The following is a 72,089-nucleotide window of genomic DNA, read 5'->3' on the forward strand; positions in this document are numbered from 1 at the left end:
AAACTTCTGACCCACTGGAATTGTGATGCTTTGAATTATAWGTGAAATAATCTGTCTGTAAACAATTGTTGGAAAAATTACTTGTGTCATGCACAAAGTAGATGTACTAACCGACTTGCCAAAACTATAGTTTGTTAACAAGAAATGTGTGGAGTGGTTGAAAAACGAGTTTTAATGACTCCAACCTAAGTGTATGTAAACTTCCGACTTCAACTGTACATATCCTGTATCTTAATTTTGAGACAGTTTCAAACAGCAGGTTAATAATCCTGCAGCAACAGGAAATATGAATTGTTATGTGGATTATAATTTTTGATTTTCTTTTATAGGGGTTGCTACATTTTTTGTTAGGGAATGTCAAGTCTGAAATGAAAATCACAAACTTTAGAAACCTTTTTATTAAACCTTGAATGCAGTAAAAGCAACAACAGGATGATCAAATTAAGATACCACAATCTGTACATACTGTATATTTCAGTAATTTGTAATTTTTATTCAACTTTTAACCAGAATGCAATGACATGCCTCAAAGTTGTTTTTGTGATATATTTATATATTTACTTGGAGAGCAGTTATCTCAAAGTTTAGTTGATTTCACATTACTTGGCAGCTCAACTGAAACTAGATGTTGAACTGACGTTTGTGCCCAGTGGGTAAAGCCATTGGGCCAGCCTGATGTTACAGTTATGTCTATGATCCAGTAATTCATTACCCTTCTCCACTCAGATTGATCTCTTCAGCACAACAGTGCACATTGACCACAACTCCACCTCTGACTTGATGACCAACGTCTTCAGGAACATCCAGCCTGTCAACGACTGGGTGGTGACGACCCAGAGCAGCCCAACCACAGCCCCGCCAGTGTCAGGAGCCTCCACAATGTGCTCCTCTCTGGCCCTCATGGCCCTGGCCTGGATGCTGCTGAGGGTTTAGTGACGGCGAGTAACGCCTCACATGAAGTGCACTACCATACATACATTGATTACCAACAGGGTTCACTTTGATCGAAGGAGAAACTATTTGAAAAAGCAACAATTATAGCAAAATATCAACTTATTTATTATCCAAACATCATTAGACATGTAATTAATGTTATCTGAAAAAGAAAATGACCGAAACAGACTTATTTTAGCTAAATTACAGTACATTTTAATGTACATTTTAATGTACTGTATAATGAAAAAATATGTAATGTGCAGGTTTTTTCCAAAATTCAACCCACAATACTAAGAAGCTAATTTACCATAATTTGATTAAAGTATCACTTAGTTTTCTGAACTTTTAAGTAATATTAATGCTGTATTTATGTAGTTAACTTATCTGCGCACGGATCCCTTTTACGGGATCATTTTCCTAAACAACCGCTGAATTGCAGGGCGCAAAATATTACTACAAATATTTATAATCATGCAATCACAAGTGAAATATACCAAAACACAGCTTAGCTTGTTGTTAATCCACATATCGTGTCAGATTTTGAAAATATGCTTTACAGAGAAAGAAATCCAAGCTTTTGTGAGTGTTTCAATCAATGCTAGAACAGCTAGCCCCAAATTAGCATGGTCACGAAAGTCAGAAAAGCAATACAATTAATCACTTACCTTTGATAATCTTCGGATGTTTGCACTCACGAGACTCCCAGTTACACAATAAATGTTATTTTTGTTCGATAAATATTACTTTTATAACAAAAAAACTGCCATTTGGGTTGCGCGTTATGTTCAGAAAACTACAGCCTCGTTCCGGTGCTGAAAGGCAGAAGAAAATTCCCAGAAGTATCAGATTCAACAATATTACTAAAAATATTTATAATCATGCAATCACAAGTGAAATATACCAAAACACAGCTTAACTTGTTGTTAATCCACCTATCGTGTCAGATTTTGAAAATATGCTTTGCAACGAAAGCAATCTAAGCTTTTGTGAGTGTATCAATCAATGCTAGAACAGTTAGCCTTATATTAGCTTGGTTAGCTTGGTCACAAAAGTCAGAAAAGCAATAAAATGAATCACTTACCTTTGATAATCTTCGGAAGTTTGCACTCACGAGACTCCCAGTTACACAACAAATGTTATTTTTGTTCGATAAATATTACTTTTATAACAAAAAAACGCCATTTGGGTTGCGCGTTATGTTCAGAAAACCAAAGCCTCGTTCCGTTCGACGAACATTCCAAAAAGTATCCGTAATGGTCGTAGAAACATGTCAAATGTTTTTTTTTAATCAATCCTCAGGTTGTTTTTAACAAACATAGTCGATAATATTTCAACCGGACCGTAACCTATTCAATAAGAGAGAAAAAGAAAATGGAGAGCTCCCCTCTCGCGGGCAGAAACTATTCAGAGGACACCTGACTACTTTTGAAAAATCTCGCTCATTTTTCAAAATAAAAGCCTGAAACTATGTCTAAAGCCTGGTCACAGCCTGTGGAAGCCATTGGAAAATTAATCTGGTTGATACCCTTTTAAATGGAAGAAAGACGGGCCAGGAAACACAGATTAAAAAAAGAATATATCACTTCCCGGTTAGATTTTCTCAGGTTTTCGCCTGCAGAARCAGTTTTGTTATACTCACAGACAATATTTTGACAGTTTTGGAAACTTTGGAGTGTTTTCTATCCTAATCTGTAAATTATATGCATATTCTACGATCTGGACCTGAGAAATAGTCCGTTTACCTTGGGAACGTTATTTAAAAAATAAAGAAAAATCTGACCCCTAGCGTCAACGCGACTGCCATTTAAAGAGGCAGTACACAAGTACATCAGTTCACTTCAAAAAGTGATCCTGAGAGCCGACTTTTTGGTCGACTTTGTTGGAAGATTTTTATATGCATTGGAAGACTTTTATATGCACAAAAATAAGGTAATTTTGGTTTTGTACACAGTCTTATGATACGTGGTATAGAAAAGTACAATCTTAGGTGAGTGTGTGGATAGCTATATCTAGGCAGATGATCTGTCTTACTGGTCAAAATAATTGATACAGGTCCCCCTCCACCCTCTGGTGGTATGAATAACTTGTAATTAAAGTATGTCCACAGAAAAAGCTTGATAAAAAAATTATTCCTATTTATCAAATTACAATAGGTGGAATTGGGTGTTTTGGGCTGGGGTCAAAACAGTTACTGTGGATTAAAGGGATGTTGACATGGTGTCTGCCTTAGAATGAAAAGACAATTAATGAACATTGACAAACTGCCATTTCTTGTGAAATGGAATGGGCAAAATGGGTTTTAGCCATTCCTTTAGTCAATGCAGTTTTTCCAGTTGTCGTGAACAGTCATCGTATGTCAACAGCAGTGTAGAAGCCTTAGGGCGGCGGTAGACTTAGGTGCTATACCTGAATGCATGTCTCAGTGTGCCTAAATTACTTTTCCACATTTACACTATTGCCTCAATGAATTCTGTATATTTAGTAGTGCTGCATTTACAACRAGGTGGGAGGTGGGAATTTACCAGTTGTGAAGTCGTAAATACCATTTAGATGAATTCATGTGCTTTGAACTCGTTGAGAAATCCCGATTGGCTAATGGCCAACAAGCTGCGTCAACCAACAATTTAATGTCCAGCTATCATGTTTGTAAACAAATTATAGAGATAAAAAAGAAACATTAATAGATAGCTTTTTGTTGTTACATTTTACATGACTCCTTCATGCTTTGTTGAATATGAACTTTCTTGTTTACCCAACCGTGGGACAGACTATGTTTGTTCCCACACTCGGGACTCTGACTCTCTATTGGTTACTCAGACTTTTGGCCTCCCATCCTATTCTAACCACCTCTCGCCGGCTTTGTATTTATGTTACCTGATGAAATTGCTGTACAGTATGATCTTGTTGCCATCTAATGCACATTCAAATGTCATAAATCAGCACTGCAGAGCTCTCCCTGTCCTCTTCCTTGCCTCGATTGTATTACTGTTGATGATATCTGGAAATGTGCATATACACCATGGCCCATCTACTATTGCTAGTCCCATTTCTGATTTGTGCTCCAATATCTGTTTCACTGATTTATGCTCTCGTAAAAGCCTGGGTTTTCTGCACGTTAACACTAGAAGCTTATTACCTCAAATTGATCAATTGAAAGTCAGTTACTTTAAGGAGCAGTTCACTCTCTGTGGGTCTAACCCCAAGAAGTTCTGGAAAACAGTTAAAGACCTGAAGAATAAACTCTCCACCTCACAGCTGGCCATGTCCCTTAAAGTTGAGGTGGTTGTTACTGACGAGAAGCACATGGCTGAGCTTTTTAATCACCACTTCATTAAGACAGGTCTACTATTTGACTCAGCCATGCTTCCTTGCCCGTCCAACAATTCGTCATCTCCTTCCCCTTCTAATGTGACCAGCCCCGATGCTCCTCCCTCTTTTTCCCTTGTCCCGCTACAAAGTTTCTCCCTGCAGGCGGTCACTGAGTCCGAGGTGCTAAAGGAGCTCCTTAAACTTGACCCCCAAAAAACATCTGGGTCAGATGGTTTAGACCCTTTCTTCTTTAAGGTTGCTGCCCCTATAATCGTCAAGCCTATCTCTGACCTTTTAAACCTGTCTCTCCTCTCTGGGGAGGTTCCCATTGCTTGGAAGGCAGCCATGCCACTCTCCCCACAGGTGTGATTACTACCTCTGAGGGTTTAGAGCTTGAGGTAGTCACCTCATACAAGTACTTGGGAGTATGGCTTGACGGTACACTGTCCTTCTCTCAGTACATATCAAATCTGCAGGCTAAAGTTAAATCTAGACGTGGTTTCCTCTATCGTAATCACTCCTCGTTCACCCCAGCTGCCAAACTAACTCTGATTCAGATGACCATCCGACCCATGCTAGATTACGGAGACGTACTTTATAGATCGGCAGGTAAGGGTGCTCTCGAGTGGCTAGATGTTCTTTACCATTCGGCCATCAGATCTGCTACCAATGCTCCTTATAGGACACATCACAACACTCTATACTCTTCTGTAAACTGGTCAACGCTGTATACCCGTCGCAAGACTCACTGGTTGATGCTTATTTATAAAACCCTCTTAGGCCTCACTCCCCCCTCTCTGAGATATCTACTGCAGCCCTCATCCTCCACATACAACACCCATTCTGCCAGTCACATTCTGTTAAAGGTCCCCAAAGCTCACACATCCCTGGGTCGCTCTTCTTTTCAGTTCGCTGCAGCTAGCGACTGGAACGAGCTGCAACAAACACTCAAACTGGACAGTTTTATCTCAATCTCTTCATTCAAAGACTCAATCATGGACAATAATCATGGACAATATCAATATTGTTGTCATGTTGTGTTGCTACCATGCTGTATTGTCATGGGACGGCAGGTAGCCTAGTGGTTAGAGCGTTGGGTTAGTAACCAGAAGGTTGCAAGATCAAATCTTCGAGCTGACAAGGTAAAAATCTGTCATTCTACACCTGAACAAGGCAGTTAACCCACTGTTCCTAGGGTATCATTGAAAATAAGAATTTGTTCTTAACTGACTTGCCTGGTAAAAAAAATGTACACTCTTACTGACAGTTGTGTCTGCTTTTCGTGATGTATTGTTGTCTCTACCTTCTTGCCCTTTGTGCTGTTGTCTCTACCTTCTTGCCCTTTGTGCTGTTGTCTGTGCCCAATGTTTGTACCCTGTTTTGTGCTGCTGCCATGTTGTGTTTTTACCATGTTATTGTCATGTTGTGTTGCTGTCATACTATGTTGTTGTCTTTGGTCTCACTTTCTGTAGAGTTATGTTGTTTCTTTTGTCGTGATGTGTGTTTTGTCCTATATTTTTATTTAATTTATTTTTAATTCCAGCACCCGTCCCCGCAAGAGGCCTTTAGCCTTTTGGTAAGCCATCATTGTAAATAAGAATTTGTTCTTAACTGACTTGCCTAGTTAAATAAAGGTTAAATAAATACATTAAAAATAATATAACTGCCGAAAATGCTGTTATAGAAGTAATTTCCTTAGTAGGTGACATCAGAGGTCAGCAAGTGGTAGAATTTGGATCTCAGGGATGATGACTTTCCCACTAGCTGGAGGGCCGTTCAAGTGGGTTTTCCTCAATTGTATGTGGAAAATTCTCACTTCCCACTTGGTTACGAGAACAGCATTAGTGAGGTACTGTTATCATTTCCTTCAGACTCGCCTCCTTTTTATGTGAATCACTAATCAACCCTGAAATTGCAGAGAACCAAATTCAAATGACATAAATAGTAATAATAATCATTCATGTAAATACAAGTGTTATACATCGGTTAAAAGCTTAACTTCTTGTTAATCCAGCCTCTTTGTCAGATTTTAAAAAGGTTTACGGCGAAAGCATACCATGCGATTATCTGAGGACATCGCCCCGCGTACAAAAGCATTACAAACATTTTCCAAACAAGCAGAGGCATCACAAAAGTCAGAAATAGCGATAAAATAGATAACTTACCTTTGAAGATGTTCCTCTGTTGGCAATCACAAGGGTCCCAGCTACATAACACATGGTCCTTTAGTTCGATAAAGTCCCTCTTTATATCCCCAAAAAGTCAGTTTAGTTGGCGCGCTTGACTGGGAAGTGGATAGCCCTACCTTGGAAAATAGTTAATAGAAGGAGTGGATTATAGAAGGGAGCGGTAAAATAATTAGGAAAGAGGTTACTAAACCTAAAATGAACTTTAAAATGTTTTAGTTCGTTTATGAACATTGTGATGGTTGGCAAAACAATCAGAGACAACCACAGGGCCCTGTTAACCTATGGGCGGGGCCTAATCAGGGATACTAGGGATGCCCAGAGAATCCTACAGGGGAGGGTCGGTTTCCAATGATATCCACGAGAGCTGATCAAGAACTTATGCTGCAGGTTCAAATAGAGAACAGAGGCACACCCATGTTGATAGATTCTGGAGCCACTTACACATGTGTAAATCCAAGTTATGCCTCTCATCTCCCCATGTCTGACAAATATACCAAAACTATAGGATTCTCGGGACAAACACAGCTAATTCCAGTGACAGCCCAGTTCGTTAAACAGCTGATGGCAGATCAGCAATACTCCCTATTCTAGTGTCAGAACAAACTCTTATATAATTTAAGGGAAGAGATGTAGACTAGTGAAGGTAACAAAAGACAGTCGTTTAGAAAATAAGAATTTCGAATTTGAATTGATTAAGAATTGGCTGATGTATTTTCTACATTAGGCACATTACAGGTTAATCTTAAAATAATAGATGTTTCATGAGTATGAAGCAGTGGTTAGTGATACAAATATAGTAATTGAAAAGGAGGATTGATGTAAGTGTTGACAGTATGTGAATGGTAATATGTTATTAGTACCTTTTTATAGCACTCTAACGATTAAATATTTTATTAATTTGATAGGCTGAGGTTTCAATACAAGGTTAAAGGATGAGTAGAGCCATGAGATTGTAAAAAATATTAGCTGCGGTTGAAAGCAAGCAGGTAGTGGGACATTTGAAGTAGAGGTATGAGAAACATTCTTTGACAGTGTTTGATTATTGTTGCTTGGTTTTATAGTTAGGCAACTCCAGTGAATTTGAGCAGGAAGCTAATGTATTATAAAATTATAATATGTTTCCATTATGTGGAGCAGTGTCCAGTAATACAAGTAGAATGAAATACGTATTGACTGCCAAGCTGATAAGACAGCACCAACTTTTTGAAGGTTCTACATCTGTTAAACAACAGTTTTGTATTTTACTAAACTAATGCAACAGGTTAAATTGATATGATTACTGGAAAGGGGCTCTGGGATTGTTTATTTTAAAATGGGGTCAATTCCACTTAATGGAACACTGTATTATTATCTGATGGGTCCTGAATAGAATTCTTGCTTCCAGGACAAATGGAAGTCCAATACAGTGTGTATGTTAATTAAGGGAGGCATAGGTGACCATGTCTAAAAAACGTTTTATTTGATGCCTAGGATCAAATATCACTGATTTCTTCAGCTGAGAAATTGACTACATTTGCAAAGGAAAAAGTATTACATTTAGAATGGTTAACAGGAACAATCGAAGGTGAAACAGATATTAAATGTGTTGATTTGAAATTGGTCTATTAACAATACCAGCATATTTGTACATGATTATGACAGTGAGAGACCAATCATATAATATCATATGGGTGTATTGTGACTAAGAGTAGTGCATGCTAAATAAAGCATGGGAAGGACTGGCCATTTCTGTACATTTTTGACATATGGTTTAACACACACATACACCAGCACGCACACACCATGTATTTACTGGTTATGAATATGGGTTAGTGTTGTTGACACTGTGGGATTTATTTTGGATGGGGTCTTTTCAATTCAGTTTTAAATTGGTTATGCAGAAGAATGGAAAGGTGTTTAAATGGTTTCGGAAGGTCAGGGAAAGAAGAGGGAGAGGAAATATTTTAATGGTGTCGATTTCTTTCCTATGAGACCTGATCAATCTCATTAGAAATGATCGAAACAGGTGGGATTAAATTATAAAATAAATGAAAAATACCAATCTCTATTCAAATCGTATCACTACTTTGAAATTCTTTGATTTCGTTAGGAAATTATAAAGAGTTGTAATCTAAGCTGACTAGTTATTCGAATATGTTTATTTTTAATTTAACATGTTTTTAAATCACGTGTTCAAAGGGAAAATTACCAGTTCCCTGGGGTCATGGTCTTTGGGTAAATATAAAAATGTACTTTGTTCAGTCTGCATATAGAAGTTAAAATATATGTTAACAAGGGATGACAYTTACTCCAAATGGATTGTGATATATGTATTTATGATTTTGTTTTTTGTTTTTGTTTCGATACAAATTTCACCAGATTGGGATTTATGGAGTGTGAGATTCTAGGAGGGGGTTAGGGCGATAACTTCATGATCTGGTAACTCTTCTGAGAGGTCGCCAGTAGAATAAAGCAGTTATCATGGAAGGTGACGTCAGATTGTGTCTTAATGCATGGTAGGAATAATTTGACCACAAACAGTGTGTGTAAACCTCAAAGCCCTCCCTAAACGGCTGGAGAAAGAGCGACAAGGGCGTGCAATACGACAGTGACTTTTAGCACTTCTGAGTCTACACAATGCCGACAGTTTGGACTAAAGTATGCATTGAGTTACTGATCTTTCATTACCAGGCCACTCATGACAGGAAAACAAGGCAAAGGGGGCTGTAATGAGAATACTTATTACTTGTACTAAAAGTTACATTTTTAATTTTTATAAATGTACATTTTAATAGGGATGATGTGTGCTAAATTGAGAAGTTTGAATTTGAGTTAACTTCTACTTGGTCACCATCCCGGATCCGGGACTATCCTCATCAGTAAAAAAAGCTGACTAGCATAGCCTAGCATAGCGCCACAAGTAAATACTAGCATATAAATATCATGAAATCACAAGTCCAGGACACCAAATGAAAGATACACATCTTGTGAATCCAGCCATCATTTCCGATTTTTAAAATGTTTTACAGCGAAAACACAATATGTATTTCTATTAGCTAACCACAATAGCAAAAGACTCAACCGCATATTTTCAACAATTTTTTACTGCATAGGTAGCTATCACAAAACCGCCCAAATAGAGATATAATTAGTCACTAACCAAGAAACAACGTCATCAGATGACAGTCTTATAAATGTTATACACATAAATCTATGTTTTGTTCGAAAATGTGCATATTTGAGGTATAAATCATAGTTTTACATTGCAGCTACCATAAAAAAATATCACCAAAGCAACCGGAATAATTACAGAGAGCAACGTGAAATACCTAAATACTCATCATAAAACATTTATGAAAAATACATGGTGTACAGCAAATGAAAGATAAACATCTTGTGAATCCAGCCAATATTTCAGATTATTTAAGTGTTTTACAGCGAAAACACAATAATAGCATTATATTAGCTTACCACAATAGCCAACCACACAACCGCATTCATTCACCGCAAAGGTAGCGATCGCAAAAAAACAGCAAAAGATATAAAATTATTCACTAACCTTGACAAACTTCATCAGATGACAGTCCTATAACATCATGTTACACAATACATATATGTTTTGTTCGAAAATMTGCATATTTAGCGGTACAAATCGTGGTTTTACAATGTGAATACGTAGTCAAAATGCACAAAATTATCCAGAGATATTTTGGACAGTCACCTAATCTAATCAAATAACTCATCATAAACTTTACTAAAAAATACATGTTGTACAGCAAATGAAAGATACACTAGTTCTTAATGCAACCGCTGTGTTAGATTTTTTAAAATAACTTTAGTACGACATACAGCTTACGTTATAGCGAGACAGCGCCCGCCAAAACGCTGGATAATAGAACTAAACATTTTCCACAGAAATACGAAATAACATCATAAATGGTTCCTACTTTTGCTGAGCTTCCATCAGAATCTTGTACAAGGAGTCCTTTGTCCAGAATAAATCGTTGTTTGGTTTTAGAATGTCCTCTTCGCCTGTCGAATTAGCAACCATAGCAAGCCATGTGGCGCAAAGATGTCCATCTTCACCAAACGCAGAGAACGGAAAACGCCAAAACTCCCGATAAACGTTCAATAATCTGATAAAACTATATTGAAAAAACATACTTTACGATGATATTATCACATGTATCAAATAAAATCAAAGCCGGAGTTATTAGACGTCTATACCGAACGCTWTTCWGAAGCCAATGMCGATGTCCTTCCRGCGCCTTGCTWGACAAAGGAAATTGGGGTCACGTCATTCCAAGAGCTCTTGTTCYACCTCAGATCAAGCTAGACACCCCATTCCACCTCCCACTGCCTGTTGACATCTAGTGGAAGGCGTATGAAGTGCATGTATATCCATAGATTTCAAGCAAATGAATAGGAAGGCCCTGGAACAGAGCCTCGATTTCAGATTTTTCACTTCCTGACAGGAAGTTTGCTGCAAAATGAGTTCTGTTTTACTCACAGATATAATTCAAACGGTTTTAGAAACTTGAGAGTGTTTTCTATCCAATAGRAATAATAATATGCATATTGTACGAGCAAGAATAGAGTACGAGGCAGTTTAATTTGGGCACGATTTTTTACAAAGTGAAAATAGCGCCCCCCTATTGACAAAATTAAAGGCACAGTCAACTTAGTGTATGTTAACTTCTGATCCACTGGAATTGTGACACAGTGAAGTTTAAGTGAAATAATCTGTCTGTTAACAATTGTTGGAAAGATTACTTGTGTCATGCACAAAGTAGATGTCCTAACCGACTTGCCAACACTATAGTTTGTTAAACATCTTGGAAATTCCAGAAAATGATTTCATGGCTTGGAAGCTTCTGATAGGCTAATTGATATCATTTGAGTCAATTGAAGGTGTACCTGTGGATGTATTTCAAGGCCTACCTTCAAACTCAGTGCCTCTTTGCTTGACATCATAGGAAAATGTAAAGAAATCAGACAAGACCTCAGAAAAAATAATTGTAGACCCCCACAAGTCTGGTTCATCCTTGGGAGCAATTTCCAAATCCCTGAAGGTACCACGTTCATCTGTACAAACAATAGTACGCAAGTATAAACACCATGGGACCACACAGCCGACATACCTCTCAGGAAGGAGACACGTTCTGTCTCCTAGAAATGAACGTACTTTGATGCGAAGAGTGCAAATCAATCCCAGAACAACAGCAAAGGACCTTGTGAAGATGCTGGAGGAAACCAGTACAAAAGTATCTATATCCACAGTAAAACAAGTCCTATATCGACATAACCTGAAAGGCCGCTCAGTAAAGAAGAAGACACTGCTCGAAAACCGCCATAAAAAAGCCAGACTACGGTTTGCAACTGCACATGGGGACAAAGATCGTACTTTTTGGAGAAATGTCCTCTGGTCTGATGAAACAAAAATAGAACTGTTTGGCCATAATGACCATCGTTATGTTTGGAGGAAAAAGGGGGGGGGCTTGCAAGCCGAAGAACACCATCCCAACCTTGAAGCACGGGGGTGGCAGCATCATGTTGTGGGGGTGCTTTGCTGCAGGAGGGACCGGTACACTTCACAAAATAGATGGCATCATGAGGTAGAACAATTACGTGGATATATTGAAGCAACATCTCAAGACATTAGTCAGGAAGTTAAAGCTTGGTCGCAAATAGGTCTTCCAAATGAACAATGACCCCAAGCATACTTCCAAAGTTAAAGCAAAAATGGATGAACCTCTTTGGGCTAGGGGGCAGTTGAATTTGTTGTGGCTCCCGTTTTGGCTGTAGTGTTTTTATGTGCGTGGATGAGAGCGTGTTCTTTGTTGTTTATCTCCGGTAAAGACAATAAGGATTCTCCGTCTTAAATTTTGTCATTTATTTAAGTATTTGGGTACCTGAGGTTTGATTATAAACGTTGTTAGACTTGTTTGGAGAAGTTTATTGGTAACGTTTTCGATTCAATTTGTATGCATTCTGAAGGAGGGAAACCGGTGGGTTATTGAATGAAGCACGCCAGCTAAACTGAGTTTTTTGGGATATAAAGAAGGACTTTATCGAACAAAAGGACCATTTGTGATGTAGCTGGGACCTTTTAGAGTGCCAACAAAAGAAGATCTTCAAAGGTAAGGCATTTATTATATCGCTATTTCTGACTTTCGTTGTGCACCTGCCTGGTTGAAAAATGTTTTTCATACTTTTATATGCGGGGCGCTGTCCTCAGATAATCGCATGGTGTGCTTTTGCTGTAAATCCATTTTGAAATCCGCGGCTGGATTAACAAGAAGTTAAGCTTTATTTTGATGTATGACACTTGTATTTTCATGAATGTTATATATTTCTATTTCTGTAATTTGAATTTCGTGCTCAGCAATTTCACCGGATGTTGTCGAGGTGGGTCGCTAGCGGAACGCCTGCGCCAGAAAGATTGTGATGGCCACTCCAAAGTTATTGGAGTGGCCATCACAAAGCCCTGACTTCAACCCTATAGAAAATGTGTGGGCAGGACTGAAAAAGTGAGTGCGAGCAAGGTGGCCTACTGACCTGACTCAGTTAGACCAGATCTGTCAGGATGAATGGGCCACAATTCACCCAACTTATTGTGGGAAGCTTGTGGAAGGCTACCCAAAACATTTGACCCAAGTTAAATAATTTTTAAGGCAATGCTACCAAATACTAATTGAGTGTATGTAAACTTCTGACCCACTGGGAATGTGATGAAAGAAATAAAAGCTGAAATAAATAATTATCTCTACTATTATTCTGACATTTCACATTCTTAAAATAAAGTGGTGATCCTAACTGACCTAAGACAGGGAATTTTTACTAGGATTAAATGTCAGGAATTGTGAAAAACTGAGTTTAAATGTATTTGGCTAAGGTGTATCTATTGCATCTTAGTCGCTCTGTCACTGCTCATCCATATATTTTATATTTATATATTTTTATCCCATCCCTTTATTAGATTGTATGTATTAGGTTTTGTTGTGGAATTTGTTAGATATTAGATTTTGTTGTGGAATTGTTAGATATTACCTGTTAGATACTGCTGCACACTCGGATCTTGAAGCATAAGCATTTCGCTACACTCGCAATAACATCTGCTAACCATGTGTATGTGACCAAGACAATTTGATATGATTTGACTAGTCTCCCAGTCCCTGCAGCTGAACAACATCCACACAGAATTATGCTGCCACCACCATGCTTCACCGAAGGGATGGTGCCAGGTCTCCTCCAGACGTGACGCTTGGCATTCAGGCCAAAGAGTTCAATCTTGGTTTCATCAGACCAGGGAATCGTGTTTCCCATAGTCTGAGAGTCCTTTAGGTGCCTTTTGGCAAACTCCAAGCAGGCTGTCATGTGCCTTTTACTGAGGACTGGCTTCCGTTTGGCCACTCTATCATAAAGGCCTGATTGGTGGAGTGCTGCAGAGATGGTTGTCCTTCTGGAAGGTTCTCCCATCTCCACAGAGGAACTCTGGAGCTCTGTCAGACTGATCATCTTGGTCACCACCCTGACCAGGGCCCTTCTCCCCGGTTGCTCAGTTTGGCCGGGCGGCCAACTCTAGGAAGAGTCTTGGTGGTTCCAAACTTCTTCCAAAATGATGGAGGCGTCTGTGTTCTTGGGGACCTTCAATGCTGCATACATGTTTTGGTATCCTTCCCCAGATCTGTGCCTCGACACAATCGTGTCTTGGAGCTCTACGAACAATTCCTTCAACCTCATGACTTGGTTTTTGCTCTGAAATGCACTGTCAACTGTTGGACCTTATAAGGACAGGTGTGTTCCTTTCCAAATCATGTCCAATCAATTTAAATGACCACAGGTGGACTCCAATCAAGTTGTAGAAACATCTCAATGATTATCAATGGAAACAGGATGCACGTGAGCTCAATTTTGAGTCTCATAGCAATACTTATGTAAATAGGCTTTATCTGTTTTTCATTTTTAATACATTTTAAAACATTTCCAAAAACCTGTTTTTGCTACGTCATTATGGGGAATTGTGTGTAAATTGATGAGGAAAATGTTTTATTTAATCCATTTTAGAATAAGGCTGTAACGTAACAAAAGGGAATGTGTCTGAGTACTTACGGTATATGCCTACCCATCCACCCCGACCAACCACCCTACTTCGTTTTTGCCTTAAGTAACCATTTGTCTTATGTAACCATACCAAATGTAACATATCAAACTATTTTGAGTGTCCTGGATTTACTTTTACTATGTTACATCTAGTCTATGAGACCAGGCTGTGGTTCTGGGTAAAGTTAATGATGCCTTGACCTTAACAAGGGCCCCAGGACCAGTGAAAGCAAAATGGCCCAGTAACATCAAAGATCCACCAGCACAGTAGGTATGGGTGCTCTTTTCGGCATATGCATACTTCTTTCGAGGCAAAACCCACCAAAGCTCTTTGGCCACTCATAACGGTGGTAGGTTTTGTGTTGAAGAAAGATGCATATGCAGAAAACAAACCCATACTTACTTTCAAATTTGGTGGTGGATCTTTGATGTCGTGGGGCAATTTTGCTTCCACTGGTCCTGGGCCCTGTTCAGGTCAACGGTAATTGAGCGTCAATCAGACGTTCTTTTACAGTATTACACAACTTTGAACCCTGAACCTCCCCACACACACTTATTTGGGCTTCCAATCTGTTACATTTGTCATTCACACAAAGCAGTTCACGGTATGTGAACAAGTGTAACATACAGTTTGACTGTACAGCCTTGCATTGATGCTAATGCAGCTTGCTTTCAGATATCTTGGCAGTGCTTCAGTGAAATGACGTGTGCACTTATCACATGAAACACACCCACAGTCTCCCAGAATGCAGATAAACCTGATAATAAATGCCATGGAATATGAGTATCTGCACAAGTTAGACACTGACAATCCAACATCAGAGAGGATAGGTGGTGGCAAATGTCAAGACAGGTGATGTCACAAGTTTAAATGGCATTGATACCATCATTACTGCCTTTCTTTCTCTCCCTTATCTCAATCCATTTGTCTCATTCTCTTAACTATCACATGTACATTCCAGGAGAAATGTCAGAATATTTGAGAAATTGAGCATGACACTGGTAGTCTGGCTGACTGACAACAAACTTGAAGATCCCCTGACTTCAGAATCTGGAAAGGCTTTTTCTCCTCTGTATCTTTCTCACTCAAGCATTCACAAGGACACCCACACAGCCCCCCAGCACTGCCCCTTCAAATACAACTGTTTGATTTTCAAATCCAAACAATGAGAGGTCTCAAGCCCACAGGAATTATTTTGTTGTTGTTGAGAGAACCAATCAAAGCTCAAGCCAACTTTTGCGTGAATACTGCACCAACAACAGACTCCAGTCCAGACCAGTGGCACAGATCTCCCTCGCTGTGTACCATGTGAGTCGCATCAGCCAGGCTACAACATGGGCGCACGAGCAGTCACTATAGCCAATGTAATAACAAAACTACATTGAATTTATCAATCATACCTCTCAAGTAAAATTACATTCTTTATTGACTCAATGCTCGGGCTTAGTTTACAGTCATCATTGGTAGCAAACTCTGTAACCTGGGGCTATATTTGCCAACCAAGGATTAAACACATTTCGCTATGATTGTTGCTTTTTCCAATAGTTTCTCCTTGGGGTCAAGATGACCCTTGTTGGTAATCGATATAAGGAAAATGTGTTGGTAGATTAAGGGTTCATGGAGATATGGCAGTGCCCTTCAGGTAAGGAGTTATTCGCCGTCACTAAACCCTCAGCAGCATCCAGGCCAGAGCCATGAGGCCCAGAGAAGAGCACATTGTGGAGGCTCCCGACGCTGGACGGCCCTGGGTCGTCACCACCCAGTCGTTGCCAGGCTGGATGTTCCTGAAGACGTTGGTCATCAAGGCAGAGGTGGAGGTTGTGGTCAATTGTGCAAATGTTGTGCTGAGAAAGGCGATCAATCTGAGGGAGAGGAAGGTAATGAATTACTATATCTAGACATCAGTGTGACATCAGGTTGGTCCAATGGCTTTACCCACTGGGCCACAAACGTCAGTTAAACATCTAGTTTAGTTGAGCTGCCAATGTAATGTGAATATCAAACTAAACTTTAGCAATGCTCTCAAGTAAAGACAGTAAATAGATGACAAAAACAACAAGCTTTAAGGCATGTCATTGCATTTCGGTTAAACATGTGATTAAAATAAGAAATGTATTAAATATTGTTACATATGCCGTACATACTGTTGCCATGAAATTTTCCTGCACAGATGAAATGCTAACTTTTAGTGTAAAAGTTTTAAAAAAGGCTCCTAAAGTTTGATAATCGCCACGTTAAATTTTATCCGACTTGATTTGCCTAACAAAAAATGTGGCAACCCCTATAAAAAAAGTCTTTTTAATTATAATCCACTAACAATCCATATTTCCTTTTGCTGCAGGTCTATTTCCTGCTGTTTGAAACTGCTCAAATTAAATACGGGATTCTGTATGTTTCGTGACTTTCTTGAAGAGCAATATCAATCACAATCTCTTTTGTTGTAACCACCCCAGATGAAAGATTAAATCATGTTTGGTAATATTTTTGAATCATTACTTGTTTAGTAATGTTTCATAAGTAGAATAAATAAAGGAATGGATCCTGCACTTAAAGATAATTGAATACAGTCCATGTTTTTTGTCGGAGCTATGTTTATTTTCTGGTAAGTAGAAAGGGGTTCAGTTTCTGGTGGATTAATTGTTGTACAAACTCACCCAGTCCTGGCTGACTTTGATCGGGTCCTTAAACACGGTCCAAACCACAGCCTCATTGCAATTTGAGTGTCAGGGAGCCAAGGTAACGGTAGATTGGTACGTCCACCCCTTCCAGGAGTCATCCAATGAAATAGCATGAGCAATGTTTCCAATATCATCTTGAGGAAGAGAGAAAGAAACAATGTATATGAAATCATATTGCAACTGAAATTGAACAAGAAATGACTATTATTTTGAATTCAAAAGATGAAAAACTAATGCCAAATCCTCTTTCAAACTTTATTGAGAAGAGTATACTTGATCTATCAGAACCAGTTAAAATCTCTCCTCTCACCTTTTAGTGTGATGTTGGCCAGTATGATGTCAGAGTATTCCATGCTGCTGGGAACCAGTTGCATTACCCGGCATGGCCTGTTTGAGAAACAAAGAACTTTAGTCATAAAAAAACAGCAATAAAACAATTTAAATGTAATCTTACTGTGGAAAAATGGATGCATTTCTAGAAGGTTAAATGCATTCACTCACCTCTATGAAGAATCCAAGAGCAGCGAGTCCCGTGGCTGTCTGTAACAGCCGTGGTGGCGCTGTTTACCGTTGTGCGAAGACTTTGCATTTACTATGTGCAACTGAAAGGGGAAGTCATAAACATGTTTGATTGTAAAAGTTATTTCTAAATCCTTGGAAATTTCAAATGTTGAATGTGATACCATTTAAAAAGGTGTGGATTACCATCTGCATATGTACAGCTGTTTCAAGGGTCATGCTTAAATTAATACATATCGATGCCAATGATTCTTGGGGAATAGACACTTAAAAATGCCTCATGAGCTCAGTACAACAGTCGCGATTATTGCAACCATTTAATGAATTTTGAGAGAGGTTACGTCTCCCCATGCTGTCACTTTTCTAGTAAACCAAGTGGCAGGGATGCAGTTTGGCTGCTGAGGGGAATTTAACTTCAGACTGGCACTAAGGCTAAATGAAGACCTTGAGATTGATCCATGCAGTGTTTACTATGTGCACTCAAGTAATGAGAAAGTGACACCCCATGTAATGAGCACAATTCAGTTCTTAACCCTGCTCCAAAGATGGTACTAATAACTTCCACACATCGATTTAAAAGTAATGGAATGAGTGCTGCAATTCATGGTGGAAACTCCCGTACCAGCCATGCTTGCACAATCGGAAGGTGGAGGGGGGGTCAATGAGGGGGACACTTCTGATGAGAAGGTTAGAGAATCGGAAAGCAGTAATGGTTGCGTTACTCCCATAGCCTCATGGGTAGCGTGTTCATCCCACTGTGTGCTGACCGACCCAGGTACTGAGGTACCATTCCCCCCAGTGGAAGGTGAAACGCGGCTGTTATAGGCCCTTCAGGACAGTGCCCCTGTAAACCTGGACTCCACTCCCCAGCTCCACTTTGACTGAAAGAAGAGAGTAGAGGAACAAAACAAGAGAATTGGGTTACATTTTGGCACATAAGGGTTCCTTGGTTGGTTCATACATTACTCTCAAGTGGGACTGTACTGGATCCATTCCATTTCTCTCACCAGTCTTTGCCAGTGTTTTTTGATAGATTCTGTCAATCGTAAGTGTCTCCGTATTTGTGTGAAGTCGAGGAAGTCAGGGTTCAATCGCCCACTGCCGTTGCAGAGACGAGTTGATGGGAGATGACGGTCCATGTACAATGTTCACGGCAATGGTGCTGGACCAAGTGGTGTCGTCCTATAACCATGAATCCATCCATTAGCCATGTGTCAATGTACATATGTTTTTGAGGTCATATAACTATGTTCAATTACAATGCAATTCTATAGTCTATTATCCACTGCCATCAACAACTACTTACAATTGTGAATACAAATTACACTGTAAACAGGAGGGTAAAACCATACTTATCCACAATAGGATCATGTACACCCACAACTGTGTAAATTGAAGAAGGGAAGAAGTATGCCGAGTCACCAATTGATAGAAGATACAGTCCAACATAATATGGAATAATCACTGTTACAAACCGCCTGCAGCACGTGTATGGATGGGGACAAAGAGTGCGTGTCGCAACGATAACTCCAGAGTCGATGTCATCCACGAACAGCGAGGATACAAGGCAATCATGAATGGAGAGACCACTAAATCAGCCGAACCAACAGCGAGAAGTCGATGCACATAGAAAAGTGGTTGAATTTCGTTCAGTCCGCTCTGGTTTAATTGTAACATCCACAAACCGTCCACAAACGTTAGGACATCTATGATTGGTGGCGATTGTCGAACTTCGCGTGTTACTGGCCCTTGATTGACCAAAATATAGGCATTGATTATCTTCACAAAGTTTTGGACGACTTACTCTACTGTACCTCTACTATGCCTTCTACTGTACTGTGCTGTCAAACTTAGGAAACATGCACTATAGGATTGATTCGATCAGATTGCCAGACAGAGGCCAAAATTTGGGTCTGTTTAGGCGGAGAGCCTCATTAGGTATAATTACTCAGCTGTGCTGTTTTGGTAACGGATGTGAAATGGGCTAGCTAGTTAGCAGGGTACGCCCGCTAATATGGTTTTCAATGCAGTTACGTCACTTGCTCTGAACTAGCAGTAGTGTTGCCCCTTGCTCGCAAGGGCCGTGGCTTTTGTGGGAGCGATGGGTAAACGATGCTTCGTGGGTGCTAGTTAGTTATATGTCTGCGAGGGTCCTGTTCGCGCCCGAGGTCGGGCGAGGGGACCACTAAGTTATACTACTGTTTACAATTGGAATGCTGTTGACCCGGATCCGTGTTGCTGCGGAAAAGGAGAGTTTGAAAGGGGGTGTAGTGTAAACGGATGTGATAATGGCTAGCTAGTTAGGCGGGTAGGCGCTATAGCGTTTCAAATCAATGTTACGTCACTGCTCTGAAACCTCAAGGAAGATAGTTGTTGCCCCTTGCTCTGCAAGGGCCGCGGTTTGTGGAGCGATGGGTAACGACGCTTCGTGGGCGACCGTTGTTGATGTGTGCAGAGTGTCCCTGGTTCGCGCCCGTGTCGGGGCGAGGGGACAGACGTAAAGTACTACTGTTACACTTTGACCATGTTAATTGTTATATGTTGGTCATTTAGAAGACACTCTTATCCAAAGGGACTTACAGTCGGTGCATTCAACTAAGGTAGATAAACAACCACATACAATATCACAGTCATAGTGAGTAGGGGTGTTAACCCCGGTGTCCTGGCTACAGACGTAAGATCTTCATTTGACCCAGATAGAATTTTTACATACCAAATAACCACATCATATGTTATAGCAATCTGTCATTCGATGACAGTCTTTGACATGGCACGCAGCCATTGGTTAATGCATGCAACATCTAAGCAGGGGAACGCGACCAAAATGTATTTTGGGAAAGGCTGGCATTAAAACTCCACTTTTATCTGTTGTTGGATATCTGTCAGGTTCTCCAGCAACACTGAATCCTTTTTGTTTTCTTTGTGTATCCAAGAAGCAAACATGAGTAAATAGWRATGTATTTTGTTTGACAGTTTTCACTGATGCGGGTGAATGTTTTGAGTTGCTTCACGATTGTTTGTAAACCTATATACGGCTCCCGGAGCACATTTTCCTTTGTTATGTTGCCGGGTAAAGTATCGAGCTGATTACTCCGTTTCCTATCTCTTTTATTTCTGAATTAATTCTGTTAATTAGAGCAATTTTTTTCTGGTCTGAGTTATGAAATTAGTTAGAATGAATTATGTCATGTTGAAACTACCGGGATGAATTCTGATTGTTTGCCATTATTGAATAGTGACTATCTTTATGATTTGATTTATGCATTATGGCATTTTATTTATTATTGTTTGTTCTCAGATTTTCATTCAAGCACACAATGAATCAATTAAAACTCAACCAGACTGAGACTAACCAACTCAGTTTCCTTCCTTCTGCCAAACCARCTTAGTTTGGTTCACCTGTTCACCAATTTCTTCTCCTGGCCTAACCAGTCCCCCTGGCCTAACCAGTCACCCGAGTGCCAACASTKATTTTTAGAAACGTTTCTGTAACCGTTGTTGAAGTGTTCTGTTGGTTCTTCAGAACTTTGCACATGACCACTGACAGTTCTGATGCTTTTGATAAGTGCAAGTAAAAGATGGCAGAAATTCAAAATATTCCATAGGCCTACTGCAATATTTTATTCCACACTAAAAATCATATATTAATTGGAAATGTTACTTTTGAACATGCACATAATGCTTTCTTCGTTGACATGTAGATATAAGTGATTAAGTATGGCTGAAATTTGGCCATAGAAACGTCCGGAAAATTATTTTAAACATRAATAAACAATGTATTTTCGATACCCCAACCTCACACTCTTTGCAATTCATACCTTGGTAAATTACTAGGAAGCATGAAAACAAAAYAAATGAARAGTCACTGACTTCCCATCACATGATTWGGCATAAATGCAGTGAAACAGCMGTAACTTCTTAGCCTAGCCTAGTCAATGAGATGTGTGCCACTTCAAACATGTCATATCTTAAAAGCAGGGCATATTGTTCCATAAATGTATATGTCTGTGAGCATCAATGCCAGAATCATCTTACCTTAAAGCCGCACCTGTCTTTACCTGTCAGTKCTGTGCGCTCAGCCTCCCATCCTTCCTCTTTATATTCAGTGGCACACCTCAACTAGAAATAWTAAACACACCTCCMCTTTTCACTCAGCCGGTGAGTTTCAAGTTGTGTGTTCAAAATTGTGTAATARTGTAAAAATAACGCCCATTTGGAAAGCAGAAGGTCAGGTGAGCTTTGCCAGGAAAATGTATGCAGTACCCGTGACAATGACAATAATGAAAGATTAACTTGTACCGTAAGAACAATGAAACAGTGCAGCTTTAGCAAACTCCAAAATCTTGGTTTCAGKGTAGTCCTCATAGTGACCCAGTCAACCTAAATAAAGTGACATCATTTGACAGTAGGCTATTTGGGCTGAAGTTCATCATAGTGTTTTAAACAATACAACAGCTTCAGACAAAATACATCCAAAATTGAACTTTATTTGCCACCTGACATAGAAACAAACTGCATAGATGAACATATAGATTGGGGGAATCTCTTCACACTCCTTGACTCGTTTGAATAAAAGGATGTTTGCTCTTTTCAGAAGAAAAACTGTCCTGCTTCAAAAGAAGTGTTCATCCTTCCTCCTTTCCAGCCTTTCTGACTTCACTAAAATTCAAACCCTGTTTATGTGTTAAATGCTCTACAACAAAGCGTCCTTACTGTCCAACAAGCTTTCTCTACTCTTAACCTCGTTCTGAACACCTCCAAAACAAAGGTCATGTGGTTTGGTAAGAAGAATGCCCATCTTCCCATAGGTGTGATTACTACCTCTGAAGGTTTAGAGCTTGAGGTAGTCACCTCATACAAGTACTTGGGAGTATGGCTAGACYGTACACTGTCCTCTCTGCACATATCAAAGCTGCAGGCTAAAGTTAAATCTAGACTTGGTTTCCTCTATCGCATTCGCTCCTCTTTCACCCCAGCTGCCAAACTAACCCTGATTCAGATGACCATCCGACCCATGCAAGATTATGGAGACATACTTTATCGATCGGCAGGTAAGGGTGCTCTCGAGCGGCTCGATGTTCTTTACCATTTGGCCATCAGATTTGCCACCAATGCTCCTTATAGGACACATCACTGCACTCTATACTCTTCTGTAAACTGGTCATCTCTGTATACCCGTCGCAAGACTCACTGGTTGATGCTTATTTATAAAACCCTCTTAGGCCTCACTCCCCCCTAGCTGAGATTTCTACTGCAGCCATCATCCTCCACTACAACACCCGTTCTGCCAGTCACATTCTGTTAAAGGTCCCCAAAGCACACACATCCCTGGGTCGCTCCTCTTTTCAGTTCGCTACAGCTAGCGACTGGAACGAGCTGCAAAAAACACTCAAACTGGACAGTTTTATCTCAATCTCTTCATTCAAAGACTCAATCATGGACACTCTAACTGACAGTTGTGGRTGCTTTGRGTGATGTATTGTTGTCTCTACCTTCTTTCCCTTTGGGCTGTTGTCTGTGCCCAATAATGTTTGTACCATGTTTTGTGRTGCTACCATGTTGTGTTGCTACCATGTTGTTGTTATGTTGTGTTGCTACCGTGCTGTGTTGTCATGTGTTACTGCCTTGCTATGTTGTTGTCTTAGGTCTCTCTTTATGTAGTGTTGTGTTGTCTCTCTTGTTGTGATGTGTATTTTGTCCTATATTTATATTTATTTATTTATTTATTTAAATCCCAGGCCKCTGTCCCCGCAGGACGCCTTTTGCCTTTTTGCAGGCCGTCATTGTAATTGAGAATTTGTTCTTAACTGACTTGCCTAGTTAAATAAAGGTTAAATAAATACAAATAAATAAATACGTCCCTGCCTGTAAGAGACGTTATGCTGAAATACTGAAATTCCCACAAAAGAACGTTGTTTCATAACTTTCTCTGAAATATTTGAGAACATTCCCAATGTCAAGCCAGTTGCAGAATGTTCCTAGAACATTACAATAATTGAAACTAAATGTTTAGAACTTTTAGGAAACCTGTTAAWGTAACGAAACACCAAGAAAATCATGTTTTTCTGTGCTGAGAATTCTGAGAATGTTCCAAATCCAAGCAACTATTCTGCACCTTTACTAGAAAGTTGTGGGAAGGTTGTACTCAAAATAACGATAGGACAACCACGCTCTCACCAAACTCTGATAAATATTTGGTTCTCAGAACGTTATGTCCAAGCTTGGTTGTCTCCACCTTTTACATTCAAGTGCGACCTACAATACACACTGATATGAACTGTGGGAATAATAAAAATAACAAAGTATTGAATAGACGCAAGGAAACCCAGGCAGACACCATTATGTGCCAATTGAATCAATCATCCCTGAGATTTTTATGAGACAACTGGTTCTCGGCATAGATTTGTAGATCCTATTGAAGATGCATGTCAATATGTACTGGCAAGTCATCTTATTATTTATGATCCATTGCAATAATCTGAGTCATTGTCAGGGCAGATAGTGTTAAACCATCAGTACAGTGTCTCAGACTTCATTAAAAACAAGAGCATACTGTTAAGCCCAGGGCACAAGGCAGATACATCAGACACCCACTTTCCATAATCCATAACTTGAATGACATTTTGGTTACGTTGTTAGTCATTCTTTTCAGATTACTAACAAGGTGTCTGCAACTAAAATGTACTACAGTGTTTAATCCTTGGTTGGCAAATATAGCCAGGTTACGGAGTTTGCTACCAATGATGACTGTTAACTTAGCCAGGACATGACGTCAAACATGTCAATGTACTTGAGAGGTATGATTGATAAATTCATTGTAGCGTGGTCAATACATTGGCCATAGTGAATGCTCATATTTCTGCGTTGTAGCTTGGCTGACAAAACTCACATAGTACACAGCAAGGGAGAGCAGTGACACACTGATCTGGACAGGAGTCCGTTGTTAGTGCAGTATTCATGCAGAATTTAGCTTGAGCTTTGATTGGTTCTCTCAACAACAACAACAAAAATCCTGTGGGCTTGAGACATCTCGTGAGTGAGAAGACACAGAGGAGAAACAGCCTTTCCAGATTCTGAAGTCAGGGGAACTTCACGTTTGTTGTCAGCCAGCCAGACTACCAGTGTCATGCTCTACTCTAAAAATTCTGAAATTTCGCCTGGAATGTACATGTGACAGTCAAGAGAATGCGACAAATGGATTGAGATTAAGATTGAGATAAGGGAGAGTAAGAATGGCGGTAATGATGGTATCAATACATTTTAAACTTGTGACATCCGCCACCACCTCTCCTCTCTGACGTTGGATAATCAGTGTCTAACTTGTGAAGATACTCACATTCCATGGCATTGATTATCAGGTTTATCTGCTTTGTGGGAAGAGGAGGAGGAGGGTCAGCATTCCTGGAACACTGGGGGCAGCACTGGTGTACACTATCCTGCCGTGAAGGGACTGCTAGCCGTGGTAGATGTCGTGGTAGCCTGTGTGGGGGCATCTTCATCTAACACAGAGATAAAAAGACAATGAGAGTGAGACAGATGCAGGTAGAGAGAGAGAGGGGCAGCTGCAGGATCATTGCCAATAGTAACTCCCATAAATACCAGTACCATTACATTTCATTTTTGTGTTGGCCTATTGCAGAAACCTTTGCCTATTATGTGATAACTTTAAAAGAAGGAGGTAGAGGAAGAAGGTTAATGAAAACGACAGAGACGCAGGTTGACGTTTATTGTCATGAATCTTGCCCTGGAAGCAMAATTGAGTGATTTCTGTTTGATGGGCCAGCTGCAAAGTCAAAATTAGCAACAGTACATTGTAAATATTAATTATAACAAAAATGTGCGTTTTGATCTTAATTTAAAGTTAGAGTTAGCCATTGGGGTTAGCAGTGTGGTTAAGGTTAGGGTTAAGATTACGCACTGAGTACACACGTCAATTCAATGTCTATTCCACATTGGTTCCACAACGTTGATGCAACCAGTGTGTGCTCAGTGAGTAGGATTAGTTTTCAAATCTGATTTTATGACTTTGTGGCTGTGCCAGCTTGTGACCAATCTGCAAAGCTGCCTCCAGAACAAGATTCATGATGAAAAACTCTATCCTGCAAACAAGCCGGGGTGAGACAGACGTGCAGAGAATTTCTAAATGATATGATCAGTTTAAGCACATGCAATGTAATGTAATGCAGAAGAGAAGACCGAGGGATCATGTACACTGCAGGGAGTTGTGTAAGATACCACCACCCTCATGTGGTTTTCATTGTACCTGACGTACACATGCGGAACAGCCAACTGGGCACAAACTGATTGAATCAACGTTGTTTCAATATCAGTTTTCAACATTTTGTGAAGTGGAAACTACTAATTGGATTTGAAGAGTCACCTCTTCACTGTTGATGTTGAGACTGGTGTTTTGCGTGTACTATTTAATGAAGCTGCCAGTTGAGGACTTGTGAGGCGTCTGTTTCTCAAACTAGACACTCTAAAGTACTTGTCCTCAGGCTCAGTTGTGCACCGGGGCCTCCCACTCCTCTTTCTATTCTGGTTAGAGCCAGTTGGCGCTGTTCTGTGAAGGGAGTAGTACACAGCATTGTACGAGATCTTCAGTTTCTTGGCAATTTCTCGTATGGAATAGCCTTCATTTCTCAGAACAAGAATACACTGATGAGTTTCAGAAGAAAGTTATTTGTTTCTGGCCATTTTGAACCTGTAATTGAACCCACAAATGCTGATGCTCCAGATACTCAACTAGTCTAAAAAAAGGCCAGTTGTATTGCTTCTTTAATCACGAGAACAGTTTTCAGCTGTGCTAACATAATTTCAAAAGGGGTTTCTAATGATCAGTTAGCCTTTTAAAATGATCAACTTGGATTAGCTAACACAACGTGCCCTTGGAACACAGGAGTGATGGTTGCTGATAATGGGCCTCTGTACGACTATGTAGATATTCCATAAAAAAATCATCAGTTTCCAGCTGCAATAGTCATTTACAACATTCACAATGTCGACACTGTATTTCAGATCATTTTGATGTTATTTTAATGGACAAAAAATGTGCTTTCTTACAATAATAAGGACATTTCTAAGTGACCCCAAACTTTTGAATGGCACTGTACAGGGAGCACCAGTACTGAGTCGATGTGCAGAGTACGAGGTAATTGAGGTAGCCGTATACTGTACATATAGTAAGGGTAAGGTTTCTAGGTAACAGGATAGATAAGACGGAAGCAGCAATGTGTGTGTATGTGGCATCAGAAAATCATGTATGCGCTTGCTACAGTATGTGTGTGTGGGCATACAGTATGTAGCGTGTGTATGTGTACAGTGCATTAGGAAAGTATTCAGACCCGTTGACTTTTAACACATTTTCTTAAGTTACAGCCTTATTCTAAAATGGATTAAATAGTTTCCCCCCGTCATCAATCTACACAAAATACCCCATCATGACAAAGCAAAAACAGGTTTTTAGACATTTTTGCAAATGTATTAAAAATGTTAAACTGAAATATCACATTTACATAAGTATTCAGAACCTTTACAAAGTACTTTGTTGAAGAACAATACAGCCTCGAGTCTTCTTGGGTATGACGCTACAAGCTTGGCACACCTGTATTTGGGGAGTTTCTCCCATTCTTCTCTGCAGATCCTCTCAAGCTCTGTCAGGTTGGATGGTGAGTGTCGCTTCACAGCTATTTTCAGGTCTCTCCAGAGATGTTAGATTGGGTTCAAGTCCTGGCTGGTCCACTTAAGGACATTCAGAGACATGTCTCAGAGCCACTTCTGCGTTGTCTAGGCTATGTGCTTAGGGTTGTTGTCCTGTTAGAAGGTGAACCTTCACCCCAGTCTGAGGTCCTGAGCGCTCTGGAGCAGGTTTTCATCAAGGATCTCTCTGTTCTTTGCTCCGTTCATCTTTCCTTCCATCTTGACTAGTCTCCCTGCCGCTGAAAAACATTCCCACAGCGTGATGCTGCCACCACCATGCTTCACCGTAGGGATGGTGCCAGGTTTCCTCCAGAGGTGACGCTTGGCATTCAGACCAAAGAGTTCAATCTTGGTTTCATCAGACCAGAGAATCTTGTTTCTCATTGTCTGAGAGTCTTTAGGCGCCTTTTAGAAAACTCCAAGTGGGCTGCTATGTGCCTTTTACTGACATGTGGCAACCGTCTAGCCACTACCATAAAGCTTGATTGGTGGAGTGTTGCAGAGATGGTTGTCCTTCTGGAAGGTTCTCCCATCTCCACAGAGGAGCTCTGGAGTTATCTGTGTCCATCGGGTTCTTCTTCACATCCCTGACKAGGMCCCTTATCCCCCTATTGCTCAGTTTGGCCGGGCGGCCAGCTCTAGGAAGAGTCTTGGTGGTTCTACACTTCTTCAATTTAAGAATGATGGAGGCCACTGTGGTCTTGGGGACCTACAATGCTACAGACATGTTTTGGTACCCTTCCCCTGATCTATGCCTCGATACAATCCTGAAACAGGATGCACCTGAGCTCAATTTCGACTCTCATACCAAATGGTCTGAATACTTATGTAAATGTGATATTTCATTTTTTTTATACATTTGCAAACATTTCTAAAAAAAAATGTTTTTGCCTGGTCATTATTGGGCATTGTGTGTAGATTGAGGAAAAAAACTATTTAATCCTTTTCAGAATAAGGATGTAACATTCGAAAATGTGGAAAAAGTCAAGTGGTCTGAATATTTTCACAATGCACTGTATGTTGGGGTGTCAGTGTAATTATGTGTGAGTGTGTGGTTAGAGTCCACTGTGTGAGCGTATAGAGTCAGTGTCAATGGAGGTCATCTGGGTAGCCATTTGATTAGCTATTTAGCAGTCTTGTTTAGCATTATTATTGCTTGGGGGCAGAAGCTGTTCAGGGTCCTGTTAGTTCCAGACTTGATGCACTGGTACTGGTTGCCTTGTGGTAGCAAAGAGAACAGTCTGTGGCTTGGGTGGCTTCTTTGAAAAAATGTTGGGCCTTCCTATGACCGCCTGGTGTAGTGATTATGGATGGCAGGGAGCTCGGCCCCAGTGATGWATTGGGGCAGAGCTAATTGTWWCCACATTTCAACATATTTTATACAAGGTTTGTCTATGTTGAAATTTGTACTTGAATTTGATTTTCAACGTTATATCCTCGATTAGAAAACAACAATAGGCTGYGCAGCACCTCCTACTGGATCTTGATCTATCTACAGCTACCCTTTGGTCTCTCATCCAAGGTTTTAACCAAGCCAGCGCTGCTTAACTATAATATTTATGACTGACTATTACCAATGTGATATCATGAGAATGATTGCTGAGAGATCACCACTTGAAAACTAAATAGATTCGCTATTACTATCAAAGGGTATATTTAAAAGAGAATACTTTCTCAATCAACAATGATGCTATTTAGGCCTATGTCACAGTTGCAAAGTTGTCACCAGCAATTGTTTAAATTCAACACAGAATTCAACTACAAATAGACAATACAATAGGCTTAAGGTTTCAAGCTCTTGTTGATTTCAAATGTAACTGACTTTTGCTGTCTTATTGAGTGGGTGAATATAGGTTGTAATCTCATTGAGCAACGTCTCAACGAAATATTACCCAAATATCCACGTTGAATTGACGTATTATGCCCAGTTGGAGGACACCTGTGCGAGCCATGAATCTCTTTTGTGCGCGTCTTCCACTGAAGAGTTTGCTGGTGGAGTACAGTACACGAGGGAGACTTGTGACCACAAAGCCAGATAACGTGCAGGAGTTTAAGGATCAGATAAAATTCTGCCAAGTAGATAATGGCAGTAGATAGATGGGTTACCTCAGTTTKCTACTCCTAGCTGACTTGTGTTGAAAAACAAGGTGTACAGAATGTATGTTTATTGATACTGCACRGTGAATTTAAAAGCAGATKTTTTGCCAAWTTGCGATTGGTTACAGAATCCTAGGCATTTGACATTAGTTCCTAAAGATATTTATTTTGACTGAAATGTCTTCTTGGATATGTGAACTTTCAGGTGCCTTAATTACAAACTCATATATGAATAAAAATATGAAATGATGAGACTAGCTTAGCCAAGGAGAAAGCACTGAGCTACAGTATATAGGGAMAAAGAAAAGACAGGATGCTTATGGAGGGGCTAGACATGCCGAGAGATGAGTCCTGATTGGTCTGTCATGTCATGTAACAGTATACGTGCTCCCCTGGTCAGTATATATATAATGTCAGGTCTGAAATGATTGGCACCCTTGATAAAGATAAATSTATGAAATAAATAATACAAATACTGAGCTATAGTATGCTTAAAACATTGGGAAATTATATTAATGTATGTCAATTCGATTGCTCAGAGATACAGATTGAGCTTAACAAGTAATACTTTTTTTCTCAGAAAGATAGGAGTCAATTATTGGCACCAGTGTTTTCAATACCTTTCAATACCTCACCTTGTGAAGATGCTAATGTCACTGAGCATTTTTCTAAATTGTTTCATGAGAGTGGAGAACACATTGGGATCTTAGACCATTCCTCCATACATAACGTTTACAGATCCATGATATCCTTTGTCGGGGCTTATGGAATGTTCTCTACAAATCAAACCAAAAGTTTTCAATGGGATTCAAGTCTGGAGACTGAGATGGCCACAGCAAAATGTTGATTTTGTGGTCAATTAACCCTTACTTTGTGGATTTTGATGTGTGTTTTTGCTGGACTATAACTTTATTTCTACGTAGAACCCAATGATGGTATGCATGGCCAAAGAGGTCTATTTTCATGTAATCTGACCATAGCAAATGTTCCAATCTAAATGCCAATGAGGAAACTCCAYGCGTTTACATTTGTAGGATGACATGAGAATGTAGCTCTTTGGCCACGCACAAAAGTGATGAATTTAAGACAAACGAAGATGAGCATTTGCCCACTGAAGTCGGTTATGACGCTAAACTGCATTCAGGTCAATACCCTGGTGAGGACAGGGAGCTCGCAGATGAGCTTCCCTGAGACTGTTTCTGACTGTTTGTGCAGAAAATCTTCAGGTATGCAAACCCACAGTTTCATTAGCTGGTCTCGGACAATCCCGCAGGTGAAGAAGCCGAGTGTGGAGGTCCTGGACTGGCGTGGTCACACGTGGTCTGCGTTTTTGAGGCTGGATGGAGGTACTGCCAAATTCTCTAAAACGACGTTGGAGTCGGCTTATGATAGAGAGAGTAACATTAAATTCTCTGGGAGCAGCTCGGGTGGACATTCCTGCCTGTCAGCACGGGTGGACATTCCTGCCTGTCAGAACGCCAATTGCACGCTCCATCAGAACTTGAGACATCCGTGGCATTGTGTTGTGTGTGTCAAAACTACACATTTRAGAGTGACCTTTTATTGTCCCCATCACAAGGGCTACCTGTGTAACAATCATTCTGTTTAATCAGCTTCTTCATATGCCACACCTGTCAGGTGGATGGATTATCTTGGCAAAGGAGACATGCTCACCAACAAGTGTGGAAACACATTTGTGCACAACATTTGAGAGATMAGCTTTTTGTGCTTATGATAATATTTCTGGGTTCTTTTATTTCAGCTCGTGAAACATGGGACCAAKAATMTACARGTTGTGTTAATATTTCTGTTCAGTTTTGGTTATCTTACAAACGAATGTAACATTCAACCTTAAAATMAGTTACATATCCATGGGCACATTTTGAAGTTACAGTAACTATAACTTTCTTGTTATATCATACAATAAGTTCATGTTCAAGATAGCATGCATAGGTCGTTGCTGGTCTTTGGAGATTTTCACAATTGCTGTAATTATCTGTGKATAYACTCAAAATTGCATTGAACACTTGCACCATGGACTTTTAAATTGTATCTCAACTGCATTCCAAGTCATTTGGTTCTGCTATTACATGAAGCACAATCTGTTTGATAAATAWACCAAACATCTGACATTGTATTCCCATTGGAACTTTGCTATGCTTTCAAATGYTTGAAAGCTCAGGGATATACATTTTGGTGACAACTAAATCAAAGATCAGACATTGTTTCTCCATTGGAATTTAGTTCTCCTTTAAATAGTTGAAAGCATTGTGAGAACACATTGGATATTCAAATGACTTTTGGCTGTCTATTTGAGTGGGTGAATGTAGATTGTAATGCCATTGATCAATGTCTCAACCAAATATTACCCAATTATCAGTGGAGGCTCCTCAGAGGAGGAAGGGGAGAACCATTGTCAGTGAAATTTTGAAAAATAAAAAAGGGAAACATTAAAAAAAGTATCCTTTTTAGATCAAACTATACTAAATATATTCATATCACCAAATAATTGATTAAAACACACTGTTTTGCAATGGTCTACAGTAGCCTCAACAGCATTCTGTAGGGTAGCACCATTGTGTAGCCGGAGGACAGCTAGCTTCAGTCCTCCTCTGTGTACATTGACTTCAATACAAAACCTAGGGGGCTCATGGTTCTCACCCACTTCCTTAGACTTACATAGTAATTATGACAACTTGCGGAGGATGTCCTCCAACATATCAGCTCTCTTGCAGCATGAATTTACATGTTGTCCACCCGATCAAAGGATCAGAGAATGAATCTAGTACTGAAAGCATAAGCTACAGCTAGCAATCACTTAAGTGCATGAACTGTGTTGAGTAGTTGACTCAAAGAGAAAGACAATAGCTGAACAGTTCAACAAATAAATGTCTACCAAAATGAAGGAGAAGCAAGAGAGAGCGAGAGAGAGAGAGCTATATTTCAAATAACTTTTTTTAAACATTAATTTTGTTAGTTAGCTAGCAATTGCAGCTAGCTAGTTTAGCCTACTCAAACACCCGGTTTAAACAGAGGGATGCTATGTTAGCTAGCTGGCCATGGCTATCAAACCATGTAACTCTTCCAAGTCAAGGTAAGCTTTTGGTTTAATTAATTTATTGACCCTGGGGCGAGCCGGTGTAATWGCTAAACTGCTTGCTGTACACTGTACTGCATGATTGTAGCGTGTTTACTGACAAGGTAGTTATAGTAGCTATGTTGATTATGACTTTAATATGGTGAAAACAATGTAGGCTGTGTGTTGCGGTTAGCGGRTATGGTATGAAAGTTTGGCTTGGAAAGGATTTTTCACTTGYTCACAGACAGATGGTGAGTTGTTCATTGAAGTCCACAAGAAAAGAGAAAAGGTGAGAGGAGGAGTGCATAGATGTGAGAAGAAATTAAGTCTTGAACAAAAATATGATCGCAACATGTTAAGTGTTTGTCCCATGTTTCATGAGCTGAAATAAAAGATCCCAGAAATGTTCTATACGAACATAAAGCTTATTTCTCTCCAATTTRATTCACAAATCTGTTTACATCCCTGTTAGTGAGCATTTCTCCTTTACCAAGATAATCCAGCCACCTGACAGGTGTGGCATTTCAAGAAGCTGATTACACAGCATGATCATTACAGACATAAATTCTGATTAGCTGGGCCTGGCTCCCTAATGGATGGGCCTGTGTCCTCCTAGGCCCACCCATGGCTTTGTCCCTACCCATCATGTGAAATCCATAGATTTGGGCCTAATGCATTTATTTATATTCATATGAATTGTAACTCAGTAAAATCGTTGAAATTGTTGCATGTTTCATTGTTATTCTTGTTCAGTATATATACAACGAGCAAAGTGATCATGCAGTTTATATGTGGCTGTTAGTTCTGTGTTTGTGTGTGATCAGGGGTGATCAGGGGTGTATTCATTCTGCCGATTCTGTTGAAAAACCTTTCTTAAACTGAAGCAAATGGACCTAAATAGGGAGAAACATACCTAAATTTGTCCAATAGAAACTCTCGTTTGCAACTTCAGGACTAATGATTACAACCTAGATCAGCTAGATGCAGGCAAGAGTGTGTAACTGTCTGACACCTTAAATGCTCTAATTTCTATCGACCTGTGCACCTACATTGTCAACATTTATTCGTAGGTTGTGGCAACCTCATGATGGGTATAGGGAACATTCTAGCATCATGTAGTAGCCTAAATCTATCAACGTTACATTGAGCTGGGTGAATGGAATATAAATGACAGTTATCCAATATGCTGTAACAGAACTAAGGCCTTGCTCTTAAAAACATTTTTGTCCATCCTCATCTTAAACGGCACCGACCGCKASTSTGTGCCCAGTGAGAGAACACGTGCACAGACACCTYTGCGAYKCATGAATCTCTGTTGCACGCGTGTTRCACTGAAGYGTATGCTGGTGGAGTACAGTACACACGAGGGAGACTCGTGACCACAAAGACAGATGACGCTCAGGAGATCAAGGACCAGATATAGTACTAATGTCATTGATTGGCATGTAGATAAAGGCAGGAGATAGATGGGTCACCTCAGATAAATAATCATAGCTTACTTGTGTTGAAAAGCAAGGTGTACACGACACTGTGAATTTGAACGCAGATCTTTGATTGATTTTTTATTTTTTATTTTAATGCGGCACCTGAAAATTAGCCAATTTGTGATTGGTTACAGGATCCTAGGCGTTTGACCCTAGTTCCTAAAGATTACATTTTTTTTGTGGCTGAAATGTCTTCTTGAATATGTGAATTTTKATTTGCCTTAATTACAAACTCATATGTGATCTTTAAATATGAATAAAAATGTGAAACAGGTTAGCCAAGGTACTGAGCTATATAGGGAGAAAGACCGGATCCTTCCAGGCTAGCCATGATTGGCTGAGCTTATGGAAGGGCTGGACATGCCGAGAGATGAGTCCTGATTGGTCTGTCATGTCACAGGCCTCTGTAACAGGTCTGTAACGGAATGCGGCTTCCTTGGTCAGTCACGTTTGAAATTATTGTCACTCTTGATAATGATAAGAAAAAAAGACTACAAAATAAATACCTCAATTACTGAGCTAAACTGTATGCTATTGCTCAGAGATAAGGATTTTGTTTAACAAGTAACGCTTTTTTCTCAGAAAGAAAAAAATAATAGATAAAAAAATAAAAATAAAAATATAAAATAAAAATAAAAATAAAAAGATAGGAGTCAATTATTGGTACCAGTGTCTTCAATACCTCTCCTTGCGCGGATAATAATGTCACTGAGCCTTTTTCTAAATTGTTTCATGAGATTGGAGAACACATTGGGATCTTAGACCATTCTTCCGTACAGACTCATTCAAGATCCTTGATATCCTTTGTCTGTGCTCATYGACTGACCCCTACAATTCAAACCACAGGTTTTCAATGAGGTTCAAGTCCAGAGATTGAGATGGCCGCAGACAAATGTATAGTTTGTGTTTAATTAATCATTTCTTTGGAGTTCTTGTTTTGCTGGAAGATAACTTTATTTTGATGCAAAGCCCAATGCAGGTGTACATGACCTAAGGGATGACAGGTGGGGTTCCAATCCAAGTTCCCATGCCATTTACCAACTCCAGGCGTTTACATTTGTTGGATGACATGAACAAACAATTAAGTCTTTCAAACAACTTATTATCTCATTTGAAAGACTTAGTATCTCATTTGAACAACTTAGTATCTTGTTTGAATGACTTACTATGTCTTTCGAACAAGATATTATTGTATCTCGTTTGAACGACTGAATTGTTCTTTTGTAGAACGAAGCATCATTTGTTATGCAGCTTGTCAGACCGTTTAATGGTTGCTGCAGCCATTCATTCACTGATTCCATCCATTGATATGATTATTCATTGACTGTTCTTTGATAGCCTGAAGTAGGGCTTGAATGCAGAGCATGTAAGTGGTTGAGTGTGGGGAGGACAGCGGAGTGTAATTCGAGCACATAAAAAATGGTGTTGGCCTTCTCTCCCACTGCAATTTTGCTCTGGTACTGCTCAGCCACAAGTTCTGGACATGCTCTGCCTCACGTTTTTGTTTTCTTTATCACTATTGTTTTATTTAGGTCTATTCAGTTGTAATGATTTAGCCTACCCCACCTACAATAGCCTATATCTAGTTTATATTCTACTATATAACATTAGGATATATAGTTTTCATTTTGAAGGACTTGAAAGTATTAACGGATGTTTTAGGTAGCCAATACATAGACTGTGAGATGTATTTTCGAAACACCTTAATATAAATCAATTGAATTAAGCTAAACAAAATGTGAAATAAATCGTAAATAATGAAGACTACTATCTGCTTCTTTCCATAAATAAAAGGGAATCAATAATCTCAAACTGCAGCCGTCAAACAATTTGCGCACAGAAGCAAGAAACAACAAGCTACACATGTGTTGAGCATGGGAAATGTATTCTACATATTTATTATTATTATTATAAAGACAGAAATATACATTTAAAAGCTTAATTATACAAAGGAATATTATTGGGAATATAAACATATTATAAACAAGAGAAAGGAGAAGGGAATATATTTGAAAAGCCCAAAATTGAAAAGTAAATTGAGACGAAGCCGCCCCCGTGTGTGGATGCTATTTCTCCAAAAATAGGAATTGTCTTTGTGTGTATTTTGCTAATTCTTTAGATTTGATGGGAGAAAGAAAACAAGAAGGCGGCCAGTATGGTGCAATAAACTTGAGTGATCTATCTACAGAAAATGTATACAAAATAATGGATGATTTTCAATCTGGATGATAGCAGGTTGAACAGGCTGTGGCTCGGTTGGTTGATGTCCTTGATGATCTTTTTGGCCTTCCTGTGACATTTTTATTTTTATTTATTTTATTTTATTTCACCTTTATTTAACCAGGTAGGCTAGTTGAGAACAAGTTCTCATTTACAACTGCGACCTGGCCAAGATAAAGCATAGCAGTGTGAACATACAACAACACAGAGTTACACATGGAGTAAACAATAAACAAGTCAATAACACAGTAGGAAAAAAAATGAGTCTATATACATTATGTGCAAAAGGCACCCTCTCAGAGGGTGGTGCAAAACATAGGGTGCTATAGGTGTCCTGGAGGGCAGGCAGTGTGCATGTATTGGGCACACCGCACCACCCTCTGAGAGCCCTGGGGTTGCTGGCGGTGCAGTTGCCGTACCAGGTGGTGATACAGCTAGACAGGATGCTCTCAATTGTGCATCTGTAAAAGCTAGAGGCCTGTATCCCCTAGGTCAGGAATAACTTTACCTGCTCTGAGAAACAAGCCCTTAAATCTCCAGAATGTCACCTCTATAGTCATCCACGCAGCGGACAAGAGAGGCGCTGTTACTGTACAAGACTACACAGTCTATCTAACTGAAGTACTCAGGCAACTTAATGATCAGATGTTCTATAAGAGACTCAGTACAAATCCTACAAAACAGCATTAGGCTGTAATAGAACAGAGTATTGGTGCTTAAAAACAGCTCCATGTCAGTAACCTGCAGTCTCTAAAATACAGTTTATTATCTAAATCCCCAAAGGGACAGGACAAATCTTTGTGATATCAGACCAGGTTTGGCAGAAGGCATGAAGATCTCTGCTTGGCTTCAATTGCCCTGATTGATAAATATACCCCTATGTGTTGTGACAGTTGTTTAACAAAGACCCCATAATTAGACAGTTGTTAAACTTCTTCCCGCTAATGAAAATTACTCCACACAACATTATTGTCCAAATAATCCGTGTGCACCTCAGGCAATCTTTGCCCAGAAGGTGGTTTTTGAGTCCTGGTAGCTTAACATATTTGAAATAGCCTAATTGGTCTGTGTCAGCCTGCACATAATAGTAAGGTAGTAATTCATTATTAATTTTAGCTTAATTAAAATGATGCATGTCCAGAGCAGTACAAGAGCAAAATTGCAGCGGGAGAGAAGGCCAACACAATTTTTTTACGCTCCGCTGTCCTCCCCAAACTACATGACCACTTACATGCTCTGGCATTCAAAAGCTGCCCTGCTTTAGGCTGTCAAAGAAGTGTCAATGAATAATCTTATCAATGGATGGAATCAGTGAATGAATGGCTGCAGCAACCATTAAACGGTCTGACATCAAACGGTCTGACAGGCTGCATAGCAATAGCATACACTTTAGCTCAGTAATTGTGTTATTTATTTTGTACGGTCTTTTTTTCTTATCATTATCAAGAGTGACAATAATTTCAGACCTGACCGCATTCTATTACAGACCTGTGACATGACAGACCAATCAGGACTCATCTCTCGGCATGTCCAGCCCCTCCATAAGCTCAGCCAATCATGGCTAGCCTGGAAGGATCCCGTCTTTCTCCCTATATAGCTCAGTACCTTGGCTAACCTGTTTCAGATTTTTATACATATTTAAAGATCACATATGAGTCTGTAATTAAGGCAAATTAAAATTCACATATTCAAGAAGACATTTCAGCCACAAAAAAAATTATCTTTAGGAACTAGGGTCAAAAGCTTAGGATCCTGTAACCAATCACAAATTGGCTAATTTAAAATAAAAAATTCAATCAAAGATCTGCGTTCAAATTCACAGTGTCGTGTACACCTTGCTATTCAACACAAGTAAGCTATGATTATTTATCTGAGGTGACCCATCTTTCTCCTGCCTTTATCTCCATGCCAATCAATGACATTAGTACTATATCTGGTCCTTGATCTCCTGAGCGTCATCTGTCTTTGTGGTCACGAGTCTCCCTCGTGTGTACTGTACTCCACCAGCATACTCTTCAGTGGAACACGCGTGCAACAGAGATTCATGGTTCGCACAGGTGTCTGTGCATGTGTTCTCTCACTGGGCACACAGTTGCTGTCGGTGGACAGAGGATGAACAAAAATGTTTTTAAGAGCAAGGCATTAGTTCTATTACAGCATATTGGATAACTGTCATTTATATTCCATTCACCCAGCTCAATGTAACATTGATAGGTTTAGGCTACTACATGATGCTAGAATGTTCCCTATACCCATCATGAGGTTGCCACAACCTACAAATAAATGTTGACAATGTAGGTGCACAGGTCGATAGAAATTAGAGCATTTAAGGTGTCAGACAGTTACACACTCTTGCCTACATCTAGCTGATCTAGGTTGTAATCATTAGTTCTGAAGTTGCAAACGAGAGTTTCTATTGGACAAATTTAGGTATGTTTCTCCCTATTTAGGTCCATTTGCTTCAGTTTAAGAAAGGTTTTTCAACAGAATCGGCAGAATGAATACACCCCTGATCACCCCTGATCACACACAAACACAGAACTAACAGCCACATATAAACTGCATGATCACTTTGCTCGTTGTATATATACTGAACAAGAATAACAATGAAACATGCAACAATTTCAACGATTTTACTGAGTTACAATTCATATGAATATAAATAAATGCCATTAGGCCCAAAATCTATGATTTCACATGATGGGTAGGGACAAACCACGGGTGGGCCAAGGAGGGCACAGGCCCATCCATTAGGGAGCCAGCCCAGCTAATCAGAATTTATGTCTGTAATTAGGGGTTATTACAGACATAAATACTCCTCAGTTTCATCAGCTGTCTGATGCTGGTGTCAGACGATCCTGCTGCTAAAGAAGCTGGATGTTGAGTCCCTGGGCTGGCGTGGTTACACTGGTCTGTGGTTTTCATGCCGGTTGGACGTACAGCCAAATTCTCTAAAACGACGTTGGAGGCGTTTATACTCGCAAATTAACATTAAATTCTCTGGCAACAGCTTGGTGGACATTCCTGCAGTCTGCATGCCAATTGCACACTCCCTAAGTACTTGAGGAATTTGTTGGCATGTCGTTGTGTGACAAAAACTGCCTTTTATTGTTCCAGCACAAGGTGGCACTGGTAACTGATCATGCTGTGTAATCAGCTTCTTGAAATGCCACACCTGTCAGGTGGCTGGATTATCTTGGTAAAGGAGAAATGCTCACTAACAGGGATGTAAACAGATTTGTGAATGAAATTGGAGAGAAATAAGCTTTATGTTCGTATAGAACATTTCTGGGATCTTTTATTTCAGCTCATGAAACATGGGACAAAAACATGTTGCGATCATATTTTTGTTCAAGACTTAATTTCTTCTCACATCTATGCACTCCTCCTCTCACCTTTTCTCTTTTCTTGTGGACTTCAATGAACAACTCACCATCTGTCTGTGACCAAGTGAAAAATCCTTTCCAAGCCAAACTTTCATACCATAACCGCTAACCGCAACACACAGCCTACATTGTTTTCACCATATTAAAGTCATAATCAACATAGCTACTATAACTACCTTGTCAGTAAACACGCTACAATCATGCAGTACAGTGTACAGCAAGCAGTTTAGCWATTACACCGGCTCGCCCCAGGGTCAATAAATTAATTAAACCAAAAGCTTACCTTGACTTGGAAGAGTTACATGGTTTGATAGCCATGGCCAGCTAGCTAACATAGCATCCCTCTGTTTAAACCGGGTGTTTGAGTAGGCTAAACTAGCTAGCTGCAATTGCTAGCTAACTAACAAAATTAATGTTTAAAAAAAGTTATTTGAAATATAGCTCTCTCTCTCTCGCTCTCTCTTGCTTCTCCTTCATTTTGGTAGACATTTATTTGTTGAACTGTTCAGCTATTGTCTTTCTCTTTGAGTCAACTACTCAACACAGTTCATGCACTTAAGTGATTTGTAACGAACGTCTACTTCGTCCTCCTCCTCAGACGAGGAGAGGCGAGAAGGATCAGATGACCAATATGCAGCGTGGTAATTTGACATAACGATGTTTATTAAAGAATAAAGACGAACATGAAAAACACTTGAGAATTTACAAAATAAATAAACGGAGTCAACAGACCTGAACAAACGAACTTACATAACACGAAGAACGCACAAACAGGAAAATAGACTACACAAAAACCGAATGAACAAACGAAACAGTCCCGTGTGGTGCAAACAGACACAGACACGGAAGACAACCACCCACAACAAACTATGTGAAACAACCTACCTTAATATGGTTCTCAATCAGAGGAAACGTAAACCACCTGCCTCTAATTGAGAACCATATCAGGTAACCCATTAACCAACATAGATACACATAACATAGAATGCCCACCCCAACTCACGCCCTGACCGACTAAACACATACAAAACAACAGAAAACATGTCAGGAACGTGACATGATTGCTAGCTGTAGCTTATGCTTTCAGTACTAGATTCATTCTCTGATCATTTGATCGGGTGGAAAACATGTAAATTCATGCTGCAAGAGCGCTGATATGTTGGAGGACATCCTCCGCAAGTTGTCATAATTACTATGTAAGTCTAAGGAAGTGGGTGAGAACCATGAGCCTCCTAGGTTTTGTATTGAAGTCAATGTACACAGAGGAGGACTGAAGCTAGCTGTCCTCCGGCTACACAATGGTGCTACCCTACAGAACGCTGTTGAGGCTACTGTAGACCATTGCAAAACAGTGTGTTTTAATCAATTATTTGGTGATATGAATATATTTAGTATAGTTTGATCTAAAAGGGATAATTTTTTGAATGTTTCCCTTTTTTATTTTTCAGAATTTCACTGACAATGGTTCTCCCCTTCCTCCTCTGAGGAGCCTCCACTGATGTTGATAATTGGGTAATATTTGGTTGAGACATTGATCAATGGCATTACAATCTACATTCACCCACTCAAATAGACAGCCAAAAGTCATTTGAATATCCAATGTGTTCTCACAATGCTTTCAACTATTTAAAGGAGAACTAAATTCCAATGGAGAAACAATGTCTGATCTTTGATTTAGTTGTCACCAAAATGTATATCCCTGAGCTTTCAARCATTTGAAAGCATAGCAAAGTTCCAATGGGAATACAATGTCAGATGTTTGGTWTATTTATCAAACAGATTGTGCTTCATGTAATAGCAGAACCAAATGACTTGGAATGCAGTTGAGATACAATTTAAAAGTCCATGGTGCAAGTGTTCAATGCAATTTTGAGTRTATMCACAGATAATTACAGCAATTGTGAAAATCTCCAAAGACCAGCAACGACCTATGCATGCTATCTTGAACATGAACTTATTGTATGATATAACAAGAAAGTTATAGTTACTGTAACTTCAAAATGTGCCCATGGATATGTAACTKATTTTAAGGTTGAATGTTACATTCGTTTGTAAGATAACCAAAACTGAACAGAAATATTAACACAACATGTAAATTGTTGGTCCCATGTTTCACGAGCTGAAATAAAAGAACCCAGAAATATTATCATAAGCACAAAAAGCTAATCTCTCAAATGTTGTGCACAAATGTGTTTCCACACTTGTTGGTGAGCATGTCTCCTTTGCCAAGATAATCCATCCACCTGACAGGTGTGGCATATGAAGAAGCTGATTAAACAGAATGATTGTTACACAGGTAGCCCTTGTGATGGGGACAATAAAAGGTCACTCTYAAATGTGTAGTTTTGACACACACAACACAATGCCACGGATGTCTCAAGTTCTGATGGAGCGTGCAATTGGCGTTCTGACAGGCAGGAATGTCCACCCGTGCTGACAGGCAGGAATGTCCACCCGAGCTGCTCCCAGAGAATTMAATGTTACTCTCTCTATCATAAGCCGACTCCAACGTCGTTTTAGAGAATTTGGCAGTACCTCCATCCAGCCTCAAAAACGCAGACCACGTGTGACCACGCCAGTCCAGGACCTCCACACTCGGCTTCTTCACCTGCGGGATTGTCCGAGACCAGCTAATGAAACTGTGGGTTTGCATACCTGAAGATTTTCTGCACAAACAGTCAGAAACAGTCTCAGGGAAGCTCATCTGCGAGCTCCCTGTCCTCACCAGGGTATTGACCTGAATGCAGTTTAGCGTCATAACCGACTTCAGTGGGCAAATGCTCATCTCGATGGTCACTGGCACGATGGAAAGTGTGCTCTTCCAGTTCCTGCCAAAATCAGCAACTTCGCACATCCACAATCAACACCCTGATCAAACTCTATGCAAAGGAGATGTGGTAAATGAGGTAAATTGTGGTCACACCAGATACTGAGTTTTTAGTGATCAACGCCCCTACATTTTGTCTTAATATTTGCGACCAACAAATACATATCTGTATTCCAGTCATGTGAAATCCATAGATTAGGGCCTATTGAATTTATTTTAAATGACTGATTTCCTTATATGAACTGTAATTCAGTAAGATTCTTAATATTCTTGCATGTTGCGTTTATAGTTTTGTTTAGAGTCAGCTGTTCAAATGTGATACTGAGTCCTTCAAAAAATATGTTGTTTGAACAACTAAATTGTTTGTCTTAAATTCATCACTTGTTGCATGGCCAAAGAGCTACATTCTCATGTCATCCTACAAATGTAAACGCCTGGAGTTTCCTCATTGGCATTTAGATTGGAACATTGCTATGGTCAGATTACATGAAAATAGACCTCTTTGGCCGTGATACCATCATTGGGTTCTACGTAGAAATAAAGTTATAGTCCAGCAAAAACACACATCAAAATCCACAAAGTAAGGGTTAATTGACCACAAAATCAACATTTTGCTGTGGCCATCTCAGTCTCCAGACTTGAATCCCATTGAAAACTTTTGGTTTGATTTGTAGAGAACATTCCATAAGCCCCGACAAAGGATATCATGGATCTGTAAACGTTATGTATGGAGGAATGGTCTAAGATCCCAATGTGTTCTCCACTCTCATGAAACAATTTAGAAAAATGCTCAGTGACATTAGCATCTTCACAAGGTGAGGTATTGAAAGGTATTGAAAACACTGGTGCCAATAATTGACTCCTATCTTTCTGAGAAAAAAAGTATTACTTGTTAAGCTCAATCTGTATCTCTGAGCAATCGAATTGACATACATTAATATAATTTCCCAATGTTTTAAGCATACTATAGCTCAGTATTTGTATTATTTATTTCATACATTTATCTTTATCAAGGGTGCCAATCATTTCAGACCTGACATTATATATATACTGACCAGGGGAGCACGTATACTGTTACATGACATGACAGACCAATCAGGACTCATCTCTCGGCATGTCTAGCCCCTCCATAAGCATCCTGTCTTTTCTTTKTCCCTATATACTGTAGCTCAGTGCTTTCTCCTTGGCTAAGCTAGTCTCATCATTTCATATTTTTATTCATATATGAGTTTGTAATTAAGGCACCTGAAAGTTCACATATCCAAGAAGACATTTCAGTCAAAATAAATATCTTTAGGAACTAATGTCAAATGCCTAGGATTCTGTAACCAATCGCAAWTTGGCAAAAMATCTGCTTTTAAATTCACYGTGCAGTATCAATAAACATACATTCTGTACACCTTGTTTTTCAACACAAGTCAGCTAGGAGTAGMAAACTGAGGTAACCCATCTATCTACTGCCATTATCTACTTGGCAGAATTTTATCTGATCCTTAAACTCCTGCACGTTATCTGGCTTTGTGGTCACAAGTCTCCCTCGTGTACTGTACTCCACCAGCAAACTCTTCAGTGGAAGACGCGCACAAGAGAGATTCATGGCTCGCATAGGTGTCCTCCAACTGGGCATAATACGTCATTTCAACGTGGATAATTGGGTAATATTTCGTTGAGACGTTGCTCAATGAGATTACAACCTATATTCACCCACTCAATAAGACAGCAAAAGTCAGTTACATTTGAAATCAACAAGAGCTTGAAACCTTAAGCCTATTGTATTGTCTATTTGTAGTTGAATTCTGTGTTGAATTTAAACAATTGCTGGTGACAACTTTGCAACTGTGACATAGGCCTAAATAGCATCATTGTTGATTGAGAAAGTATTCTCTTTTAAATATACCCTTTGATAGTAATAGCGAATCTATTTAGTTTTCAAGTGGTGATCTCTCAGCAATCATTCTCATGATATCACATTGGTAATAGTCAGTCATAAATATTATAGTTAAGCAGCGCTGGCTTGGTTAAAACCTTGGATGAGAGACCAAAGGGTAGCTGTAGATAGATCAAGATCCAGTAGGAGGTGCTGCCCAGCCTATTGTTGTTTTCTAATCGAGGATATAACGTTGAAAATCAAATTCAAGTACAAATTTCAACATAGACAAACCTTGTATAAAATATGTTGAAATGTGGWWACAATTAGCTCTGCCCCAATWCATCACTGGGGCCGAGCTCCCTGCCATCCATAATCACTACACCAGGCGGTCATAGGAAGGCCCAACATTTTTTCAAAGAAGCCACCCAAGCCACAGACTGTTCTCTTTGCTACCACAAGGCAACCAGTACCAGTGCATAAAGTCTGGAACTAACAGGACCCTGAACAGCTTCTGCCCCCAAGCAATAATAATGCTAAACAAGACTGCTAAATAGCTAATCAGATGGCTACCCAGATGACCTCCATTGACACTGACTCTGTGCGCTCACACAGTGGACTCTAACCACACACTCAGACATAATTACACTGACACCCCAACATACAGTGCATTCTGAAAATATTCAGACCCATTGATTTTTTCCACATATTGCTACGTTACAGTCTTGTTCTGAAAAGGATTAAATAAAATTCAAAATAATCATCAATCTACACACAATGCCCCATAATAACCAAGCAATACATATTTAAAAAAAAAAGTGTTTGCAAATGTATAAAAAAAAACAGAAATATCACATAAGTATTCAGACCCTTTGGTATAAGAGTCGAAATTGAGCTCAGGTGCATCCTGTTTCAGGATTGTTTCGAGGCATAGATCAGGGGAAGGGTACCAAAACATGTCTGTAGCATTGTAGGTCCCCAAGACCACAGTGGCCTCCATCATTCTTAAATTGAAGAAGTGTAGAACCACCAAGACTCTTCCTAGAYCTGGCCGCCCGGCCAAACTGAGCAATAGGGGGATAAGGGACCTMGTCAGGGATGTGAAGAAGAACCCGATGGACACAGATAACTCCAGAGCTCCTCTGTGGAGATGGGAGAACCTTCCAGAAGGACAACCATCTCTGCAACACTCCACCAATCAAGCTTTATGGTAGTGGCCAGACGGTTGCCACTTGTCAGTAAAGGCACATAGTAGCCCACTTGGAGTTTGCCAAAAGGTACCTAAAGACTCTCAGACAATGAGAAACAAGATTTTCTGGTCTGATGAAACCAAGATTGAACTCTTTGGCTTGAATGCCAAGCGTCACCTCTGGAGGAAACCTACAGCAGCACCATCGGTACGGTGAAGCACGGTGGTGGTAGCACCACACCGTGGGAATGTTTTTCAGCGGTAGGGAGACTAGTCAGGATGGAAGGAAAGATGAGCAAGAGCAAAGAACAGAGAGATCCTTGATGAAAACCTGTTCCAGAGCGCTCAGAAGCTCAGACTGAGGTGAAGGTTCACCTTCTAACAGGACAACAACCCTAAGCACACGGCCAAGACAACGCAGAAGTGGCTTCGGGACATGTCTCTGAATGTCCTTGAGTGGCCTGGCCAGGACCCGATCTAACATCTCTGGAGAGACCTGAAAATAGCTGTGCAGCGACGCTCCCCATCCAACCTGACAGAGCTTGAGAGGATCTGCAGAGAAGAATGGGAGAAACTCCCCAAATACAGGTGTGCCAAGCTTGTAACGACATACCCAAGAAGACTCGAGGCTGTATCGCTGCCGAAGGTCCTTCAACAAAGTACTTAGTAAAGGTTCTGAATACTTATTGTCACGCCCTGACCATAGAGAGCCTTTTTATTCTCTCTTTTGGTTAGGTCGGGGTGTGACTAGGGTGGGTAATCTAGGTTGTTTTATTTCTATGTTGGCCTGGTATGGTTCCCAATCAGAGGCAGCGTTTAGCGTTGTCTCTGATTGGGGATCATATTTAGGCAGCCATTTCCCCACWGTTTTTTTGTACATTTTGATTTGATGAAGAAATTATCTTGTGGTTGAAATTTCACCCTCATAACAACAGTTTACATTGATATTTTTTTTCAAATCCAATTAGTATTTTCCACTTCACAAAACGTTGAAAAATGATATTGAAACAATGTTGATTCAATCAGTTTGTGCCCAGTGGGCTGTTCCGTATGTGTGCGTCAGGTACWKTGAAAACCACATGAGGGTGGTGGTATTTTACACAACTCACTGCAGTGTACATGATCCCTCGGATTTCTCTTCTGCATTACATTACATTGCATGTGCTTAAACTGATCATATCATTTAGAAATTCTCTGCACGTCTGTCTCACCCCGGCTTGTTTGCAAGTTAGAGTTTTTCATCATGAATCTTGTTCTGGAGGCAGCTTTGCAGATTGGTCACAAGCTGGCACAGCCACAAAGTCATAAAATCAGATTTGAAAACTAATCCTACTCACTGAGCACACACTGGTTGCATCAACGTTGTGGAACCAATGTGGAATAGACATTGAATTGACGTGTGTACTCAGTGCGTAATCTTAACCCTAACCTTAACCACACTGCTAACCCCAATGGCTAACTCTAACTTTAAATTAAGATCAAAACGCACATTTTTGTTATAATTAATATTTACAATGTACTGTTGCTAATTTTGACTTTGCAGCTGGCCCATCAAACAGAAATCACTCAATTATGCTTCCAGGGCAAGATTCATGACAATAAACGTCAACCTGCGTCTCTGTCGTTTTCATTAACCTTCTTCCTCTACCTCCTTCTTTTAAAGTTATCACATAATAGGCAAAGGTTTCTGCAATAGGCCAACACAAAAATGAAATGTAATGGTACTGGTATTTATGGGAGTTACTATTGGCAATGATCCTGCAGCTGCCCCTCTCTCTCTCTACCTGCATCTGTCTCACTCTCATTGTCTTTTTATCTCTGTGTTAGATGAAGATGTCCCCCCCCACACAGGCTACCACGACATCTACCACGGCTAGCAGTCCCTTCACGGCAGGATAGTGTACACCAGTGCTGCCCCCAGTGTTCCAGGAATGCTGACCCTCCTCCTCCTCTTCCCACAAAGCAGATAAACCTGATAATCAATGCCATGGAATGTGAGTATCTTCACAAGTTAGACACTGACTATCCAACGTCAGAGAGGAGAAGTTACTTACTTACTTACTTTCTTACTCTCCCTTATCTCAATCCTAATCTCAATCTATTTGTCACATTCTCTTGACTGTCACATGTACATTCCAGGCGAAATTTCAGATTTTTTTTTAGAAGTAGAGCATGACACTGGTAGTCTGGCTGGCTGACAACAAACTTGGAGCTGTTTCTCCTCTGTGTCTTCTCACTCACAACCCAAATGGACAGCCACACAGCCCCCGAGCACTGCACCCTTCCAATACAACTGTTGGCTTTTCAAATCCATACAACGAGAGGTCTCAAGCCCACAGGATTTTTGTTGTTGTTGTTGAGAGAACCAATCAAAGCTCAAGCTAAATTCTGCATGAATACTGCACTAACAGCGGACTCCTGTCCAGATCAGTGTGTCACAGCTCTCCCTCACTGTGTACTATGTGAGTTTTGTCAGCCAAGCTACAACACAGAAAAATGACCAGTCACTATGGCCAATGTATTGACAACACTACAATGAATTTATCAATCATACCTCTCAAGTACATTGKCATTTTTTATTGACGTCATGTTCTGGCTTAGTTTACAGTCATCATTGGTAGCAAACTCCGTAACCTGGGGCTATATTTGCCAACGTATTGACATGCATCTTCAACGGGATCTACAAATCTCCGCGGGAACCAGTTTTCTCATAAAAATCTCAGGGATGATTGATTCAATTGGCACATAATGGTGTCTGCCTGGGTTTCCTTGCTTCTATTCAATACTTTGTTATTTTTATTATTCCCACAGTTCATATCAGTGTGTATTGTAGGTCGCACTTGAATGGAAAAGGTGGAGACAACCAAGCTTGGACATAACGTTCTGAGAACCAAATATTTATCAGAGTTTGGTGAGAGCGTGGTTGTCCTATCGTTATTTTGAGTACAACCTTCCCACAACTTTCTAGTAAAGGTGCAGAATAGTCGTTTGGATTTGGAACATTCTCAGAATTCTCAGCACAGAAAAACATGATTTTCTTGGTGTTTCYTTACATTAACAGGTTTCCTAAAAGTTCTAAACATTTAGTTTCAATTATTGTAATGTTCTAGGAACATTCTGCAACTGGCTTGACATTGGGAATGTTCTCAAATATTTCAGAGAAAGTTATGAAACAACGTTCTTTTGTGGGAATTTCAGTATTTCAGCATAACGTCTCTTACAGGCAGGGACGTATTTATTTATTTGTATTTATTTAACCTTTATTTAACTAGGCAAGTCAGTTAAGAACAAATTCTCAATTACAATGACGGCCTGCAAAAAGGCAAAAGGCGTCCTGCGGGGACAGGGGCCTGGGATTTAAATAAATAAATAAATAAATATAAATATAGGACAAAATACACATCACAACAAGAGAGACAACACAACACTACATAAAGAGAGACCTAAGACAACAACATAGCAAGGCAGTAACACATGACAACACAGCACGGTAGCAACACAACATAACAACAACATGGTAGCAACACAACATGGTAGCAGCACAAAACATGGTACAAACATTATTGGGCACAGACAACAGCCCAAAGGGAAAGAAGGTAGAGACAACAATACATTCAACACACACACGCAGCCACATTACTGTCAGTTAGAGTGTCCATGATTGAGTCTTTGAATGAAAGAGATTGAGATAAAACTGTCCAGTTTGAGTGTTTTTTGCAGCTCGTTCCAGTCGCTAGCTGTAGCGAACTGAAAAGAGGAGCGACCACAGGGATGTGTGTGCTTTGGGGACCTTTAACAAGATGTGATCGGCAGAACGGGTGTTGTAGTGGAGGATGATGGCTGCAGTAGAAATCTCAGCTAGGGGGGAGTGAGGCCTAAGAGGGTTTTATAAATAAGCATCAACCAGTGAGTCTTGCGAGTATACAGAGATGACCAGTTTACAGAAGAGTATAGAGCGCCAGTGATGTGTGCTATAAGGAGCATTGTGGCAAATCTGAGGGCCAAATGGTAAAGAACATCGAGCCGCTCGAGAGCACCTTACCTGCCGATCGATAAAGGTATGTCTCCATAAACTTGCATGGGCAGGATGGTCATCTGAATCAGGGTGTTTGGCAGCTGGGTAAAAGAGGAGCGAATGCGATAGAGGAAACCAAGTCTAGATTTAACTTTAGCCTGCAGCTTTGATATGTGCAGAGAGGACAGTGTACTGTCTAGCCATACTCCCAAGTACTTGTATGAGGTGACTACCTCAAGCTCTAAACCCTCAGAGGTAGTATCACACCTATGGGAAGATGGGCATTCATCTTACCAAACCACATGACCTTGTTTTGGAGGTGTTCAGAACGAGGTTAAGAGTAGAGAAAGCTTGTTGGACACTAAGAACGCTTTGTTGTAGAGCATTTAACACATAAACAGGGTTTTGAATTTTAGTGAAGTCAGAAAGGCTGGAAAGGAGGAAGGATGAACACTTCTTTTCAAGCAGGACAGTTTTTTCTTCTGAAAAGAGTAAACATCCTTTTATTCAAACGAGTCAAGGAGTGTGAAAAGATTCCCCAATCTAATATTTTCATCTATGCAGTTTGTTTCTATGTCAGGTGCAAATAAAGTTCAATTTTGGATGTATTTTGTCTGAAGCTGTTGTATTTTTAAAACATTATGAATGAACTTCAGCCCAAATAGCCTACTGTCAAATGATGTACACTTTATTTAGGTTGACTGGGTCACTATGAGGACTACGCTGAAACCAAGATTTTGGAGTTTGCTAAAGCTGCACTGTTTCATTGTTCTTTTACGGTACAAGTTAATCTTTCATTATTGTCATTGTCACGGGTACTGCATACATTTTCCTGGCAAAGCTCACCTGACCTTCTGCTTTCCAAATGGGCATTTTTTTTACAGTATTACACAATTTTGAACCCACAACTTGAAACTCACCGGCTGAGTGAAAAGCGGAGTGTGTGTTTATTATTTCTAGTTGAGTGTGCCACTGAATATAAAGAGGAAGGATGGGAGGCTGAGCGCACAGACTGACAGGTAAAGACAGGTGCGGCTTTAGGTAAGATGATTCTGGCATTGATGCTACAAGACATATACATTATGGAACAATATGCCCTGCTTTTAAGATATGACATGTTTGAAGTGGCACACATTCATTGACTAGGCTAGGCTAAGAAGTTACAGCTGTTTCACTGCATTTATGCCAAATCATGTGATGGGAAGTCAGTGACTATTCATTTCTTTTGTTTTCATGCTTCCTAGTAATTTACCAAGGTATGAATTGCAAAGAGTGTGAGGTTGGGGTATCGAAAATACATTGTTTATTGATGTTTAAAATAATTTTCCGGACGTTTCTATGGCCAAATTTCAGCCATACTTAATCACTTATATCTACATGTCAACGAAGAAAGCATTATGTGCATGTTCAAAAGTAACATTTCCAATTAATATATGATTTTAGTGTGGAATAAAATATTGCAGTAGGCCTATGGAATATTTAGAATTTCTGCCATCTGTCACTTGCACTTATCAAAAACATCAGAACTGTCAGTGGTCATGTGCAAAGTTCTGAAGAACCAACAGAACACTTCAACAACGGTTACAGAAACGTTTCTAAAAATGAGTGTTGGCACTCGGGTGACTGGTTAGGCCAGGGGGACTGGTTAGGCCAGGAGAAGAAATTGGTGAACAGGTGAACCAAACTAAGATGTTTTGGCAGAAGGAAGGAAACTGAGTTGGTTAGTCTCAGTCTGGTTGAGTTTTAATTGATTCATTGTGTGCTTGAATGAAAATCTGAGAACAACAATAATAAATAAAATGCCATAATGCATAATCAAATCATAAAGATAGTCATATTCAATAATGGCAAACAATCAGAATTCATCCCGGTAGTTTCAACATGACATAATTCATTCTAACTAATTTCATAACTCAGACCAGAAAAGCTCTAATTAACAGAATTAATTCAGAAATAAAAGAGATAGGAAACGGAGTAATCAGCTCGATACTTTACCCGGCAACATAACAAAGGAAAATGTGCTCCGGGAGCCGTATATAGGTTTACAAACAATGTGAAGCAACTCAAAACATTCACCCGCATCAGTGAAAACTGTCAAACAAAATACATGTCTATTTACTCATGTTTGCTTCTTGGATACACAAAGAAAACAAAAAGGATCATGTTTGCTGGAGAACTGACAGATATCCAACAACAGATAAAAGTGGAGTTTTAATGCCAGCCTTTCCCAAAATACATTTTGGTCGCGTTCCCCTGCTTAGATGTTGCATGCATTAACCAATGGCTGCGTGCCATGTCAAAGACTGTCATCGACTGACAGATTGCTATAACATATGATGTGGTTATTTGGTATGTAAAATCCTATCTGGGTCAAATGAAGATCTTACATCTGTAGCCAGGACACCGGGGTTAACACCCCTACTACTCACTATGACTGTGATATTGTATGTGGTTGTTTATCTACCTTGTTGAATGCACCGACTGTCAAATCAAATCAAATGTATTTATATAGCCCTTCTTACATCAGCTGATATCTCAAAGTGCTGTACAGAAACCCAGCCTAAATCCCCAAACAGTAAGCATGCAGGTGTAGAAGCACGGTGGCTAGGAAAAACTCCCTAGAAAGGCCAAAACCTAGGAAGAAACCTAGAGAGGAACCAGGCTATGAGGGGTGGTCAGTCCTCTTCTGGCTGTGCCGGGTGGAGATTAAACAGAACATGGCCAAGATGTTCAAATGTTCATAAATGACCAGCATGGTCAAATAATAATAATCACAGTAGTTGTCGAGGGTGCAGCAAGTCAGCACCTCAGGAGTAAATGTCAGTTGGCTTTTCATAGCCGATCATTAGAGTATCTCTACCGCTTCTGCTGTCTCTAGAGAGTTGAAAGCAGCAGGTCGGGACAGGTAGCACGTCCGGTGAACAGGTCAGGGTTCCATAGCCGCAGGCAGAACAGTTGAAACTGGAGCAGCAGCACTGCCAGGTGGACTGGGGACAGCAAGGAGTCATCATGCCAGGTAGTCCTGAGGCATGGTCCTAGGGCTCAGGTACTCCGAGAGAGAGAAAGAAAGAGAGAAAGAGAGAATTAGAGAGAGCATACTTAAATTCACACAGGACACCGATAATACAGGAGAAGTACTCCAGAAATAACAAACTGACCCTAGCCCCGCGACACATAAACTACTGCAGCATAAATACTGGAGGCTGAGACAGGAGGGGTCAGGAGACACGTGGCCCATCTGATGATACACCCGGACAGGGCCAAACAGGAAGAATATAACCCCACCCACTTTGCCAAAGCACAGCCCCCACACCACTAGAGGGATATCTTCAACCACCAACTTACCATCCTGAGACAAGGCCGAGTATAGCCCACAAAGATCTCCGCCACGGCACAACCCAAGGGGGGGGGGGGGGCGCCAACCCAGACAGGAAGATCACGTCAGTGACTCAACCCACTCATGTGACAGCCCCTCCTAGGGACGGCATGAAAGAGCACCAGTAAGCCAGTGACTCAGCCCCTGTAATAGGGTTAGAGGCGAAGAATCCCAGTGGAGAGAGGGAACCAGCCAGGCAGAGACAGCAAGGAGGTTCGTTGCTCCAGAGCCTTTCCGTTCACGTTCACTCCTGGGCCAGACTACACTCAATCATATGAGCACTGAAGAGATGAGTCTTCAGTAAGACTTAAAGGTTGAGACCGAGTCTGCGTCTCTCACATGGTAGGCGACCATTCCATAAAAATGGAGATCTTAAGAGAAAGCCCTGCCTCAGCTGTTTGCTTAGAATTCTAGGACAATTAAGCCTGCCTCCAGCTGTTGCTTAGAAATTCTAGGGACAATTAAGAGGCCTCTTGTGACCGTAGCGTACGTGTAGGTATGTACGGCAGGACCAAATCGGAAAGATAGGTAGGAGCAAGCCCATGTAATGCTTTGTAGGTTAGCAGTAAAACCTTGAATTCAGCCCTTGCCTTAACAGGAATCCAGTGTAGGGAGGCTAGCACTGGAGTAATATGATCAATTTTTTTGGTTCTAGTCAGGATTCTAGCAGCCGTATTTAGCACTAACTGAAGTTTATTTAGTGCTTTATCAGGTAGCCGGAAAGTAGAGCATTGCAATAGTCTAACCTAGAAGTAACAAAAGCATGGATCATTTTTCTGCATCATTCTTGGACAGAAAGTTTCTGATTTTTGCAATGTTACGTAGATGGAAAAAAGCTGTCCTTGAATCAGTCTTGATATGTTCGTCAAAAGAGAGATCAGGGTCCAGAGTAACGCAGAGGTCCTTCACAGTTTTATTTGAGACGACTTTACAACAATCAAGATTAACTGTCAGATTCAACAGAAGATCTCTTTGTTTCTTGGACCTAGAACAAGCATCTCTGTTTTGTCCTGTAAGTGTCTGTAAGTCACTGTAAGTGTCTATAAGTCACTTTGGATAAGAGTGTCTTCTAAATGACCAATATATAACAATTAACATGTTCAAGCACACTGGGTATATAATGAGCTCCGCCCCAAACAAGACCAAATTTGGTCGGTCTGGACAGAATCTGAATCAATCATAGATGTCCATGTTTCAAAGTTTGGACAGCACAGTACAGTAGAGCATAGTAGAGTACAGTAGAGTAGAGTCCAAACTTGTGAAATATCAATGCCTATATTTTGGTCAAATCAAGGCCAGTACGGATTCGACCAAATCGSAACCAATCATAGATGTCTACGTTTGTGGACGTTGTGGATGTTYAAATTAAGACCAGYGCGGACTGACGAAATTTCAACCACTTTTCTACGTGCATGGACGTCTCGTGTTGGTCGGTGKTTTAGTGGTCTCTCCATTCATGATTGTCTTTATCTCGCTTTCAGATGAATCGACTTGTGGTTATCGTTGCGACACTCTTRGTCCKCACTACATACAGTGCTGCAGGCGGTTGTAAGTGATTATTCCATTATTATGTTGGACTGTGACTCTTCTATCAATGTTGTGACTCTGCATAACTTCTTCCCTTCTTCAATTTTAACAGTGTGGTGTTACCATGATCCTAGTTGTGGTAAGTATTGGTTTTACCTCCTGGTTACAGTGTAATTTGTATTCACAAATTGAAGTGATTGTGATGGCAGTGGATAATAGACTATAGAATTGATGTATTAGCATATTATATGACCCTCATAAAACAATGGTACATTGACACCATTGTATGATTGATTCCATGTTAAGACGACACCACTTGGTCCACCATTGCCAGTGAACATTGTAATGGATCCCGTCAGTCTCCCATCAACATCYTCTCTGCATCGGCAGTGGGCGATGAAACCCTGACTTCCTTCACTTTCACCAAATACGGAGACAACTCTACGATGAAGAATATCAAGAACACTGGCAAAACTGGTGAGGAGAATGGATGGATGCCTTGCCTTCTCAATCCATACACACAGTCCCACTTGAGGATAATGTATGAACCAAACCAGGAACCCTTATGTGCAAAATGTAACCAATTCCTCTGTTTTGTTCCTCCTCTCTTTCTTTCAGTCAAAGTGGAGCTGAGGAGTGGAGTCCAGGTTACAGGTGGGGCACTGTCTGAGGCCTATGACAGCCTGCAGTTTCACCTCCACTGGGGGAARGGTACCTCAGTACCTGGGTCGGAGCACACAGTGGATGGAACACGCTACCCCATGGAGGTATGGGAGGTTCAACGCAACATTYCTGCWTTCCGATTCTCTAACCTTCTCCAGAAGTGTCCCCTCATTTACCCCCCCCCCCTTCCAGGATTTGTGCAAGCATGGCTGGAGGGAGTTTCCACCATATTGCAAGCACTAATCCATTACTTTTAAATGCATGTGTGGAAGTGTATTAGTACACTTTGGGAGAAGGGTTAAGAATCTGAATGTAGCCCATGTCACATGGGGTGTCACTTCTCATACTGATGCACATATAACACACTGCAATGGATCAATGTCAAGGTCTTCATTTAGCCTTAGTCCAGTCTGAATTAATTCCCCTCCAGCCAAACTGCATCCCTGCTACTTGGTTTACTAGAAAGCTGACAGATGGGGAGACGTAACCTCTCTCAAATTCATAAATGGTGCAATAATCCGACTGTTGTACTGAGCTCATGAGGCATTTATAAGTTCTATTCCTCAAGAATCATTGGGCATATATGTCATTAATTTAAATGACCCTTGAACAGCTGTACATATGGCAGATTGTAGTCCACCTTTTTAAATGTATCATTACAACATTTGAATTGTCCAATGGATTTAGATAACTTTTTACATCAACTGTTATGCTTCCCCTTTCAGTTGCACATAGTAAATGCAAAGTCTTCGCACAACGGTAACACGACCACGGCRGTTACAGACAGCACGGGACTRGCTGCTCTTGGATTCTTCATAGAGGTGAGTGYATGCTTTAACCTTCCTAGAAATMGCATCCATTTTTCCACAGTAGATTAGCATTTAAATGTTTTATTGCTGTTTTTTTATGACTAAAGTCTTTGTTCTTCAAACAGGCCATGCCGGGTAATGCAACTGGTTCCCCAGCAGCATGGAATACTCTGACATCATACTTGGCCAACATCACACTAAAAGGTGAGAGGAGAGATTTAACTGGTTCTGATKTGATCAAGATATACTTTRTCAAAATAAAGTTTGGAAGAGGATTTGGCATTAGTTTTCTCTTTGAATTCAAAATGAGTCATTTTCTTGTTCAATTTCAGTTGCATATGATTTCATATACYTTGTTTCTTTCTCTCTTCCTCAAGATGATATTGTAAACATTGCTCATGCTATTTCATTGGATGAGCTCCTGGAAGGGGTGGACCGTACCAAATACTACCGTTACCTTGGCTCCCTGACCACTCCAAATTGCAATGAGGCTGTGGTTTGGACCGTGTTTAAGGACCCGATCAAAGTCAGCCAGGACTTGGTGAGTTTGTACAACAATTTCACCAGAAACTGAACACCATTTCTACTTACCAGAAAATAAACATAGCTCCGACAAAAAACATGGACTGTATTCAATTATCTTTAAGTGCAGGATCCATTCCTTTATTTATTCTACTTATGAAACATTATAAAAGTAATGATTCAAAAATATTACCAAACATGATTTCATCTTTCATCTGGGGTGGTACAACAAAAGAGATTGTGATGTATTAATTGGCTCTTCAAGAAGTCARGAACATACAGATCCCGTATCTTAATTTGAGACAGTTTCAAACAGCAGGAAATAGACCTGCAGCAAAAGGAAATATGGATTGTTATGTGGATTATAATTAAAGGACTTTTTTTATAGGGGTTGCCACATTTTTTGTTAGGGCAAATCAAGTCGGATAATTTAACGTGGCGATTACAAACTTTAGGAGCCTTTTTTAAAAACTTTACACTAAAAGTTAGCATTTCATGCTGTGCAGGAAAATTCATGCAACAGTATGTACGGCATATGTACACATATTTAATACATTTCTTATTTTAATCACATGTTTAACCGAAATGCAATGACATGCCTTAAAGCTGTTGTTTTTGTCATCTATTTATGTATTTACTTGGAGAGCAATTGCCTCAAAGTTTAGTTGATTTCACATTACTTGGCAGCTCAACTAAAACTAGATGTTTAACTGACGTTTGTGCCCAGTGGGTAAAGCCATTGGACCAACCTGATGTCACACTTATGTCTATGATCTAGTAATTCATTAACCTTCTCCCCTCAGATTGATCTCTTCAGCACAACATTGCACATTGACCACAACTCCACCTCTGCCTTGATGACCAACGTCTTCAGGAACATCCAGCCTGGCAACGACTGGGTGGTGACGACCCAGGGCCGTCCAGCGTCGGGAGCCTCCYCAATGTGCTCTTCTCTGGGCCTCATGGCTCTGGCCTGGATGCTGCTGAGGGTTTAGTGARGGCGAATAACTCCTTACCTGAAGGGCACTGCCATATCTCCATGAACCCTTAATCTACCAACACATTTTCCTTATATCGATTACCAACAAGGGTCATCTTGACCCCAAGGAGAAACTATTGGAAAAAGCAACAATCATAGCGAAATGTGTTAAACTTATTTATTTTCAATATATAATTATTTAGAAATGTAATGAATGTTATCTGATATAAAATGCCCTAAACAAACTGTTTTTTTTTCTCAAAAAGAAAACAATGTTTTTCCTTAATATAATGTGCAGCTTGAGTTCAATCCATCTTAGTACAAAAATCATATTTACCATCATTTGATTAAAGTATCATTTAGTTTTCAGAATTTTGAAGTAAATATCAATGTTGTCATATTAATGTGGTAAAAATGACTGCCATTTAAAGGGGCAGTACACAAATTCAGCAATACATTTTATTGACAAAAGGTTGTTCAATTCACTTTTAAAAGTGATCCTAAGAGACATTGACACAAAATATGATTTTGTGTTCTTTTTTTACTAACTCCACATTAGCATCACTGCTGGTGAAACAATGGGAGTGGTAGGGGCTATGGCAAAATTCTTCAAAATACATGCCAGAATCCTCTAAGTCACTTCAAATCAAAACGGTATAGCACCCACAATGTTATATGTTGCACATATATAACACTGAGGAAGAAAGGAATTCAGGTATTCATATAACATTTTCAGTAGAATAAAAACATTTCTGAGAATACACACCAATACAAACTGTGTACATTCTGAGTATAGCTGGTTTCTGTATTACAGTTCCTCCAAGTACTCAGACCACCGACAGACTTTAATGACTTGGTTTGATTGCAACTAAGCACACATCCAAGGTAGTATTGATTTTGATGGGGATTTGTTATTATTTTGCTAATTGGATTTCTAAGGGGTTGCAGAAATCGACTCTAGGGGGTCAAGCAGTATAATCCAGCCATCCACCTGCAGCTGTATGCAAGGTTCTTTATATCAAGTAGCCAGCAAAGACGGCAACATGTAGGCTATTGACCACACCTGACGTCGTCATAGCAAACTAAATGAGGCATGGTACTGGCAGCTAAACTCATTGCCATATAGAGCTCTCAATAGACCAGCGAAGGTCATTCTATCATTACATGACTGTCTACTAGGCCTATGTGTGAAAGCTAACTACATGTAGCATGAGCTAATGCAGCAGTATGTTCATTTCTCATTTGACACATGGCCGGGTACCCTAGATGAGGGAAGATGAGCTGTCATCTTGGTACATCAGAAATATTCTGCCTATATAATTAGGCAACTGTACATAGTGTGAATCCGCCTGCCATGAACCTAGCCAACCGCCTGCATTAAGATGCACCGCCGGATGGCTTTGTTGAGGCAGGATGAGCTGTCATATCAGGATATTCTACCTATGCAACTGGAACACGGGGCTGACACAAACATGATCATACAGCAATACTGCAGGAACTCATGTAGGTTCCACTATCTCAGAATCAATCATATGTAATGTTGTAGCATCAGAGGATCATTGGCCCATGAGAAGCAGTAGCAGCGCCAATGTCGAATTGGGCAGCCCATAGCTCAGAGCTAGCCCGCAGTGCTGTCGAAGGAACCAGAGCTGTGATTAGTTCCAGTATCTAGTCATTGGTTACCAGCATCAACGTTGAACAGATTCGCCATGTCCCGCCCGTGCTCAGCATGCAAGCAGCACAACATGAAAGAGAGGAAAAAGCAGTGTTAGTTATGGTGATGACAACTGATGTTCCATGCTAATTATTTCATCTAATGAGAATATGGCTAAAATGTGAGTTTCAATTATGGAAACATAACATCATGCAAGACTAAAGGGAAGGAACATTTAGTGTATTTCAGATTGAAGAACCCATAAAAGCCATCATAAGTATCGCCTCTGGAAAAGCATAATGTTACACAACGAAGGATCCTGACGCCCAGTATGAACTGAATCGCTGCTATCGGAACATGATAAGAAAAGGCAGAATTTTCCTGACTGAAATTGTAATAGAAAAGGCATTAATGGTTATATAACAGAAGACAGTGTGCAGAGAGAAGAGCAGGCAGTAAATACACTATCCAAACAAATCCCCCAAAACCGCAACTAAACGTTAGCTAGGTAACCACCTAAATAGTCCTACTGATACTGCTCAGCAGTAGCTGATGCATCTGAAGCGTGCACGGCATGCACAGTGAGAGTGACATTATCATTTAAAACATACATATAGTGTACCTGAGCTAAAGCTTAGGTCTAATGGTATATGCCGGTATGCCATGAGAGTAGAATAGACTTGAGAAATAGACCCCATAGATACTAGAATAAGCCTGCTAATAAGTGTCTGAAATAAGGTCTCTAACAGACATTTCCATTAGAGGCAATGAACACTTGCTCAACCATTAGCTGATCGAGATATGGGTGTTTAGCAAACCCACCGTATTCTAGGTAACGCCTGTATCAACGGCCCATCCAACATGGCTGAAAGCTATAGTGTGCATTGATTGGTCATCGCACAGCTATACAACGTCCCCACTAAGGTCCAAGGTGATAACTTGAAATCTGAGGAAGAAAACTTAGGGATAGGAAGTAGTATCAATATAAAATGAGACTGTACTTCTGTGAATATATGCTTACTGAAAGACCCAGTACCGTTTAGCCGACGACAGACTAACGCATAATAGTAGCAAAGGATATCACGTTGCTCAACAGCGCATGTGGAGGCCCACAGCATTTGAGCCATAGATTTGGGTGGTAGATATGAGTCACGCTCAGCTAAAATTACTGTAGCAGAGTGAGCTGCATCAGGGTATAAGATGCCTTGCATATGCACTATGTACAAGCATGCATGAAAACATGCGTAAATTTGCTTACTACATTCCTAAAATATAGTTTACTCCTAAGATTTGTCTAACCTTATGCTTATGATCACAGGCAACGCTCCTAGTGGCCGGTGATTTTAAAGCAGTAAAAACTGAAATCTGTTTCACATCATTTCTACCAGCATGTCACCTGTGCAACGAGGGCTGACCCCAGTGAGTTGACTGGTCGATTGTTCGTCGACCAAGATGTTTTGTTGTTGAGCAGTCGCAAATATATATGGCACACATGACACACATTCAACCCTGTCTCAGTGGACTAATCCATTGTGGAGGCCATAGGGATGGCACACCATTATCACCAGTACTACATTTACCGTTCTAATCTACAATGTTTGTCCTGTTAAGGTCATTTCTGTAAATGCATTCAATATACAGAAAACAATTATTACAGTCTTTTATCGTTGTGATTGTTGAAGTGGAAACATTGTCTGCACGGATTATTTGGACAATCATGTTGTGTGGAGTCATTTTTAGTAGTGGGAAGAAGTTGAACTAATGTCTAATGGTGGGGTCTTTGGTAAACAAATTGTCACAACACTCAGGGCAATTGATGCCAATCAGGGCAATTGAAGCCAAGCATAGATCTTCATTCCTTCTGCCAAACCTCGTCTGATATCGCAAAGATTTGTTCTGTCTGCACCGCCCGCAACCCCAGGGCTCTCAACTGCACCGCCCACAACCCCAGGGCTCTCAACTGCACCGCCCACAACCCCAGGGGTCTCAACTGCACCGCCCGCAACCCCAGGGCTCTCAACTGCATTGCCCGCAACCCCAAGGCTCTCAGATGTGTGTATGTGTGTATTGTTGTGAATTGTTAGATAGTACTTTATTGTTGGAGCTAGGAACACAAGCATTTCGCTACACCTGCAATAACATCTACAAAATAAATTGTATGTGACCAATAAAATCTGATTTGATTTGTACTACATAACCACAGCTGGGTCAATAGGTCCAGGTGGAATGAACGTAGAACTTTTCGTGGGGACAGAGGGGTTGCAACCTCTGAAGAACCACTTCAGTTACAAAGTGCATATGAATTAGCAATATAAACAAGTTGTCGTTATGATATTCAGGCTGTTTTTCTCCTATGTATATGTTTTATTTAACTAGGCAAGTCAGTTAAGAACACATTCTTATTTACAATGACACCCTAGGAACAGTGGGTTAACTGCCTTGTTCAGGGGCAGAACAACAGATTTTTACCCTGTAGCTCAGTGATTCAATCTAGCAACCTTTTGGTTACTGGCCCAACGCTCTAACCACTAGGCTACCTGCTGTATTATTTTGTATACATTTTCTGTAAATAGTTCACTCAAGTTTATTGCACCATACTGGCCGCCTTCTTGTTTTCTTTCTCCCATCAAATCTAAAGAATTTGCAAAATACACACAAAGACAATTCCTATTTTTGGAGAAATAGCATCCACATGGCTTCATCTCAATTTACATTTCAATTTTGGGCTTTTCAAATATATTCCCTTCTCCTTTCTCTCGTTTATAATATGGTTATATTCCCCAAAATATTCCTTTGTATAATTAAGCTTTTAAATGTATATTTCTGTCTTTATAATAATAATAATAATATTAAATATGTAGAATACATTTCCCATGCTCAATACACATGTGTAGCTTGTTGTTTCTTGCTTCTGTGCGCAAATTGTTTGACGGCTGCAGTTTGAGATTATTCCTTTTTATTTATGGAAAGTAGCACAGATACTGGCCTTCATTATTTATGATTTATTTTAGATGTTTTTTTAGCTTAATTCAATTGATTTATATTAAGGTGTTTCTATTCCAAGAAAAAACGAAAATACATTTGACAGCCTATGTATTGGCTAACTAAAACATCCGTTAATACATTTGAAGTCCTTCAAAATGGAAACTATATATCCTAATGTTATATAGTAGAATATAAACTAGGTATAGGCTATTGTAGGTGGGGTAGGCTAAATCATTACAACTGAATAGACCTAATTAAAACAATAGTGATAAAGAAAACAAAAACGTGAGGCAGAGCATGTCCAGAACTTGTGGCTGAGCAGTACCAGAGCAAAATTGCAGTGGGAGAGAAGGCCAACACCATTTTTTTAATGTGCTCGAATTACACTCCGCTGTCCTCCCCACACTCAACCACTTATATGCTCTGCATTCAAAAGCAGCCCTGTTTTAGGCTATCAAAGAACAGTCAATGAATAATCATATCAATGGATGGAATCAGTGAATGAATGGCTGCAGCAACCATTAAACGGTCTGACAAGCTGCATAACAAATGATGCTTCGTTCTACAAAAGAACAATTCAGTCGTTCAAACGAGACACAATAATATATTGTTCGAAAGACATAGTAAGTCATTCAAACAAGATACCAAGCTCTTCCATTGAGATACTAAGTCGTTCAAATGAGATAATAAGTCATTTGAAAGACTTAGTTGTTTGTTCATGTCATCCAACAAATGTAAACGCCTGGAGTTGGTAAATGGCATGGGAACTTGGATTGGAACCCCACCTATGGTCATCCCTTTGGTCATGTACACCTGCATTGGGCTTTGCATCAAAATAAAGTTATCTTCCAGCAAAACAATAACTCAAAAGAAATGATTCATGGACCACAAAATAAATAAATATCTTTGGCCATCTCAATCTCTGGACTTGAACCCCATTGAAAACCTGTGGTTTGAATTGTAGGGGTCAGTCCATGAGCACAGACGAAGGATATCAAGGATCTTGAAAGATTCTGTACAGAGGAATGGTCTAAGATCCCAATGTGTTCTCCAATCTCATGAAACAATTTAGAAAAAGATCACATATGAGTTTGTAATTAAGGCAAATGAAAATTAACATATTCAAGAATACATTTCAGCCCACAAAAATGTAATCTTTAGGAACGAGGGTTAAACGCCTAGGATCCTGTAACCAATCACAAATTGTCTAATTTTCAGGTGCGGCATTATAATGAAAACACATTTTCAATCAAAGAGCTGTGTTCCAATTCACAGTGACGTGTACACCTTTCTTTTCAACACAAGTAAGCTATGAGTATTCATCTGCGGTGACCCATCTATCTCCTGCCTTTATCTCCATGCCAATCAATGACATTAGTACTATATCTGGTCCTTGATCTCCTGAGCGTCATCTGTCTTTGTGGTCACGAGTCTCCCTCGTGTGTACTGTACTCCACCAGCATACRCTTCAGTGYAACACGCGTGCAACAGAGATTCATGTCTCGCATAGGTGTCTGTGCACGTGTTCTCTCACTGGGCACACACTGGCGGTCGGTGCCGTTTAAGATGAGGATGGACAAAAATGTTTTTAAGAGCAAGGCCTTAGTTCTGTTACAGCATATTGGATAACTGTCATTTATATTCCATTCACCCAGCTCAGTGTAACATCGATAGGTTCAGGTATGTATATCCCCGTTTAGGTCCATTTGCTTCAGATTAAGAAAGGGTTTTCAACAGATACGGCGAATGAACACACCCCTGATCACACACAAACACAGAATTAACAGCCACATATAAACCTCTTGATCACTTTGCTCGTTGTATATATACTGAACAAGAATATAAATGAAACATGCAAAAATGTCAATGATTTTACTGTGTTACAGTTCATACAAATATAAATAAATGCATTCGGCCCAAATCTACGGATTTCACATGATGGGTAGGTACAAAGCCATGGGTGGGCCTAGGAGGGCACAGGCCCATCCATTAGGGAGCCAGGCCCAGCCAATCAGAATTTATGTTTGTAATAAAGGGCTTTGAGGCCGGTTGGACGTACAGCCAAATTCTCTGATACAACGTTGGAGGAGATTTATGTTTGCGAAATGAACATGAAATTCTCTGGCAATAGCTTTGGTGGACATTCCTGCAGTCTGCATGCCAATTGCAAACTCCCTCAATACTTGCGGAATTTGTGGCATGTCGTTGTGTGACAAAACTGCACATTTTAGAGTGGTCTTTTATTGTTCCCAGCACAAGGTGCATCTGTCTAAAGATCAGGCTGTTTAATCAGCTTCTTGAAATGCCACACCTGTCAGGTGGATGGATTATCTTCAGATTTGTAAATTAAATTGGAGAGATATAAGCTTTATGTGCATATTGAACATTTCTGAGATCTTTTATTTTAGCTCATGAAAATGCGACAAACATTTTACATGTTGAGTTCATATTTTTATTCAGTATATAATTCCATCTTGCATCTTTGCGCTCCTCCTCTCACCTTTTCCCTTTTCATGTGGACTTCAATGCACACACATCAGCTGTCGGTGGCCAGGCAAAAAAAATCCTTTCCAAGCCAAACATTCAGACTCTAACCGCTAATCACAACACACAGCCAACATTGTTTTAACCATATTAACGTCATAGTCAACATAGCTACTAGAACTACCTTGTTAGTAAACACGCTACAATCATGCAGTACATTGTACAGCAAGCAGTTTAGCAATTACACCGGCGGCGCCCCAGTAGCAATAAATTGATAAAACCAAAAGCTTACTTTCACTTGGAAGAGTTCCAGCGTTGGATAGCCATAGCCAGCTAGCTAACATAGCATCACTCTGTTTTAACCAGGTGTTTGAGTAGGCTAAACTAGCTAGCTGCAATTGCTAGCTAACTAACAAAATGAAAAATATATATATATACTCTATGAAATATAGCTCTCTCTCGCTGTCTCTTGCTTCTCCTTCACCTTGGAAGAAAGTAATTTGTTAAACTGTTCAACTATTGTCTTTCTCTTTGAGTCAACTACTCAACAAATTATGCTTTCAGTACTAGATTCATTCTTTGATCCTTTAATCGGGTGAACAACATGTCAATTCATGCTGCAAGAGCGCTGATTTGTTGATGGACATCCTCCMGAAGTTGTCATAATTACTATGTAAGTCTAAGGAAGGGAGTGAGAAAAGTAAGCCTCCTAGGTTTTGTATTGAAGTCAATGTACTCAGAGGAGAACTGAAGCTAGCTGTCCTCCGGCTACACCCTTGTGCTACCCTAGAGTTCTGTTGAGGCTACTGTACACCATTGCAAAACAGTGTGTTTTAATCAATTATTTGGTGACATGAATATATTTAGTATAGTTTTTTCTAAAAAGGATATATTTTTGAATGTTTCCCTTTTTTATTTTTCTGAATTTCACTGACAATGTTTCTCCCCTTCCTCTGAGGAGGAGCCTCCAATGATGTTGATAATTGGGTAATAATTTGTTGAGACATTGATCAATGGCATTACAATCTACATTCACCCACAATTGCTGTAATTCAACTGCCGAAAGTCAATTGAATTACAGCAATTGTGAAAATCTCCACAGACCAGCAACGACCTATGCATTCTATCTTGAACATGATGATATATGATATAACAAGAAAGTTATAGTTACAGTAACTTCAAAATGTGCCCATGGATGTGTTACTCATTTTAATGTTAAATGTTACATTAGTTTGTAAGATAGCCTTAACCGAACAGAAATATGAACGCAACATGTAAGTCGTTGGTCCGGCCTCCCAGGTGGGGCAGTGGTCTAAGGCACTGCATCACAGTGCTAGCTGTGCCACCAGAGACTCTGGGTTCGAGCCCAGGCTCTGTCGCAGCCGGACGCGACTGGGAGGTACATGGGGCGACGGACAATTGGCCTAGCGTTGTCCGGGTTAGGGAGGGTGTGGTATCCTTAAAGGCTTCTTAGAGTTACGACTCATGAGACTTATGTACGGTTTAGTATTTAATTGTAACTTAGAATTACATTCTCTTATGCACCTGGCTTAAACTACCTGAAGCTTTCTTAATCATAGTTATATAGGCAGACATAGGAAAAAGCTACGGATAGCGGGAAGCAAACTCCCATCTTGAGTCAATACTGCCATCTATTGGTAAACATAAATATACCAGGTTACTACATTCCCCCCCTTTAAAGCTAATAACCCAATTTAATTCCTTTCTGAGCTATGCTATATTCTTATTTAAATTTTTTCAAAAATGATCTCCTTTAGGATCTGAAAAAGTCTGGCGGACGTCTCTCTCTAATAGAGCGTCTCAGAGMTGGTGTAGCTGGTGCCACCAGATCTTCACCCCTTGATGGTGAAACAAAGTCCTTTTGTGGAGACTTCACAGGAGGAGGTCGTCCCGGACTGGTGGTCTCAGGAWGTTGAGCATTGTTGGTCTCAGYTGGTTTGTCCAACTGCAACTCTGGGGAACGTTCCAATGTCCTGTKCTGCTCGTTTAAGAATTGATCCAGATCTCCSSATGGAACTGYAATTCGAGRTCGGATCTGATCCACGTGTCTCCTTAGTCTTTGTCCACTTCCGATGATCACAGTATAAGATACTGGTCCTGAGCAATCCTCAATGGTAGCTGGAATCCATTTAGGACCAAACCCATAGTTTCTTGTATAGACATCATCTCCAGGTGAGAAACTTCTGAGTTTGGCTCGGGTGTCATGATTCCATTTTTGATTCCATTGCTTTTGTTGTATTTTCATTTTCAGGTCTGGTCTGATGAGATCCAAGGTTGACCTCAACCTCATTGACATCAACATTTCTGCAGGTGACAACCCAGTCATAGCTTGAGGAGTAATCCTGTAGCTGAACAAGAATCTTGACACCTTTGTTTCAATGCTGGGCCCTTGCATCTTCCTCATCCCCTCCTTCAAGGTCTGAACCGCACGTTCTGCTAATCCGTTTGAAGATGGGTGAAAAGGGGCRGACGTTACATGCTGAATTCCATTTTGTTTCATGAAACTTGTGAATTCAGTGCTTGTAAAACAAGTAGCATTGTCACTAACCAACATTTGAGGCAATCCCATAACACTGAAGCTTTGTCTCAACTTCTCAATCGTAGCGTACGATGTTGACGTGTTCATGGGGTAAACATCCATCCACTTTGAATGAGAATCAATCAGCACAAGGAACATTTTTCCTAGGAAAGGTCCAGCATAGTCCACATGTAGTCGTGCCCATGGTTTTTCTGGCCATTCCCATGGATGTAATGGTGCGGTGGGGGGTGACTTCCTGTTACTCTGACAATCTGCACACCGGCTAACCTCATTTTCCACATCGTGGTCCATCTTTGGCCACCAGACATATGACCTCGCTAGGCCTTTCATCCTCGACATACCTGGATGCGACTGATGCAACAACTTCAGTAGCAACCCCCGCCCTTGTGGTGGGATAACTACTCWTGAACCCCACAGAARACATCCATCTCGYACACMCAATGCCAAGCGGCGAGTGTAGTAAGGCATGATCTGAGGCTCTGTCACTGTAGGCCATCCTTTCAGGATAAATTCATGCACTTGTGATAACGTCACATCCTTTGAAGTCCATTGCCTGATTTGTGCTGTGTTCACCGGTGCATCATCCAACACATCGATCATCAAAACCTGGTCATTTTCTTCTTCCTGAATGATGATTTCTGGAACGGGCAGCCTACTCAGAGCATCAGCATTCCTATGGTATCTACCTGGTTTGTAAATMATTCTGTACTCGTAGGCCCTGAGCCACACATTCCAACGTTGAACTCTTGGAGAGACCATTTGTGGTACTGGCTTTTGTTCATGGAACAGAGAGATCAGAGGCTTATGATCCGTCACAATAGTGAATGTTCTCCCWTACAAGTARTTGTGGAARCTCTGTATTCCGAATATGACAGCCAGTCCTTCCTTGTCCAGCTGAGAGTACTTRTTCTCCGCTMGCGACAACGTTCTTGACATGAACCCGATAGGTTTCTCTGCACCATTCTCCATCCGGTGGGATAGCACCGCCCCCACACCATACGATGAGGCATCACACGATAAGATGAGATCTCTGTCTGCTGAGTAGTGCACTAGCACTTCAGCTGATTGCAGTAACACKTTTGACTTTGCAAAAGCTTCTTCCTGTCTTTCTGACCATTTCCAGGCCACATCCTTCCTTAGCAGTTGATGTAGAGGAGCTAAGAGGGTAGAGAGGTTCGGYAGGAAGCGATTATAATAYTTCAGTAAGCCTAGATAGGCTTTCAGCTCTGTAACGTTTGTCGGAGCTGGAGCTTCCACAACAGCCCTCACTTTAGCTTTGACAGTGTGTAACCCCTTGGCATCCAACTTGTGACCAATGTACTGCACTTCATCAGCTAACAGTGTACACTTGCTCCTCTTCAGCCGGAGACCGGCGTCCTCCATCCTCCTCAAAACTTCACCTAAGTTTCTAAAATGTTCCTCCTTCGTGACTCCCGTGACAAGAATGTCGTCGAGGTAAACCGCTACCTTGGGTATCCCCTGCAGAATTCCCTCCATAGTTCTTTGGAAGATAGTTGGTGCAGAAGACACCCCGAAAGGTAAGCGTTTATAGGTAAACATCCCTCTGTGGGTGTTTATGGTCAGGTACTTCTGTGAAGCTTTATCCATTAGCACTTGCTGATATGCGTGACTCATGTCCATTTTTGTAAACTGTTGCCCTCCGGTTAACGTTGAAAGCAAATCCTCCACTTTGGGTATGGGGTACTGCTCCAGAGAGGAAACTCTATTTACAGTCAGCTTATAGTCACCGCATAATCTGATTGAACCATCTGGTTTTGGTATGGGAACAACTGGTGCTGCCCACTCAGAAAACTTGACAGGTACAATTATATCCTCTGCTAAGAGTCTGTCAATTTCCACATCCACTTTAGGCTTCATGGCATATGGAACTGATCTTGGCCTATAGAATCTGGGAGTAGCATCAGCAGCAACATGAATGGTAGCTTGGACCRCTTTTAATGTCCCTAGCTCTTCTTTGAAAACACACTCATGCTTTGAAAGCACCTGCTGTAGTGTCAATGTCTCTGTGGTGACATGTTTGATTTCATCCCAGTTCAATTTTATTTCCTCCAACCACCCTCTTCCTAGTAAACTGGGGCCAGTACCTTCCACTACTAAGAGAGGCAGARTTTTATTTTGTCCATGATATTCCACTTGAACATCAGCAACTCCAATCACAGTGATCTTCTCCCCTGTGTACGTTTTGAGTTTAATAGGGGTGTCTCTCAGTTTAGGCACTTCAACGGTTTTCCACTTCCTATAGAATTGGGACCTGTTCATCAGTGTGACACTACATCCTGTGTCTAGTTCAAACGGTACCTTCAATCCATTTATTCCCATTTCCACAATGAAAGGCTRCACCTTCTTCATATTCGCCCCCTGTACACTGTACATTGAGAATGCTTGCTCTGCGTCTGCGCACTCACTTTCACTTTCTKTCACTTGATTAGAGCGGTAGCTAGAGCGTCTGGAGGTATTCGGTTTTCTGTCCGTCCTCTTTTCTGCAGCCCGTGGCTTTTTTTTATTGCGGCACGCCCTCACAATGTGGCCTATTATCCCACAGGCATAACACTTTCCGTGTTTGAATTTACAGTCAAACGCTGCGTGTTTGCCTTTGCAACGATAACAGTCTCTATTGGCTGCTGCACCACGGCTTTCTGTTCTTTGAAATTCTACGAGCTCAGCGCTGCTCTCTTTTACTGAATGGCACGCAGTTGTGCCCCTTGCCTGCAAATCCAGTACATTTCTATTTGCGGACTCCATGGCCTGAGCCAGTTTGAGTGCATTCTCAAACGTGAGATTAGGCTCTGATAACAATCGTATTTGTATCCTGTCATCATTAATCCCACACACCAGCCGATCGCGTAGCATTTGCGATAATGTATTCCCATAGTTACAGTCCAATGCTAGTTTTCTCAACTCAGCCACATATTCCCCCACTGATTCGGTGGGTTTTCTCATGCGTGAATCAAACTTGAATCTTTGTACTATTTCACTGGGTTTGGGGTTGAAGTGATTTTTTAATAGCTCGACTAAATCTATGAATGACTTTTCTCCTGGTTTATCTGGGATCAACAGGTTTCTCATTAAGCTGTATGTCTGTGCACCGACAACGCTTATGAGTATGGATTTCTGTATAGTGCCATCAGTTATTTCATTAGCAGCAAAGAAATGTTCCATTATTTCACAGTACTCCTCCCATTCCTGATTTTTAGGATCAAATGGTGGTAATGAGCCTATTGTTGCCAAAGCCATATTTTCCGATTATTTTCCGTATCCAGGGAATCAATCCTTCAGATGCTTCCAACGTTCACTTGACTGCACAATTTGGCGGGTAACTGTATGGCTTACTTTTGTGGCTGAAGACTGTTCTCAGATTATTGAATATTGTGCTTTTGCCGTAAAGCTTTTTGAAATCTGACACAGAGGTTGCATTAACCTGATGAGGACAGAGGGCGCTGTTTTCACTTTGGGGGAAATTCGTGCCCAATTTAAACGGCCTCGTACTCAATTCTTGCTCGTACAATATGCATATTATTATTACTATTGGATAGAAAACACTCTTTAGTTTCTAAAACCGTTTGAATTTTGTCTGTGAGTAAAACAGAACTCATTTGGCAGCACACTTCCTGACCAGGAAGTGGAAAGTCTGAAATCGATGCTCTGTTCTAGGGCCTGCCTATAAATTGGCATGATACGTATTAGTATACATGCACGTCATACACCTTCCCCTAGATGTCAAGAGGAAGTGAGAGAAGAAATGAAGTGTTTATCTTGGTCTGAGGTGGAATAAATCCTCTTGGCACGACGAGTCACCCATTTCCTGTTATCTGGAAAGCGCGAAGATGGACCTGGAATTGCCTTCTGGAAAGCTGTCGTTATAGGCGACTACTATCTCCGGCTTTGATTTTATTTGATACATGTCACAATATCATACTAAAGTATGTTTTTTCAATATAGTTTTATTAGATTATTGAAATTTATTCGGGACGTTAGGCGTGTTGCGTTGGGTGCTTTTGTTCAGGAAGGAGAGCTTCGCGCCACTTGGCGAGTGTGCTTGCTAATTCAAGAGGGACAACGGACGTTCTAAAACCAAACAACGATTGTTCCCGACAAAGGACCTCTTGTACAACATTCTGATGGAAGCTCATCAAAAGTAGGACCCATTTTATGATGCTATTTCATATATCTGTCGAACTGTGTACTATTAGTTTTGCGCCCAGGTTTTGGTCACTATCTCGCCATAACGTAAGCCTTATGTCGTAAAGAAGTTATTTTTAGAATTCTAACACTGCGATTGCATTAAGAACTAGTGTATCTATCATTTCCTATACAACATGTATTTTTTTGTAATGTTTATGAATAGTTATTTGGTCAGAATAGGTGAAGAGTCTAATAGAAATATCCGCACATTCTGGGAAAAAGATGCTACGTTAGCACAATGTATAACCACTGATTTCAGCTCTAAATATGCACATTTCGAACAAAACATAAGTGTATGTATAACCTGATGTTATAGGACTGTCATCTGATGAAGGTTTATGAAGGTTAGTGAAAATTAATATCTTTTGCTGGTTTATTCGCTAACGCTAACGTGCCTATTGCTATCGCTAACGTGCCTTGATGAATGAATGCGGTTGGTGTGGTAGGCTATTGTAGTAAGCTAATATAATTATATTGTGTTTTCGCTGTAAAACACTTAAAAAAATCGGAAATATTGGTGGATTCACAAGATGTTTGTCTTTAATTTGCTGTACACCATGTATTTTTCAGAAATGTTTTATATGAGTATTTAGGTATTTCACGTTGGTCTCTAAATTACTTGGCTGCTTCAGTGCTATTTCTGACGGTAGCTGTGATGGTAGCAGCAATGTAAAACGGATTGAACCTCAAATATACACATTTTTCGAACAAAACATAGATTTATTGTGTAACATGTTATAGGACTGTCAT

The 72,089-nt window shown here is 40.3% G+C and overlaps 2 protein-coding genes across 2 annotated transcripts in view; both read left to right on the plus strand.

Moving 5' to 3' along the window:
• The window catches only part of LOC111956898 (carbonic anhydrase 4-like), an 8,758-nt gene extending 4,869 nt beyond the window's left edge, over positions 1 to 3,889 (plus strand). The window contains exon 8 of the mRNA XM_023977598.2: positions 727 to 3,889. Within this exon, the coding sequence (XP_023833366.1) occupies positions 727 to 933 (207 nt within the window). The 3' untranslated portion in view covers positions 934 to 3,889. The remainder of the gene's footprint in view (positions 1 to 726) is intronic.
• A 46,691-nt stretch (positions 3,890 to 50,580) lies between these two features.
• On the plus strand, positions 50,581 to 57,703 carry LOC111956899 (carbonic anhydrase 4). Its single transcript, XM_023977599.2, has 9 exons — positions 50,581 to 50,617; positions 54,433 to 54,501; positions 54,593 to 54,619; positions 54,787 to 54,957; positions 55,099 to 55,247; positions 55,869 to 55,964; positions 56,078 to 56,156; positions 56,330 to 56,493; positions 57,278 to 57,703. The coding sequence occupies exons 2-9, from the start codon at positions 54,435 to 54,437 to the stop codon at positions 57,467 to 57,469; spliced, it is 945 nt and encodes a 314-aa protein (XP_023833367.1). The 5' UTR covers positions 50,581 to 50,617; positions 54,433 to 54,434; the 3' UTR covers positions 57,470 to 57,703.
• Positions 57,704 to 72,089: the final 14,386 nt, after the last annotated feature.

The sequence above is a fragment of the Salvelinus sp. IW2-2015 genome, linkage group LG32 (assembly GCF_002910315.2).
Source record: "Salvelinus sp. IW2-2015 linkage group LG32, ASM291031v2, whole genome shotgun sequence".
In the NCBI taxonomy this organism is placed as follows: domain Eukaryota; kingdom Metazoa; phylum Chordata; class Actinopteri; order Salmoniformes; family Salmonidae; genus Salvelinus; species Salvelinus sp. IW2-2015.